Below are 72,089 nucleotides of genomic sequence, written 5' to 3'. Positions count from 1 at the left end.
AGTTACTTTTATTAAGAAGGAAATTAATTTAACAAAGTTAGTTTTTTAGTTAATATCTCAAAATTTGGCAGTAGGAGAGATTTAAGTTTGCAATTGTTAGCATTTTATGTTTTCTGTTTTCTTACTGTCATGATCATCATAGCAGTTTTATGGTATTTCACTGTACCTTCAATGTGAGACTAGAAGGAAGGTTAGTTTTATGAACTAACAATATATCTCCACAACTTTTAAGTAGTAAATTAGTGAAGTATCATTGTGTTCAAAAATCCCAAAACTTAGTTACAAAACATCCAGGAAGAATGCATATGAAACATTTGGAATAAACTAAAAAATTGAAATATTATATAGCTATTATGAATACAGATAGCTATTTTGAAGTTACCATTTGCCTAACTAAATTGTTTTACTAGGCTGAAACAAATCTTGGTAGAAAGCTGCAATTTCTTCATAAGTTGTGGTAAATAGAAAGACAGAAGAACTAATTAGAACAGAATTACAGGAATAAAAAGCACCTTTCATATATTTTGCTATGGAGATAAAATAGAAGCTCTGAACAGTACTAAGATTTGAGAGTAGCTACCAATCAGTGAAAGTGCAATGGCATTTTTCATTTGAAAGGGACTTTACTAAAGTATGATCTTATCAAAATATGTGAGATATGTCAAAAAATCTGTGACAATGTAGAAGGTAAGCAAAAAAAAGATATCAAAAAGCAGTTGAATTTCTGAATAACAAAAGGAAATTTAAAAGTAAGCTGACACTAACTGAGTTTATGTTATGTAAATCAATCAAAAGTGAGTTTTAAATTATTAAGAAATGTAATAACTTGATCAGAATGTGTCACCTTATTGCTGCTCATCATTTTGACCTGGAACAGGTACATAAGTGTTAACTGTATCACGTAATCATGGTACATTGGGAATGTTAGTAAGTATTTTAAGTAGTTTCCAAATATCCAAAGCCACTAACTCCTAAAAACAAACAAACAACCAGCAGCAACAACAACAAAAACAGAAAGGAAGAACATACAGATATGCCTAAACCTCCCGTAAGGAATTGTTTAAACCTTGGAGGTCTGATTTGAGCTCTTTAGGTTATACATCCAGTGTACATAAAAGATAACATGTTCATAAATGTGCTTAATGGATTAAGTAAAACCTACTCTCCCTGCTAGGTTTTAGCTAAGTTTAGCACATGAAAATGCATCAGCTTTTGTTTACACATGGAAACACCAAAAATGCTTTCCCTAATACTTGGTTCTTAAAATGCTAATACTGTTATTTTATTAGCTTTGGAAGTTAAATGAAACATGTTTAGTTTAGTGTCTCATAATGGTTTACATTTCAAAGTGACATGTGCTATTGTATAATCAAATCAAGGGAAACTGTAGTTTATGACGTTCCCAATAAGACAACAAAAAAAGAAATCACGAGTCACAGATCTCTCACTGTGTTCTTGGAGGAACACAGGAGATGAGACACAAAAAGCAGTTAAATGTAAAATAAGAATTCTGGTCAGAACCAAAATTTCAAAATGCTTATTTAAGAGATGAAGAACAGAAACCGAAACTATGCAAGTAATTACATATGGTTTTACAGTTTTGCTATGCAGAATTTTAAGTAGGTTTAAATACACTTGAAAGAAGATCATTCTTGTTTTCAGACACTGTATCATGATGAAAGTACGAGAATCAGAAGCAAGAATTCCAGAAGGAGAAGTGGGGAAATGACAAAACAGCATGAGAACAATGTAAAAATGTAGAGAAAATTTCTCATGATATAACATTAGTAAGAAGTCAGTGCTTCAGAGGTAATACCATTTAAATTTCAAAAAGTTATTACATGGACCCTGTAATTAACGTCTTCACCATAGGTGTGTGTTTTACAGCTACAGGCTTTGACAAAAACTTACTATGTAAGTCATTCTGCAGCATGTGTGTGCCTTTTTTCCTGTGTGGATTTTCTGAGATACAGATAACAGCTGAATTTTAGGTTGCAGTCACACCTTGAAGATCTTACTTTATGGAACTTATAGGAACTTACATAGTTTTGAAATTTCCACTTCCCATCAAATTTGACAGCAATTAGTTTATGGGTCAGGATAGATGCAATGATCATATATTTCTATTTGTCTTAAGAAGGAGAGAAAAACTGTTTTGTGTGATGCAGAAATATGCAATTAGGATAATTGTCCAGATTGCAGTAAAAGAACTTTGCTATTTAAAGGTTTTATACATAAAAATAAATAAACAGTCCTAGAATGTTAGATAGGTGAGAAGAATCCTAATAAAACCTTAGAAAATATTTAAAACACTTTTTTTATCGTAAAAATACTCCATTGTATAAATTTTATCCATTTGAAATTGTTTTCTAATGTCGTATAATGATGAGAGAGAAGTATTACATACCAGAGGTAACTAGTCCAAATGTTACTTGGCCTGCTTCCTTCAGATCTAGTACAGTCATCCCTGCACTGCATTTTGCTATGAGATGTAATCACATCTATGACAGCAAAGCCTTGCTTTTCAAATTTGATTTCTACATCTACCTTTGAAATAAAGGAAACTGATCAAGGAACAACATTAAGTAGTATTCTTTTAACATACTAACCTCATAGGCATGTTGGTTATCAAATTTGTCCTATTACAACTCACTAACTGCTGCACAGATCTAGGTTATACAGTATGATCTGAAGAAATCAACTGAAGCCCTGTGTCATGTATGTGCTAACCCTTAATTTTCAATAATTTAAATACTATAAAGGCAATTCTTAAAATCAGTATCCTTATTTTTTTTTTAAGAAATATTTGACATGGTGTAAAAGATCTGAATTTATGATTTGACTGCTTGCACAGATGACTTTCAGATAAAGCATACTAAGAAGCATATTATTTCCATTCATGGCAATTTACATGTGAAATTTCCATTAGTGGTAATGACAGTGGCACATATAAATCTCCAATTCCCTCTAGCATTAATTGCAGTCATCTATGTAAGTACTTGAATTTTCAATGACATTATGTCCGTAACTGTACAAAGTCAGAAGGGAACACATCCTGAAGAGGCTAAACATTAAGCACTGTCATTTCTAACGGCAGGTAATAACTAAAATCTTCATCTCCACCATTGTTAAAATATAGCATTGCATAAGCTTTATTCGAGGAAAAACATTAATGAAATATGTTGGCCTAATTTATCAGACTGTTTAGAGAAAACTAGTTGACAGAATTTGAAATTAAGCTGATTATTATTTTAAGCACACTATGCTGATACTTTGAAAGTCACTAATTTACCATTTATTTGAATAAGCACATGTGAAATCCACTTTAGACCTTTCTAAACCTTCAAGAGAAAGCATTGAATTTCTTGTAAAATGGGACTTTATGAACTTTCAAGGAAGCTGTTGAGAATATAAGTGAACCAACAGGCTAATTAGAGAGCAACTTCTGGGATTTTTGAAGTTCAAATAGACTTCATATTAGATGTCAAGATATTAAGCAGAAACAACTTCAAGTACGTTTTAGTTCAACAAATGCATTATTTAAACTGAATTAAACCAGATATTTCTGTTAATGAAGTTATCAGAAGCTTGGAGTTCTCAAATTACCTGTTATGAAAAATCACTGAGGTATATTTAAAACAAAATAATTCCAAATTGTACTTGATCTCATTATGTAAATATGTGACATCTGATTTTTTGCTTGCCTCCAACATGTATCACAAAAAGTACTCTTTCATTATCTTAATCTTGAATCATGTAATGAAACAGCTACTCCCTGAGAATGATATGAACTGTAACAAAATATTACTGTTTTGGTATTCAGTGTCCAACAGAATCTGTCCAGTCATAAGACATCATCATACTCAAATATTTTGCAATGAACAATGGAGGCTGGGCACTCTTAAAATGCAAATTATTTTATTCACAAAATACAGAGAAAAAAAGAATTCCCATCCAGAATGCTGAGCAAATCTATACTACAATGAACTAGGTTTCTTCTGAGAAACCTAGCAAAAGGTCTTGTTAGCAAAAATTCTTAGAATCTGAAGAAATTTAAAAACTGTTCAATCCTCCTCCCTGGATACTGGGCATCTGTACAAAATATGTACATATTTTTTGTACATATGTACAAAATCAGCATTGATCAAACCAAGTGCGATTAAACGTGTTACATAACTGGTCTTCAAATCTGATAGATACTGAATTTTGACTTCTTTCACTAATTTTAATTTCTCTTTGAACATGAATTCTATGATATGAATCCAGATAGTCTAAACACAAGGAGGGACTGTAGCCGTGATGGAAGTTATTCAACTGAAACATTAAACAAGGCTCTTTTCAGTCTTTGTAACAAAATCCTCAAAGTACAAAATTGATTGTATTGGGATCATATACGACAGTGAAAAAGTCAGTCTTTTTGCTTTTGATTCCAATGAGGCCAGGTCTACACTTGTAACCAATTAATAATATCATCCTGCATTGTTAGCAATATGTTACTAAGATGAATTTCTTCTTGTGTAAATTTAAACATTTAAGAGACAGTTAATTATTCTGAGAGTTAGTCATTACAAACATGTTTGAAAAATATCTACAGTCTTACTACCTACTCCTCCCTATTGATTCTAAGAGGGTCTTGGGCAAGTATCTTTGAATTAGACAGCAATTTTTCCATGTCAAAGCTAGGTTAGGGAACTGCCACCTTTCCTATAGAGCTAGGAATCTAGCTCTATAGAATCTGTCAGCATTATTATTATCAGCACTATTTATTATTTATAAAATAATAATTCTATTTATCCTGAGGGACGTGAAGTTTTACTAGCAAATGTGATTCTCTGTTTAGTTGTCTTAAGAGTAACTAAAATTATTTTTTTGCCAGCAACTTTGGTCAGAGATAACTCATCAAATCTCTGACAGACAGAGCCATGCTGGCAAGTTTTTACAGTAGACCTGTCTTTAGATTAGTCTTATCATTAAGTTAAATTGCATCAGCAGTCACGGCTCCCTCAAGGCTAATTCACAAAATTGGGATTACCTAAAGCAGTCATGTTAAAACTACATTTCCTGCACCTTTCACATTTTACTCTACAAAAATATACAGAAGGGATTGAGGAAAAACAAAGATTTCATTATAAGTGAAAATCTTCAGCAGTTCTTTTTGTACATACACCTATTTACAGGTGTATGTGGGAAAAGTGCACCGAGAACTTGGATGGCCTTCAAATATTGTGCAACATTTCATCATGCTCCATCATAATATTACAAAGCAATGGGATGTAGAGTTCATCTGCCACTGTTCAGGTTCAAATGCATGAATTAGTTGTGGAGTAGAGTCAATTTTACTATTGTACTTGAAAACACCACCAACAGTTAGCTATCTGGATTTTCTAGCTTTGCATGAAATGTAGATGGATGACAGTTTACCTGACACACTAAATCTGCAGCATGATCCTAACAACTGCATTGAAGAGAAGGTATCTTTTACATTTTAAAGGGTAGAAACATATTTTCTGTTTTCAGAAAATACATTAATGAAAAATTTAGTGTGATACAAGTTACAGAGGGTGACTGATTTTTTTTTTTCAGGGGAAAAAAGCAGATAACAAGTATTTAACAGGTATTTCCTCCTAATACTTAAAACCAAACTGTAAGATTGAAAGTGTTCTTTTTCTTCTTCACAGGAGGAGACAGTAAAATACACAACATTTTTTGACAAGTGTGAATAATTCAATATTTGGGGAAATGAAAAGGAAATATGGAATTCTGATTTAGAGCAAATGCAGTGTTTTTTGTTTGTTTGTTTTCCCACTCTCTTTAGGATTTTTTTTAATATTATTATGCAATTGAACAAATAACATCCATGCCTACAAATGTGATTGAATATTTTTTCAATTGCAAAAAGTTATACATTTCTTATTTACAGAAATGTTCTACTAGTATGTGTCTCAATCTGGCTGGCTGTTTAGATGCCAATGAAGAAAATTAAGGATTCCAGAAACTACCCTGACAAATATACAAGATGAAATCTATGAGACGATGCAAGTTCACAACCAAATGGTTAAATTTATAATTTTTTTTTCTAGTTATGTGTTTTTCTAGTTAAATGGCTTTCTGTTAAATGTGTGATCCAGAATTATGTATAAAATTAACAAATCAACTGCTCTGAGAGAAGCATGGAAGCATAAATATTTCTTTGCGAGCATAATGTTCTCAACAGGGCTTTTGCATGATATGCTTTAATTTTGGTTACCATCTGCAAAATAGATTTCAATATTAGAGTTGTGAAATATGAAATGTCTGTTGCTTTACTTTCTATAGACTATGAAGAGGTCAAATGTTAATTAAGGCCTCATCTTATAAACCATATGAAGATACAGTTTCAGAATTCAGGCAGTAGAAGTACAAGTTCCCAGAAAGCGGTATGGGAAGATCTTTACCTGGATCTTCTGAGTTTTATTGGATTTCTTGTGTATACTGTTCTCAGGCTTAAAAAAGAAGTGGTGATAGTAGGGCTTCCAAGAAGGTTACACTATTTCTATCAAGTGTCCCTAATGGATGATTTTTTTTTATAAACGACAAGTTTGGAAGGTACAATTTGCAGCATAGTGTTGAGGTACTGTAAAGGTCATTTTGAATTCAAGATGCTTCACAAGCAGCTACATTTATAAGTCATGATCTGCATCTAGTAATATTCTCCACAAAAGAGCTCATTCAGTATTCTTACCATCATAGCTTTAAAGCCTTCTATCCTCTGAGGATATTGATGAGACACAGCATATTCAAACTTCAGAACTATTGGAGATGAATTACACACTCCCATAAATGTATTAACTACAGCTACATATATTGCCAATCTATCACATTGAATTAAATAAATGGAGAATTTACTGCAGCTTACACAAAAATAAAAGCACAGTCTATTAAATCAACCTTATTCTGAATCAGGTACATAACCTATCTAATCAGATACTTAATATATTGAATTAAAATCACTGTACCTGCTGCATGGAATTCATCACACATTGAACAAAATACACCATCCAAAAAGCATATTGATATTAAACTTAATCGTGTTGAACAGCTATATAATTTACTGAAGTAAATAAATTGGGTCGATACACTAGTCACAGAACCTAGCATATCAGATCACAAACAAACAAAAAGCTAAGATGTTTTGAAAGAATTTGACATGCATTATGTTTTAGGTCTTGGTAAAGTGTGGTGTTTAAATGGACTAAGTTTTCCAGAATGTTGGGATTTTTTTTTTTAAGAGTTATTGAATAAATTACCTAGTACTTTATGTATCACACTCAAACAGGATCTACTATCATTCCTAGATATCCAATGCCTCCAATTATAAAATGAATGATAAATCAAAGATTTCTCTGAACTTCATATCAAAAAATATTCCCTGAGAAAGTCTACAGCAAGTATGACATCTAAGTGCTAGATGAGAAAAAAAATCTTATTTTAGAGATTTTTAAGAAATAGTTACATATTTAAGCTCTTACTTCAAATTTAATGTGATACAGACCTGAAATCTTTCCTAATATTACTTTCCAAAGGCCAGGCACCAGTTATTAAAAAAAAAATAAAAAAATCTAAAGATAAGCAGTATGAAATCAAACCTTCCTTCATTAAATTTAATTGTATTTCTGCCAATTACACTGTTTTCTGTATATTAAATTCATAATCTATTTCATAATCAATTTTTATTCATAATCAACTATTACAAGGTATAATTTTATAATAATCACTTTTGGAACAAAGATAAATCTGAATTAATTTAAACATTTTATGATACATTTAATATTCTTCAACTATAAATATATATATAAATAAATATACACATATATTAGTAATGGCTTACCTCACAAAAAGACATTTTGTTTCCATATAATGTCAATACTCTTGCTGCAAAAATAAGAATGCACATCTGTTGAGGTCTAAAATGTATTTGTGCCCATTTTAGAGACAAAAATAAGTTATTCATAAAGCAAATATATGTTTTTGAATACTTTGCCCTTGCAAGAACACTCTAAGTAATGTATGTAAAACTAAATGAAGATTTATGATTATTAAACAAAAATGTTTTAATAATTTTGTTGGTTAGTTTGACTTCATTTTTAAGATTCTCTAATACTTGAAGTAAGCATCTTGTTGATGCTCTGTTTCATACAGAAATTCCATTCCTTTATGACTACACTTAAAATTGAGAGAGTGAGAATTTCACCTGTACACTAATTCGGTAATTAAAACATTTAGCCAAGAGCTGTGGAGATTCATTTCCTTTGAGCTGCAAAGTTTTTCTTTTTATCACACAACAAATACTTCTGCTTCATCTAAATGGAATGATTTCAGCCAACATACAGAGAAGATCAAATCTTTTTTCTTTTTTTGTTTGTTTGTTTGTTTTTGTTTTTTACTATAGCACCAGGAGAGAATACTATATGATAGTACTATAGCACTATAAGCATTATCCATAAGCATTACTTTCTACAGGGAATAAAAAATATGCTAAAATCCTGTCCAAGTTTTTCAGCCTACAGGTAATGCCCCTGAACAGGAAATGATACTGTTACTCATTCAACGTTTTCAACACTTACCTGAAAAATAAGGTGGTTGTCTTTGAAAGCATTAACAAATCCTGGGGTGTCAATATATGGACAGATAACAACTTTGCAGAAAGCTTTTATTCTTAATTCCCCTTGCCTGAGGAACAATAGATCAGCTGGAGTCTTTCGCCCACTAAAGCATCATTTATAATGCAAACCAGCAATCAATAACAAAAGCAGATGTTTTATGAAAACTTTTCTTGCTTTCTCAGCTTTAGTCCTTTTAACCCATGCTGAGAAGTTAAAATAAGAAAGAAGAACATTATTGATGTAAAGGGCAAAGCTAAGGATGAAAAAGTTATGTCAGAAACAGAAAAGGTGAACTACTTTTCACAAAGAAACTTATATTGAGTTTCTCAATTCAGTAGATTGAACTCAACAATCCTGTAATTCAGTAAATTGGGCTGCTTTCATGCAAGGTTCAGAGTCGCTGTGTTTTGAAGAAAATACATTTGCATCCTTACAGGCAGTCAAAAAGACTTTAGAAAGTTATCTAGTAAAAATGTCATTAGTAAAAACACTGGTGTGCCCATAATCTTTAATTTCTGATGAAATGCTTTGCAGAAACCAGATGAAGCAGCAGTCTGTGGTGCCTATAACTTATTTTGTAACCAGTTCCCACATAATACATTTATAGAAGCTTTTTGTTGCCCCACACTATCCTACTGCTTTCAAGAAAATCAGTAACGTTGTCAGTGACAAGAAAGGAGATGTTTAAATTTCCAGTAGGAGTCCTGTTTTCAGAATTATATTTCTGAGCAATGAGTTTGCTATAGATTGCTGCTGCATGGTATGCAGTGTTTTAACATACAAAGACTTTGCTCTGTTCTTTCCTAGAAATTTACTTTGTATTTTTACATATATAAGGATTAAAAATAAGCTTGATACCAAAATATGATGCACAAGGCAGAACTCTGCGTGTAACCCTGCTGATTTTATTGGTGTTCCTTGTAGCTTGGGGGCCGCTTTCATGTATATCTCACAGAAGGCGCAGAACCATTAATTGCAACTGAAATTGGGTGAAACACTTAATTGCTTTGCCTTATTAGTAGATTGGATTAAAAGGAGTCTTACATATATATATATATATATTTATTATTATTATTATTATTTTTTATTTTTTTTTTTTTTACAAATTCATTAAACAAAAGCTAGTAACCTGGATCGAAGCGAATATTCAGACATTGACTAGGGGCAGGACCCTGGAAACACTTTTACAACAGGATCATCTTTTGTAAGTGAAATGTGGAAGCAAAGAAGAGACAAAAGGGATAAAAGTTTCTGAAACAGTCATGTTCTGAAAATGTTAGTCCACAACATGTTAAATGTCTAAGAGCTTAATTTATCAGAGAAACTATTCTGATAAATCTATTCTCTTTTCATGCCATATTACCAAGAAAAGGAGAAAAAAAAATCCATTAAAAGAGAAGGAATGACCAGATATTCTTGATAAATGGTCTCTAAATTTGGCATATGCTGATGCATCGTGAAAAGGGAGGTAAACATTACAATCATAACGGAAAGTTTGTGAACAGGTTACAAGGAAATATGCAGAATAAAATCTGCACAAATTGTAAACATTAACCAAATATACCTCATTATAAATCAAATGAAAATTCTTTGTTTACTGAAAAATATGTCAAACTAAATATGTCAAAATATGTCTGAGTCCCAGGAAGGCAGCCAGTTTCTGCAGAGGTAGGAGTCCCATTTGTAAGATAAAACCCAGTAAGATATGAAGTCATTTTGCATGAATCAAAAAATTCCTGCATCTTGCCTGTACCTATGACATCATCACAGTCCTCTACTTAAAATGTCTGCCTGCATATTACTGGTGGAACAAGATGATGCTACTAGAGAAAGCAATATTGAGAGTTAACCGAAGCAGCATGACATCCATGTGCTGCACAGCTTTGATTCTTGAAAGACTTAAATGATTTCAGGATTTCATAAAGTAAATACACTAGTATATAACATAAATTTGTTTATGATGAGTTAATATCTTTAATAACTTTGATAGAGGATGATTTGTGGAGAAGATTAGCTTCGCTGCACCCGCTTGAGCAGCCTCGATAAGAGGCAAGGAAAGATGGGCTTATAGTGAGGCTGCATTTGACCCATCCATAGGGGAAGCAGCTCTGCAAGGCTCAAGATGCAATCAGCATTAAATGAGAAGAAACTGAGAACAGCCAGCCCGTACATCACACTATGTTGGCAAAGAGCAATTGCTACCTGGGCTGTTCACAAGAGGGCATGGCCTCCAACCTCACAGCATTTCACACAGTGAGTGAGGGACACAGAGGGTGTCCTTTAATACCAAGCACTGTTGCCTTTGCACAGGCACTCTTTCTAGCCTTATTCTGTCTGATTTCAGGTCCTGGACAGGGCTGTGTTTAAGCACTTGGAACAGATGAATTTCAACCCAACAGAACGCATCTGTTGAACACAACACAAGAAGCTGCTTTCCCAATCACAAATTGTAACATACTTTGTCATCTGCTTTTCTCATGCTTGCAAACATTATTAGATACAGCCTATCTACTTAGCTTACGAAACAGGAGTAGAAAATGCAGAGGAAAAAAGTTTTTTTTAAAAAAAACGACTTCTTGACTTTCCCTGTAGGAATAATCTGCGTCATTTTTAATTTCATCCAGGCTGAACAGATAACATTAAATGGTCAAGTGCTCTGTTAGAGTAGTCTAGGAAAAATTTAGAAATGCATTTACTTTTGTAGACTACATTCAGGACATATTCAAGATTGGCCATTAGGTCTTCAATACCTTTTTCTAGAGTGATATTTGACGGCTGCATTTTGTACTTTTAGGTTGGTGAGATGGGTCACAGAAAATAGTCTTAAATCATACATAAATAAGATATTATATTATTCAAATAGTACACATACATTTTAATAAGCAGCTAATCAAAATTGGTTGTAAGGCATTTTGCAGACCCTTTGGGAAAGATGAAGCATGGTTCATTAAAACGATGGGAAAAAAAATCTGTATTTAAATCTGTTTGATGCCAAGGATTTAATCATAGAGAAGAGCCTTTTCTTACGTTTGTATGACAGTGTTACAAAAATATATATATATAAAATTTAATTTGGTCTCCAGATACACATTTATCTATTAAGACATGCATTAATATATCTTTCTATATTTAACCAACCCATGATCTGCATTTACTGTTTGAAACGGCTGTATCATTGGCTTTATAAAATTAATAAAAGAAGGAAAAGGAAAGAAAACAATAATTTTAAGCTAAATATAAAGTTTTGGGAATAAGGACTTCTATATACACAAATAATATGCAGGCATACAGAAATACTTTTATTAAATTAAGATGAATTTTTCACTTTTTACTCCTGAACCTCTGGGAAGAGCAGGGAAAGAGATGCCTGAATTCAGGCTCAATTTGGTATTTGTTGAAAAAAATGAGGGTAAAACAGGCTCTTATCAAAAAAGGGAATAAAGCATGACTGAAATGTATTTTGTATAGGATATCAGGTCTCTCTACATTGAGATGGTTTGAAGCAATTAGGCTCAAGCTCTGAAATCAAATACTATGTTTTTTTTTTGTTTGTTTTGTTTTGTTTTTTTGATAACTCATCACCTTGTCTTTATCTCTTTTCTCTGTCTTTTCCTGGTATAATTACCAATAGTTATAAACTTATCACCAGTCTTCAAAAATGGAAGACAACACAAATCTCTACAAACTCATACAAAGTTGTTTGAATAAAGTCTTAGAAAAAATAATACAGACTATGAGGAGAACCCTTATCTTGTGGCTAAGAAGTGGTATTTGAAAGCAGGTGAGTCATTACCTGTGAGGAATGAAATGGCAGCAGCTGTTGGAGGAACTTTCACATGAAAAAAATCTTCATCTGGATCTCTTCCAGGTCAGGATGCAAAACCTGGTTATGTTTCTGTTTACTTCCCGCAGAGTGCTGAGATTAAGGCTCTTTCCTTAGAGATTTAGCATGAACGCTTATCAGCGCTCTTTGCTGAAGTTCTCCAGGGTTTTTTGTGGGATTTGCTCATTCAGACTTAGAGTATAACATGTAAATTTATTCTTGTTTCCTCAAATACCCTGTTTATATTCACAGTGCTGAACAAGGTTTTATATGTCTTTCTCAGTTCCTGATCAATTACATTTTACTGTGATAAGCTGGAAACATCTAAGCCTCCTTAGTACTACTTAAATATATATATATATATATATATATATATATACACACACACACACTCATATGCATTATATTAAAAGGCAAGGTGAAGTGCCTGGGCTCATCATTAACACCTGCAAAAGCACAAGAAGTGCCATTTGAAAACAGAAAATGTATTAAAGTAAACATGCAACTAATCAAAGGAACTTAGTAAAGAATATAAGAAATTTGCTGCAGGAATTCCAGAGAACAAAAGACAGAGCTTAAACCAGTAAAAAAGACTGTCAAATTCTTCTCTCCCTTAGCAGCATCTCTCCCTTAAATGCTGCTAAGATGGCAGCATCATGTAGGATCCTGTGCAAAGCATCAAGCAGGTTAGGGATGATTTGAGGGAGCCTGCTGTAATTCTTACTCCAACATTGGCTTGCAATGTGATGTTGGACTTTATGACTCATTTACAAATGAGATGTGTATTTTTCTGTTGTTTTATTTTTCACTATACTTTGAAAAGTATAGTGAAAAATAAAATATCATTATTATTATGATTTCCTTTACTAAGCATCTTCAAAAGACAAAGAAATAAGAGGAGTATTTCCTTTCCTAATTTTCTGATTTCTTTCCTGAGAACTCAAATATGGATCATGTAGCTAAAAGTAATACTCTAAGAATGGAGCTGAAAAAAAAACAAAGGTTCATAATTAGCACAATATGTTAGCACAATACTTTCTGGTGAGGTAACACTAGCATAAAAGAAAAAAAAATCTTTTTCTAAGTAATTTTATTTCACTATAGAAATTTATAAAACCATTTGCTCCCTCGTTAAAGCCATTCCCTATATACTAAGTCTTTTGGCAATACTGGTGTCCAGAAAGTGGAAACTATGCCAGGCCCTGGCTTCAGATGCAGATGTTAGCAGCATTTTGATTTCTTCCAGGGGCAAAACCCAGACGGACAACTTTTTTTTTTTTATGACCTTCCTTCTCTGAGAAGAACATCAGGCAAAAAGAATGGGAAATTATGCATTAATGGTAACCAATTAGTCTGAAAATATAAGTTCATATTGAAGCTGAGGAAAAAAAAATACATTTTTTTTCCTTCTATAAAAAAGATGAAAATTTATGTTAAACTGAAATGATTTGAGAATTATTGTTTTTATTCTAAATCGCTTTATTAAAATTAAATATATTTGAAAGACATTTATATAAAAAGTGTTTTTTGTTGGTTTTTGGTGTTTGTTTTTTAGAAACATTAGTATTTGTCTTAAGAGAAATAAAAGCAAGACACTGTCCTTTTTTTCATTTTCAGGAGTTTTTTTTTTTTTTTAATTTATTTTCTGCAAGTTGTATATGAACAGAGAGTTGGACTTGATGATCCTTAAGGGTCCCTTCCAACTCAGGATATTCTATGATTCTATGAACATATATGAATCTATTAAATAGATTTTTATTAAATAAAATCTATATGAACATATATGAATCTATTAAAGGAATGATAACTTAAAAGAGGCTACTAACTGAACATTAGGTGACTAGTTCAAGTAGTACTTACATGCACCCAAAGAGGGAAAATTTCCTTATCTGATCAGAAATGAAGTTGTCGCAAAAGCTTTATAAGGGCAACACTGGTAATATTCTGTGTAAGAGTCTCTACAAAGACTAACAATAAATAAAGAAGAGTAAAGAAGAAACTGCACTAAATTCCAGAAGAGGTAGAATTTGGACAGGGACAGTGGAGTGAAACCTTTGAAGCAGATCTACATCTTATGTGTTCTTGTATGCAAACAACACTCAATGTTTTCTATTCCCAATGTGCTCTATAAAGTCAATGAACTGCAGATTTTTTGATGTGCCCCAGGATAATGTGATTAAAATTAACATTACGTAAGGGACTTAAACCTGTCAGGAAATCAGAAGGGACTGGAAGGAATTTCTGAGAAAAAGAAAATGATCAAGATTTTTATTTTAGTCTGTTTCATTCTAACTGATTAGCTTTCCATGTTGTTTGGCTGTACTGCCATCAGAGATACAGTGAACTGCTGCTCCTTTATGTTGAGTTAACCTTTGGTATCATGTGATGACAGAGGAATGTTCTTTTGCAATCAAAGAGTTTGCAAAGACTTGGGTTATCAGGAAAAGCCACACTTTTCTGCATATTGCTCAGAAGTGGACATTTTAATCAGATGACAGTTTTCTATCCCAAATATTTGGATAGAAACAACAGTTTCTTCATCTGGTAGCTTGGATGATATACTCGTTTGTATATGCTGCATAAAAGTTATGTTTGCATGTTTATACAAACACCACACCATTGTTACGGTTTGTCTTTCCTACTGAGTGTTCTCTCTCTTTTTTTTTTTCTTCTGATTGACAAGCTTATTTATACCTGACGTAAATATGTAGTATTCATTTTGCATACAGTAAGTTGCATTTGCAGTGTAAATTAACAAGAGAGTTATCATGACAATAAATATAGACTGTTCAGGTGACTGACAAGATTCACTTCCTGGCTGATTCTGCTCCTACCGTGGCTTTTGCTAATCTGCTCAGTAAAGCACTCTGTCATCAAATGAGCAGTTGCCTGTTTGTTTGATTCACTCCTTGGTTCATCTGTGAGAAAATTAAACAGAAACAGTCAAAAGGAAAAACATTTTAGGGTTACCTTAGAGAGTTTTCTTTGGTTAAACTGTTGGCAAGGAAAAAGCTTTTCTTCTCAAGTACTCTCATTCCCAGGAGGACCATTAACACACAAGTCCATTCACACAGGAGAATTCTGCACTGGTTTCTGTCCTTTGACTCCCTGCCAATAACAATCCAGTCCCACTGAAAGGAGTTTAATCTGGTCTGGTCCCAACTAATTTCCATTCCCATTCAGCTCATTCATTTCACAGCCAAGCCTCACATCTACACTTTGTCTGTGTCTTGACTATGAACACTCAGCAGTTAGTAAGGATCTATCCCAATTTTGTAAGTAGGAAGCAGAAGTCAGAGAGGGAATTGTGGAGGGCTCTAAGCCCTGCAATCACTCTTGCAAACAATTAATTTTATAAGTATGAAGAATGGCCATGACTGTGATGAAATACATTACTTGTCCACCTTTCATAAATACTGTGTATTTGTGCACACCCAGATTGTTTCACTTATCACTTACATGTATTATTGTTTCCGTGTTGCTTCAGTGGCAATGACAAGTGGTTTTAGAGCTAGTATATTCTTAAACTTAAAAGTAGAAGGACTGTACAGGAATCGTTCCCACAGGGAATCAGGGCACAAGGTCACTAAATTTTGGCTCATTTATTACTTATTTTCTTTGTAGCCCAGAACAACATGTGGTATTTGTTGATAAATACTGTAGAAAAGTGAACAATTGCAACAAAGAATAACTGTCACTAGTCACAAAAGAAGAATAACATAAGTATTGTTCAAACTCTCCTAAAAAAATCCTCAACAAATTATAAGAAAACTAGTGAAAACAAGATGACACATTTACGTTTGTTCCACTGATGTGTAGAAGCTTATACAGGGTCATTACCTCAGCGTATGAAGAAAAGGCTTCACTTGCAGAAGATGGTCTTGAATGGAAACCGTTTAATTTCAGGGATGTAGCACAGTATCCAGTATTATTAGGATTGATCTTCTCTACAAATATCAATAATGTTGATTTAAGAAATGTGTTGAACTATGATGAAACCTAAAATGGAAGCAGACAATCGATATGAAAAGGATAAAACAAAACATATAAATAAATAGATATAACACACTGAAGAAAGCAGAAACATGGGCAGCTGTATGCTTTAAATGGATTTTATACAATATTGTTAAACATTTTTACTATATTTTCATGTAAACGATATGTTAGAAATTTGGTGTTTCTTGTGGTAGAGATATCTATTCATTTGTACTAGCAAATGGAAGTCAAAATCAAAATAAATGGCAGTTTCTGGATCGGCCTGTCAGTTTCAAAAATACTCCCTTATTTCATTGAAATTTTATATAACTGCTAGGAAAGTGAATTACTTTGTTATTGAAGGCTGCATTTCATTACTCCATTAAAGCTTTTATGTATTTGCAACAGTATATGTCTCTGATTCTATTGTTATTTCTCCTAACCACCCCAAATGAAAATAACCCTTTTGATTGCTATTGGTGAGGCATCTGTGCTTCATTCAGAGTTAAAAAAAAAAAAAAAAATTAATACACCGATTGTCTTCTCTATTTCTAACAATAGAATAAAACAGTAATTGATATATATGTAAAGTACAAATGTTTTCTGCCAGGTATAGGTCCCAACTTTACCTATATAATTGCCAAGTACAGATTGCTGGAAGATGTTAAGAACAATTTTTCTATCAAAATTTTCAGAGTGACAGCATTCAGTAATGCGTTAAGGAAACTTCACAGTATTATTTTTAAGTAGTATGAATTATTTTCTGTCAAATCAAAGTTTTAATTACCTTTGATATATAATGATTTCAGAGACCTCTTCCTGTTTTCATCACAGCAGAAGCAGGTGAAACAGCCTACTAAAGACAGGTAAGCATTACACAGAATCACAGAATCACAGAATTTCTAGGTTGGAAGAGACCTCAAGATCATCGAGTCCAACCTCTAACCTAACACTAACAGTCCCCACTAAACCATATCCCTAAGCTCTACATCTAAACGTCTTTCATTCATTACATGTTTAAGAAGACTTTTAGAGGGAATTTCGCTTGCTGTTGAAGGGTTGAAACAAGCTTACACTACAAGACAAATTTACATTAATGATTTGTTCATTTCTTGAAGCAGCAGTATGAGAGGAGAAGACACTTCAAGGTAAAGTTCCCCCTAAACTCTGACTTCTAGGCAGAGTCTGGCTTCCAGACCCCTGTGGTTTAGCTCCCAGCTATGGAACGCTAGAAGAAAATGAAGACTCGGACTGACAGTAAGAACAAAGATATTGCTGCTTGTTGAGTATTGTTTAACAATCATAAGAGAAGCTTAGGAATTACAGAGCAAAAGTTTTTTGTTTGTTTTTTTCTTCATATATTTTCTAATTATATTAAAGAATCAAGTAAACTTAAGAAAGACATTTCAAATCATATATGGAAATAATGCAGTGATGTCAGATCAGATCTGTTTATGCAGAAATGGTATGAAAATCCCAAACACTTCCTCTGTAGAAAGATAGTAATAAAATAAATGCACAAGTGATTCGAAGAAATGTATGTTTAGAGACATTAATAAATGAAACCTCAGAAAGCTGTATCTTGAGAAAAGGTATCATTCAGTTTTGTAAGAAAATAATTCATTGTCTTCTGGAAGAAATACAGAGCTCTTAATTAACAGTGTTTACTCAAAAGAAGTATTAAGAAAGGAAACAAGAACTGAAATGGAATCATTATGTCTATGGAATAAGATTAGAAGCTGAAGTATTAGAAATCTGTAAGGCAAATTTGCAATGTGTGATGATCAGAGTGTATTTGGGAGAGAAAGGGAGAAAAGTGCTGGAAAGGGAAATTTATGGAATGATAGAACAATGAACTTCAATGGAACAAAATCAGCCCAGTCAGTGGTCTGTTAAATTTAACTCTGATTGAATCCTTTTCATTTATATTCATGGTCTCTCAGACTTTATTTATTGGTACCATAACATATTTCAGGATATCACCCTAAAAATGAGGTGAAGAAATAGAGTAAATCTAATAAGAGCAAATATGAAAGATTGTGGATGCCAAGTGTCTGGCGCAACTAAAAGGTTGTTAAATAGCGACTTAATGGACAGCAGAAGAGTAATTCTCACACAATCACAGGCTTTTATATGGTAATCACCTTGACTTGATCCATCCTGGATACTACAAAGACTACATCCATTATAGCCAGCGCCTGTACACAGACTGTACATGGACTAGGACATAGATTATTCCTGCGCACTGGAAAACAAATGACTACACTGAAACTATAAAAATATTCCCTACAATAAAACTATCTCCTTCCAACTAGTATCTTCACAAACAGTTCTTGTCTCTGTTTCATGAGCCTAAATAATACAGGTTCCATAACCAGTCAGTTTACACATACTCATTTGGGTTTGGCAGCTAGGGAGTTCCATGCCACGTTAATTTCAATACCTGGGAGGGATTCTGGACTTGTTAACACAAATGTAGCCTGAGAGGCTGATTCCAGAATAGCAGCAGCACGTATAGCAGCAGGGTTTAGGCTCTGGTGGGTCTCCCCTTCCTCCAGCAAGCCATGACTCAGATATAATTTTATACTACCAGATAACAGTGAAAAGAACAAGTTTCCTGTGAAGCAGTAAGTATCTTATTTCCTATTCTCCTCTGTATTGACTGACTCCCCGCACATCCAGCGCTGTTTACTTGTTTTTTATACCTTTTATAAATATTTCTCTTATAAATATTACGGCCTGACTGAACAGGGAGTTGTGGCTTGAGCTTAGCAGGAAAAAGAGGGTTTACAGTCTTTAGAAAAGAGGGCAGGCCACTCAGGAGGACTATAACGATGTTGTGAGGCAGTGCAGGGACAAAATTAGAAAGGCCAAAGCTCATCTGGAGCTCAGTCTGGCTACTGCCATCAAAGACAACAAAAAATGTATTTACAAATACATTAATGAGAAATGGAGGACTAAGGAGAATCTCCAGCCTTTACTGGATGTGGGGGGGAACTTAGTGGAACTTGGCTTGGACTGGCACACGCTTTGTTGGGTTAAAAACTGGCTGGATAACCAGGCCCAAAGAGTAGTGGTGAATGGAGTCAAGTCCAGCTGGAGGCCAGTCACTAGTGGCATTCCCCAGGGCTCGGTACTGGGGCCGGTCCTCTTTAATATCTTTATCGATGATCTGGATGAGGGGATCGAGTGCCACCTCAGTAAGTTTGCAGATGACACCAAGTTAGGTGCGTGTGTCAATCTGCTCGAGGGTAGGAAGGCTTTGCAGGAGGATCTGGAAAGGCTGGATTGATGGGCTGAGGTCAACTGTATGAAGTTCAACAAGGCCAAGTGCCGGGTCCTGCACCTGGGGCGCAATAACCCCAAGCAGAGCTACAGGCTGAGAGGAGTGGTTGGAGAGCTGCTTGGCAGAGAAGAACCTGGGAGTAACTGGTGGATAGTCAGATGAATATGAGCCAGCAGTGTGCTCAGGTGGCCAAGAAGGCCAACAGCATCCTGCCTTGTATAAGCAGCAGTGTGGCCAGCAGGTCTAGGGAAGTGATTGTCCCCCTGTACTTGGCTCCGGTGAGGCCGCACCTTGAGTACTGTGTTCAGTTTTGGGCCCCTCGCTACAAGACATGGAGATGCTCAAGAGAGTCCAGAGAAGAGTGACTAAGTTGGTGAGGGGTCTGGAGAACAAGTCCTACGAGGAGCGGCTGAGGGAGCTGGGATTGTTCAGCCTGGAGTAAAGGAGGCTTGGGGGAGACCTTATTGCTCTCTATAGGTACATTAAAGGAGTCTGTAGAGAGGTGGGGGTTGGTCTATTCTCCCACATGCCTGGTGACAGGATGAGGGGGAACAGGCTAAAGTTGTGCCAGGGTTGTTTTAGCTTGGATATTAGGAAGAACTTCTTTACTGAGAGGGTCATGAGGCATTGGAACGGGCTGCCCAGGGAAGTAGTGGAGTCACCATCCGTGGAGGTCTTTACAAGACGTTTAGATGTAGAGCTTAGTGAGATGTTGTAGTGGAGGACTTGTTAGTGTTAGGTGAGAGGTTGGACTCAATGATCTTGGATGTCTCTTCCAACCTAGACAATTCCGTGATTCTGTGATATGAATTTGAAAACTTTCCTAACGTAATCTTTAAATCAGTAAATAAATCAAACTTAATAAAACTGTTCCTTCGTATAAATTACACGGTTCTAGTATTTCATTGAAACCCAAACCTGCCTGCACACAGGACTAAGGAGATTCTGTGATTCTTTCGCTTAGTTACTATTATTTATGCTAGTGGCATCATGTGTGAGACAAATGCCAGGAACTGAAAAACCCTATGTTGTATAGCTTGACTTAAGGCACTACCAAAAGCACTGTTCTATCATTACTTGAATTTTACAGCACCACCTGCTGAAATCTTTGAATTTTAGGTATTACTTATTAAATGCCCTCCCAACCAAGTTCCCAGCACTGAAACAGGACATTCCCAGACCTGAAGCAAAGCCTCTGCTAGTTTGCTTACTTACAATACCTAGCACATAATAATAAAGAACTCGATTACTTCTATCTTCAGAGAATTTTGCTACTCTAGTACACTTACACAGCTACATCTGTGATCATGAAAATCACGTTTCTTCTGGTGACACTGAAAAAAATTACCTTATTTTAGGTAGAATAAGCATAGAAGCATAACACTTCAAAATATTTCCAATATTTGAAAAGTCCTCTGTTTTGCATTAATGTATTTGTAAAAACATTTTTTGTTGTCTTTGATGGCAGTAGCCAGATTGAGCTCCAGATGAGCTCTGGCCTTTCTAATTTTGTCCCTGCACTGCCTCGCAACATCCTTATAGTCCTCCCGAGTGGTCCACCCTCTTTTCTAAAGACTGTAAACCCTCTTTTTCCTGCTAAGCTCAAGCCACAACTCTCTTTTCAGCCAGGCCAGTCCTCTTCCCCGCCAACTCATCTTTGGGCACGTGGGGCCAGACCGCTCCTGCACCATTAAGATTTCCTTCTTGAAGAGCGTCCAGCCTTCCTGGACTCCTCTGCCCTTCAGAACCGCCTCCCAAGGGACTCTATCAACCAGTGTCCTGAACAGTTCAAAGTCAGCCCTCCGGAAGTCCAATACAGCGGTTTTACTGGTCCCCTTCCTGGCTTCTCTGAGAATGGAAAGCTCTACCATTTCATGATCACTCTGCCCAAGACAGTTTCCAACCAACACATCTCCCACCAGTCCTTCTCTGTGAAGAGAAGGTCTAGTGGGGCACCTCCCCTGATATGCTCACTAACCAGCTGTGTCAGGAAGCTATCTTCCACACTCTCCAGAAACCTCCTAGACTGCTTTCTCTGGGCTGTGTTGTGCTCCGAGGATATATCTGGGAAGTTGAAATCCCCCACAAGAACTAGCGCTGACGATTTTGCAACTTTTGTCAGCTGCCTGTAGAACTCCTCATCAGTCTCCTCATCCTGGTTCGGCAGTCTATAACAGACCCCCACCAGGATGCGTCCCTTATTGGCCTTCCCGCTGATCCTAACCCATAGGGACTCAACCTTATCATTCCCAGCCTCAAGTTCCACGACATCAAAACACTCTCTGATATAGAGAGCCACACCACCACCCCTTCCATGCTGCCTGTCCCTTCTGAAGAGCCTACAGACAGACATTGCAGCACTCCAGTCATAAGAGTGGTCCCACCACGTTTCCGTGATGGCAACCAAGTCATAGCCTGCCTGCCACACGATGGCTTCCAGCTCCTCCTGTTTGTTACCCATGCTGCATGCATTAGTGTAGATAGACTTCAGTTGGGCCACTGCCTTCTCTCCCAGCCATGCCATTGTTCCCCCTGGCACAGCTCTAACAAGTCTTGTTTCAGCCCCATCCCCCTTCTCACCTAGTTTAAAGCCCTCTCAAAGAGCCCTGCCAGCTCCTGGCCATTTTCCCCTTAGAGATAGGGACCCACCTGCGGCCATCAAGCTGGGTGCCAAGTAAAGCGCCCCATGGTCAAAAAAAACACAAAATTTCTGTGTTGGCACCAGCCTCTGAGCCATGTGTTTATCAGGTGGGCTTTCCATGTCCTCTCTGCCACCATAGGGATGGATGAAAACACCACCTGTACTCCTGCTCCATCCACTAACCGTCCCAGTCCCCCAAAGCCCCGTTTGATGGTCTTCAGGCATCTCTCTTCAATGCCATCACTGCCAGCCCAGACTATTAAAAGAGGATAATAATCAGAGTGGCAAACCAGGTTAGGAAGCTTCCTGGCAATGTCCCTGACCCTGGCCCCAGGGAGGCAGCAGACTTCCCTACGGGTAGGGTCAGGCCGACAAATGGGTTCCTCTGTTCCCCTGAGAAGGGAGTCGCCCACAACAATCACCCTTCTTTCTGTCTTGGTGGAGGCAGTCCTGAGGCGTGGAGTCGCTTCCTCGCCCTAGGCATCCTCCTGGGTAGACTTTCTAACTCTTCCTCAGCTACCAGTCTCTCAAGCTCCAGGGCCTCAAACCTGTTCCATAAAAGGCACCTGGGAAGGTGGGGCCAGTGGGGGAGGGCATCACCTGCGATGTCGAGCAGGGACCTGTTTACATTCCTCAATTCCTAGGTCCCTTGCCTCTGCCTGACAGCAACAGGGCAGGGGGTCCACCCTCATTTGGGGTGTCTCACCCCAGTGCCTGCCCTTCAGGCCATGCAGGGAGTCGCTCCACAAGTCTATGTCCTGCTCACACTCCCTGAAATCCCTCAACCTCTCCACCTCCTCCTTAAGTTCTGCCACGAGGCGGACCAGGTCGTCCACCTGCTCGCACCTCACACACAGTCTCTTTGCCCCCCGCAGGTGGTAGCAACAGGGTTGGGCACTCCCTGCACCCGGAGACCTGAACTGCCGCAGTTTTGAGCGGGCAGTCGGTCTGGGTGCGTACAGACTTCCTGAAGAGCGCTGTGCCTGGTGTACACCATTGCAGCTGAGCTAGCAATAGACCACCGTTAGAGGAGGTGTTCCTATGGGCAGGGGAGAGCGCGCGCTCTGCCTTTCCTGTGCGAACTGCCGCGCTGCTCCCTTCTGACGCGCCACATGCTGTTTGCCCGTTCTGGCCGCTCGCACGCCCTAGGGGCAGTTTATGAACGGCCGGGGAGGGGGCGCTGCTGGCTTCGCCTACACCTCGTTCTCACCTCGTTCACCTCCCTCACAAGGGCTGCTTGGTCCTGGCGGCTCCCTCGAGGTGGGCTCGGTGCCGGAAAAATTAGCCCTGCCTGTCCGATATCCCGCTCTGCTGCAGAACGCGTCTGCCTCGGAGCCGATCGCCTCAGCAAGGGGCAAGAATATTGTTTGAAAATTGATCATTAACAGGAAAGGTAATATATTAGGGCCATTAAATATTAGTCTCTTAGAAAAATAATTACAATAATTAGCAAACAATTCCTTTAAAAAATATTGAGAGTCAGTAGAGTATCCTCTACAACTTCTATTTTCACACCACTTAAGACAGTCTGATTTGCATCTCAGCTCTAATTAATGTATACCTTCCCAAACACTCGAGCAGTTAATCTTTTAATAAGTCAAACGAAAAGCATTGTGCCTAGCACGAAAGTTTCTAAAAATCTTATTTCTGCGTTGTACAATTAGGTACTGAATTTTAAAAATCTCTTAGATACATGGTTATTACAGCTTTCGTAACCTGGTGTCAAAACATGTCCAAGATCATGCTGGAAAGTAAGTGAGAAGCTTCTACTTCCAGTTTAACAGCCTGCGTGCCAATCTTAAAGCTCAATTTCCATTAAAATTACCATAAGTTACTTAAGTAACAGCATTAATAAATAATAAAAACCAGGAAGGATTGTTTTGCTTGTTGTGTATTCTGTAGTATATTTCCTGTTCCTCTAGTCCAGGCACTTTGGGCTACATTACTGAATCTAGGGATACATTTTTATAACTACATCTACAGTAAAATAAAATTTATGTACATTTTAATTCGCCTATAAAAAAGTACAGAAGTAATGTATAACATTACTTCATCTGGTTTACTACTAAGATCAGGAATTTAAGAATCTCTTAACACTGTGGCCTTCCCTGTGTATACTGCGAATAGAGGAAGATAAAACTTTTTTCTTTGATAAGCATGAATAGATAGCTTGTTTTGTCCTGTCTATAATACAATTGTGTGAAGTAGGTGAGAGAATGTGGATGGCAAAGTTTCAGTGTCCTTTAAAACTGCATCAAATTGGAAAAGAGCCAAGAAGAGTTTTCTAATGAATAAAAGAAACTGAAAATTACAACTAGATGTTTCTTGAATATATGTGGATTTCATATACAATATATGAAATGTACATACATGTATATGCTTAACATATTTTTCAATAGAGGTAAAAAATCCTCTGTCTCGTTCCTGTATTTATACTTAATCACACCAATTGCAAAGATGTGAGACACTTCATGCATGTAGTATCAACAGGTTTGTGCATCTGCATGCCTAATATTTATATGTAAGCACTGTTACAGGAGGGAGAATGTTATTTTATGACATTTATCCATTTTTATCAATTTTAATCTAGGTAGAAAAGATCAAATAGATTTATTTTCATTAATTAGTACATTAGAAACATTTCTATCACACTGTATTTTTAAAAGTTGACCCTGATATCAGTGGATGTTCAGTCCTGACATGTGACATGCTATCACAGTAACATTTTGTTAACCTTCATGTATTTCAGTTTTTACTGAGAATTTAGTAAAACTAGTAATGACATTCCCGCCATCTCAGTCACATATTCTGCCTGAAATTCTGAAAGATCACTGCAGTTATGATTTGAATGGCTATAATTGACCCAGCATCTAATTTTATTCACAATGAAACCCAAAGGCTATAAATTAGCTTTACAAAAATGCTCATACTTATGGAAACGTGCCTCGGACAACTTGTATGACAATCATTGTTTGTCTTACTAGAAACCTTGGAGTCTCTCCTATAGCATAATATTTTATGGTTCATACACTTAACATATGATATACAAAAATGAGGAATGGAGAAAGAAAAAAAAAGCTAAACGATTCCCCTGTTTCCGATGAAGATCAGAATCTCGGTCTATCAAACTGAATTATCACCTTCCAGATACGTAACTAGCCTGAAAATAACAGACTTCACTTATGTTTCAAGCATGTCCCTTTCTCAGTACCTTCATCTTCTAGAAGAGTATTCTCTATTCTACAGACTCGATATACTTTTAAGTATGTAACAGAGAAGCTTATGTACCATTTCCAAGTGAGAGACCACAAACATGATATGAGCATAAGAAGTCATACACATGGATTCTTTTTACATTTGTGAAAATTTCTCCCCATGAAAGAAAGAACAGCCATATTTCTGATTAGGCTGAGCTTCTGTTTGTTGTCTTGGAGAAGGGACGGTCTTTATTTTTACTGATGGTTTATGTTCGTTTATTTTTAACTGGCAGTTGTCTGAAGCTGTTCAGTGTTCTGAGTGTGAAATTAAGGCTCAGAACAGATGGATCAGTGGATAGAATATCAGGAAGTCAATCAAAATATCCCAGTACAAGTATTTTATCCCGTGTCTCTGAGAATCTATGACAAAGCTTCCTCTTGATTTGTTATATTATTTTTTTTATAGTCTTACATCATACAAGCATGTTTCCTTTCATACTGCTGGCATTCATATGCATGCAGCATCAATATTTAATATTCTGGAATATTCCGTGTAACTATATTATTTTGTTCCTTTTTTTTAGTAAAACTATTTAAAGACAAAATTACCTTTCAAGCTATGGAATTGTATAGTTGTCATGAATTGTTGCCTGACATACAACTGATCTTTTTCTTCCAACCAGTAAGACTGCTATAGTAGTCCTTCACTTTTTCTATTATATTATTTAAAAATAAAATCTTAAATGATACTATTCTTTCTTTGACATTTTTGGATGGAATGGGCAAAGAGAGACATCCTAATTAAATGCACTCGTTGGTAGCAACTCAACATTTTCACTTCCAGAAATTCTACTAAAAGAGTTCAGATGAAACATGATTCTTAATAAACAGAGACACAAGAGCACTGTAGAGCTGATGGTTCAATATTATTCTTTGAGTTGACACCATTGGGGTGTACTTGAAATGTATTTGATAAAGTAATAGCAATCAAACTGCTACAGTAAACTAATAGATGTAATGAAACTCTATTGGCACCTAGAGACTTTTCAAACTAGAAAGAGACAATAGATTAATTTAGAAATCACTCTTTCATTTCATTAATTCATTACATTCATCTTCTAGCTCTTACATGAAGTCATGATACAACATATGTGAAAACTACAGGTGAGAGAGCAGGTGAGACCATTAGGAAAGCATTCATCAGTAAATAGAAGAGCTGTTGATTTTTATGAAAGCATCATTACTGATTTTTCACTTCTCTCTCTTATTCCCTCCCTTTTTGTACTTGCACCCTTGTACATTTCTAAATGCTTTATATTGGGGAAAAGTGGGAGGGGGGGAGGGGGAGGAAGGAAGGAGGGAAGGAGGGAAGAAAAAGATCATGTGATTATTTTTTGCTGAAAAAAATGTGAGAGAGAAGATCTATCAATGTGTTACCAGACCATAATGATTTTTAATGTACAGTACAGTGATGGGATTCTCCTGCCAGCACGACTGATAGCCTGGAAGTCTGCAAAGAGGTATAAACAATTACTACAGATTCAACTGAGCAACTTCAGCTGAGTAGACTCCAACCAAATGCAGAGAAAAAGAGAAACTGTCTAGAAGAGGAAAAACTAGTCCTCAAGGAAACATTTAGATATAAGAAGCAATGACAAAGTTAAGATTACTACATTGTAGCGTGTGATTAATTTTTGATTATAAAAAAAAAAAAAAGAACAGAATGACTTTCTAACTGTTACAGAACTGCATCTTTACTGGACCCAGTAGCACCAACTACGGTTCTTTAAATTGAATTTTTATCTCATTTGATCTCAAACGAGCTATAATCCCCCAAGGAATTAGAATGCTTCAGCAAATGTGTGCTCAGGAAATAGCTCCAAAGTGCCACCTGCCAGCAGGAGTAGCAAGTGTCATAGCCAACACTAAAAGCTTAAGCTGGCTAGGTCTTACTGCACTACATGACGGAGCATGATACAGAAAGCAATACAAAATGAACATACAACTGTCAGAAAAATTAGATGCTGCTCCTAGAGACACTGGAAAACATGTGATTGCATGTGATTGATCTGCAGGCCACAGATTCATTGGTAACTGACCTCCTTTGGTCAAGTGCTAATCTAAATGCTTTTTACCTGACTCCAGAAAAGCATCTCCTTGTATTCCTGGCTATCAAGAGGCTGGCCACTCCATAGTAGGTCTGGCCTTGAGCTCAGAAACCGGAGGGGGAATTTGCCTCATTAAATTGTAAGATACAGCTTTGTTAGCAGTGCAGATCACTCTTGGTGTGGGGGGAGTCCAGTCCAACAGTTTGGTCAGCCACAGAGTTTGAACCCCAACTTTATGTGTGCATATGTTTTGCTAACAGGCTGGGAGATCGTGGTTCATGTAGCTCTAGTTCCAAAAGTTCTGCATCTACTATTTGATGCATCGATTCTTTTGCTTAATAGCTAGCCCTTAAGCCATAATAACTTACAGATATATGCATTTATTCTGCAATAGTCTGAAAGGTCTTTTTAAATATTCATTCTATTCTGCTAAATAAGCAGCCCTCCTTTCCAGGAGGCCTGTGATTAACACTCCTTTCATCTGTCACCACTATACACAGCCTTTGGGAAAGCCTGATCCTCTTGCCACTCTGAAAATGTAACTTGAACCAGAACTTATTTTCAATAGTTCTGCAACTGCCAAGCTTCAAGACTTTAGGCAAATCACTTGACCTTACTGGATCTCACTTTCCTTTCCATTAAAATGGGGATAGTGTCTAGTTTCATAAAGTATGTCACTTTTACAGATTAAAATAAAGCGTTATATGGGAATTTGGTAAATTATTTTACACACAGTGGAATTTTCATCCTCTGAGATGATACCAGTGATAAAGCCATCAACCTGAAACTGCTCCTGACAGCCAAAATCTTATATCAGCATCATGGCTGATTGCCATCTATAGGACCATAAATAAGGGAAGAGACACATTTGTTCTGTCCACTTGACAGAATGATCATCAGCACAGCACTTCCAGGGCTGTGGTGGTGCCTTTTTTTTTTTTTTTTTTTTAATGAACGTAGTATTTAGCTCAGTGCTATTTTATATAGGTAACACAAGAAAATACAAGAGGTGTATGAGAATTTTCTATTAAAAGCAAGTTGGCAGCAAAATGCAATATTCAGAAATGGCTCTGATAATGTCTGCCAATGATGGTTTAAGATGGTAACCTGTCTATTTGTTTAACTATTCTGAATGCTGTGAGATAACTATTTCAAACTGGCCTCAAATGTAATTGTATGGTAAATTAATAAGTAAAAAGCTTCCTACTGAAGTTTAATAAGTCTGAAGGAAATACACTAAAATTTTCATGTAAAGTAGCCAAATTGTATAAGCAATTGTATTAGTGCACATTAGATGTCATATTTATTACATCAAATCCATGAACATTGTTAATACATTAACATTTAAAAAGGTAGCCCATGGCAAGTCAATTTCACAGCAATTAAAGCTGAAAAACTGGTAATTGACATTTGATAAGTGTGTTAATTGATATCAAGCTTGCAATAGCTAACATGTTAAATGTCAATTAAATCCATGTGTTTTTACAATTAGAATTTATTAATAAAGAATCTAATTACAGAGTGTTGGTTATGTCAATTTGTGTTAATTATGCAACAACTAAATTTATAGCTGAAAAATTCCTTCAGACCTCAGCGGCACTTAAAAAAAATCCATATTTTTTAATATTTTGCATTCAACATGTCTGTTTTTTGCTCTACTAGCTGTAGCAGATGGGGAAAGAATTTTAGATGGATAGTATAGTATATGTTCAGTAAACCCAAGAAATTAAACCCATATTGGTTTTGTGCTATTGCTTTCGTTGATCATAGGTATTTCCTTATAAGCTGGCCTGCATGCTGGAAAATGCCTGTGTGAGGCAACCAAGACAAAATATTGGCTGATTGGTCTCGTTTCAGGAGGCTGATGTTTAGTCACAGAGACTGACTCACAGATTACTGTATTTTTCAACTCGAGCTGTTCATACATTTCCCCATGCCTGTCTTAGACACGAAAGTGACTGGCTCGAGGCTTCTCCTAAATAAAAAGAAAGCAAACTGGAAGCAAAGATAAGATTGTACTCTTGTTCTTGCACAAAAGAAAGACTTTTTGAGGCCTATTCTCTCTGAAAAGAGCATCCAGTGAGTAGAATATGACCCTGATACACATCACAGCTTACCACAAGTGTCAGCCTCTCGTCATTGGATCAGTGTAACCAAGCTGCAGTCTGCTCTTCAAGTTCCCAGCTAAGCAGCGATCAGATTCCTTACAGGCCACGTGGGAAGATCTGGTCAACCACATTTCTGGTTCCCATCCTTGGTGGCACGTGGCTTTTTAGGCCAGCATATGTTGATAGAGGTCAGGAGGAGGAGGTATTGCTGCAAGGCTGTGAAGGGAGGTATGAAACTAGAACTGCTGTAAATGACTGGAGGCATCAGACAGAATCACGAGCCACACTGGGAAAGAAAGCTAGCAGACATTAATTTAGGTAGAGAAAGTAAGCACCATACACATGAAACTGGGGAGGAAGAGGAAAAGAAAGTTCCTTAATATCCTCAAGGCACATAGAACAAATTAAGAGAGTTAAAAGAAGGCCAGACAAATTGAGAGAAGTGAAAGTGAGGAGAAAAATGAAAAATAAACCAGATTTATTTGAATTTATGAAAAGGTGAGAGAGTTCAAACAAATGTTAAGTCTTAAATGACATGTATGTTGGGCTGTGTAAAGAATTTAAATTATGTAAAAATAATTCCCCATTAATTTTTTTTTTTTTTACCATTTTTGTATCTGTAACTTCTTGCTGATGTGGAGTCTTTGGCTGGAGCTTTGGAACTTGGACAGATACTCTTTTGTCCATTGTAAGATCACCAATAGCAAGGATCCTTCTCTATAACAAGGTTAAAATTGATTCTCTTGGTCTTGTTTGTTCAGAACACTTGTTTCAATTGTCACTTCTGCTATCACAAATTCTACAGCTTACTTTGCTTTTAATTTGACACTAATAGGGAAAAATTGATTTTATTTCCACTTATTTCCCAGCTTGTCACATGTTCATCTCCATTTGGGACAACATACAATGCTGTCTCCCTTCACTGTGAGAATGAAAATTAGGCTTGCACCAAAGCAAGATTTTGTCAGGAAGGAATGTTTGGGCCTGACAATATCTGTAATTAAATTCTTAGAGAGGAATGTATATGACCTGAAAGTATTTAAAAATTAAACTGTTTTGAAATCTAAAGCAGAACACCTTCTGGTGCCTTTAAATTAAAATTGATCTAGCATAGCAGACTTGCAGGTTTATTTAAAAGATTTGTGTCCCTTTCTCAACCAAATTTGAAATCCAGAGAAAAAAGTAGACATACTTCCACACACTGTAGCACCATTTGTGAGAGAGGGAATAAGACACGATTTGAAAAAACAACTGAGAGGAAGCAGTACAAAGCCAGTCTGTAAGCATACTTATTTAAGAGAAGTAACAGTTTACAGTATTTATTTAAATACCCATCTAATAACCCCACATTTCTTTAATATACAGTTATTCCATGGCTGTATATAGTATGCGCAGTCAGGACAAACATTTAGCAACAACCTTTACCTAATGTCACTATGACGGAATCTCCACCCTGTCAGTTTGGGAAAATAATTTCTCGGATTACTCTGTTTAGTTCTGCTATTCTAGCTGTACGTAACAGTAGTTTTAGAAGCTTACATGAAAGCCCAGTGGCAAATACGGATATTTTACTCATATCACACAACATTTCTCTGTGTGACCACAGCCTTTGCCTCTCTCTTGGCTGTGAGCAAGGTCTTGATGAACTGGGGTCCCTCATCAAGGTTTTATGTACAATATCTATCAATTTCTAGAAGAGATTACTATCTTAGAAACCATTGTTTAAGGGTAGACAGACTTCATTGATTTATAGTCATACAAAAGGAACCATCATAATCTTTGTCCTCCTTTGGTTCTTACAACTAAGCCCTTGGGCATGAAAGGTAGGAACAGAGGAATTTTGAGATGTAAATCATGCCCAACGGCATAGGCTAAACTGCAGTAGCAGTATGATATGCTTGAAGGTTAGAACTTGCTTTAAATACATTAACTTTTTTGTTATTATTTATTAATCAATCACTTTTCACAGAAAGCAACAGAAAACTTGAAATTTTAGCTGTTCATTAGATAGAGAAAGGAAAAAAAAAAAAAGGTCCTTTTAAAACTCTCTCTGGAAAAGATCCCTAGTTGCCTGAAGGTTATAATATTTGTCTGAGAAAAGGTTTCTTTTATTTAATCCACATTCTACTGACCCAACCTATGCTCATACTGACAATTATGCAGCTGCTGTCTTCCTCTCATGCTCTTTAGTGGGATCTGTTACTCTTCCAATGAAAACTGTCACTGAAACAGGAAAAGGGGCCCTATGACCTCTGGATTTCTATGAGTTATGCGAAACCTAATTTGCTGCTCTGCCTGGATTGGAAGCAAGCTGTTGCTCTTGATTTTGCAACCTGATCTCTTTGGATGTGGCTGTTTCATCAGCTTCCCCTTCTTAACCATAGCCTTCTTGAAAAGTCTATTGATGATTAGTGAAAACCAGTATAAAAGAAAACAACGTTTTCCAAAATACGTTTTACTGGAACATCTCTGATCAGTTCTAGACAGATCATTTCTGAAAATGCAATCTGCAGCTTTGATTCCTGTGCAGCTTAGAAGAACTTCAATAGATAGTTTTCTGGGCCACTCTTGCATCGGGAAGGCTGAAGAAAACCTTCAAAGCTCCTTTGTAGCATCCATTTCAAGCATCCTCATAAATTCTCTTTAAGAAATAAATATGCTCAAGATACAATATTTCTCCATCTTATATACTCCAAGACAAAGCATATAAAAAAATAAAAGTAACTTTTAGCAGTGGAATTACAATGAAAATTGAATATTCAAGTAGTGAAAATATATTCAAATAATTTCAATTTACTGATAATTTCATAACTTTTTAGAATAATGTATTTTTAAAGATTATGTTTAATTCTGCTGATTATAATGGAAGTGTTACCTACATAAATAATGGTTTTTCAATCAGTACTCAACAAACTCTGTGAATAAAAAAATATATATTTTAGTATAGTGTTAAAGTTTATGTTCAAGTTTACATATTTCTTAACCTAGACACCTCTCTGTCCTCAATTTGTCACCTAAATCTTGCTGATCCTTCCCAGAAAACAGCTAAAGCAAACAGATTTTCTGTGCGGAGATACAACTTTGGTCCTCACCCAGTTTCAGTTATTGAAGCTTCCATTTCAGTAGGAACAGAACCTAGAGGGTCAGCGCTAAACCTGACATCTTAGTCTTCTCTGCCCACCTCACCTGGCTTTTTGTGTCCTCTCTTTTCCAAAGATTGAAGATCAAACATCTTTTTCACTTCCAAGACCTTTCATCAACATTTCTTAGTTCTGCTGGGGATTAAGAATCAGAACAACACACATTTCTAAAATATTTCGTATTGCATAAAACAGAAGGAGGATAAAAGGAATCATAAGATTCAGTAATGTATCATTCACTTTAAATGGAAATGGTCTCCTTCAAAATTTTATTTTTTTATCCCTAGACTTACTCTTTTTTAATGACAGAAAAGTAATGATAGTTTTAAAAACAGTTTTTTAAGAATATCTTCCCTGAGTTTAATAAAGTTGTTCAAAATACTTGCATCATTATTAGACTCAGCATTTAAAGAATTTAAATGAATCTTCAAAGTGCTCAGCTTATGAGATTTGCAAAATTAACTTTGTAATTACAGTATGCAACAAAATATAGTGCTGATAGGCATTTTCCAACTGAATGGAGTTCATTTCTAGCATTAAACATTATGTATCCTGTCTCAGATAATTTTGGCTTACCCGAATATGGGTTCTATAATAGAGACAGATTTCCCAGCTATTACTTCTAGAGAAAAATGTCAGAAACTACTCCACAGATTGCATATTGTCAACGTGCTCATTTTAATATCTACCTGGCTTTGAGAGTGAATTTTGAAGGACAGATCCTGTTTACACAAGCTGAAGCCTCTTTCTGTTTAAAAGCCCTGTTTGAAGGCTGCCAGGGTCATCTTCTCATCCCTCCAGTTTTGTCTGAAATAAAGAACCTTTGAAAATCTAACTTGCTGCACTGTAATTAGGAAACCTGGTTTTGCAATACATCAGGAACAATGTGTAATGGCTTTCTGATTTTAAAACAAAGCAATTCGGCACACAGTAATTTTATTTAGTCTGGGGTAACTGGCATTCTTTTACAGATGTGGCATTCTGACTGCTTGTAAAATGAGAAAGTCATTTAAATCTTGATAAGCAGGTGACTTAAGCAACGGTATATTCATTTGCCTTTCATATTACTCTTTACACACACAAACCTCATGCTAAATGCTGACAAGCCAAAAGAAAAAAAATAAATCACTGAACACGGATTAACAGTGGACGACCTTATCTACAGATATGGAGAATGCTCTTTACGTGTGGTATTTAGATCAAACTTGCAATAAGTCAAAACTAAGCACACTGGCTTCCTTCATCACTCACGTGGGCTGACCCTGCCCTTTGCAACATCTGTCATATATTCCACATATGTGAATCCATAAGTGGATACCTCTGAAACATGGCTTATAGACATTTCTTTAGCTGTTTCATTGTGTGACCAAACACACTTGCATAATCTGCTTGCATGCTGTGACACGTAACAAGATGCCTGCTGAACAGTGTGTCTCTACAGTCTATTTCTGCAATGAGTAGATGCCCTTCCTGCAACTGCATGCATAACCAGTTATGGGGTAATTAGTTATTCTATTTTTTTTTTCATTTAGCTTTAAAAAATATGATTCTTTCATATGATCATATATCACCATAGTGATCACTTTTAGTTCAGTTCCTGAATCTAAACAACATGAGAAATCAAGTTTATAGTAACAAAGGTTATAGTAACAAAGAGGTATATTTATAAAGTACTAGATTTTTTGATAATAGTCTCTGTGTAGATTTTGCTGAATTGCCCTGTATCCTCAGGTACACTTATTAAGTCTCATCACCTCCCATTTAAATATTTCTTTAACCCGTAGAATTATGCTGAAGGTGGGCAGATTTGCATAAGGAGTTAAAAGCATAATTTTAACACAACAGTTTTAAAGAAGCATACCTATGGATAATAATATCCAGAATTAATATTCTTACCCTTAATAGCCATATTTTTTAGTAGTGATATTGAAAAAATTAACACAAGGCACCATAATTAGATTACATTTCAGAGTGATACACATTCACATGTTGGAGGAGAGGAAATATCTTTTTGCACACCAAATTAATTATATGAAGGAATTAAGGGGACAGAACATAACTGGAACCCTACAAATCTGTACAAAACTTTAGCATTGTATTAGTCCTTACCCCCAGTTAAATAGTTCAGTGTAATAAAGAAGGGTAGCATAACTGGAGTGCGATTTTCCGTGTTTCATTCTCATAATTTTAAAAGATGTTAGAGGTTTGGGAAGAGAGAAGAATTTAATACATACCACACGACCTGGAAACCTTTTAGTGCACACTGCAATTGCCCAGTTTGTCCCATTCATATCTATTAATTGGTTTAACATGCATTATTAACAGTTCCTTATATGAGTACTTGTTTGCTGAGCTTCAGACACTGAGGACCTCTGGATCTATATGTTCACACCAGTGTTTTAACTCTGCTTAGATTTTAGCTAGCAGGCACAATAACTGAAATTCACATAACTAATTTGCCAACACCTTGGAAATCTTTTATCCTTTGTACTTTGCAATGAAAAGATGCATTGTATTGCTATTCCACTTCAAGTATTTCATGAAATATGCTTCTTCTGGATCCTGAAAAGATGTATTCCTGATACCATATGAAATAATTAACAACTTTTTGTTCAGCTGAAATTTATTATAATTACTATTTTCATTATATTAGCTCCTCTTACTATATTGCCTAAATTAACTATTGAGAGAGAAAAACAAACAAACAAAGAAACAAAAAAACATTGCAATGGAATTGTTTAATTAAAGTTGTTTGTTTTTATTTCATAGCATTAGTATTTTGAGAAAGGTTAGAAATAGAGAAATTCAGTAACTCACTATGCCATACCTAGTAGGTATGATCTCCACTGCAGCTTGTTTTTCTTTTCTGTCTGCAAATTAGCCCCCTCCCACATGGGAAATTGATTCTAATTTAACAGCACTAAAAGCCTCTTGATGTTCCTATCTGGACATCCTCCAGTCTTTGAAGGAATTATGTCCTGTGTATGGCTGATTTCCAGCTTCCTCCTTCTTTCTAAAACTATGATATCTTAAAAATACATTTCTATTTCTTCTAAGCTTTAGGAAACCCAGCAGATAATTAGCTATCACTTCCTTTGATGCTATTTTTTTGTTCTTTATCTTAGTCCACATTCAAATTCAAAAATAGAAACAATCTTGAAAAAATATACTTATTTTTTGTGTGACATATAGGAAAATGGAAAGACAAAGCTCTCCATATTTTATCTACTTACAAAGTAAAATATAATTTGTGCAATACCTCAGTAATCCTCATGATAGTTTGTATTCTTGCATTATGTAAGATAGATAAATGTGATCTGCAAATAATGCAACATTTTTCAGTAGATTGAACCGATTATAAAATAAAAATTATTAAAAATTCCTCAAATTTCAACTAAAGCCTTTCATGGTCTGTTCAATGTCATCAGACTTTTCCATTTTAAACTTACATGTCCAGACAAACACTATTTATTCAATCAAGTACCTATAAGCCTGAGAGCACATAAATCTGTGACTAAATTAACCTTGGAAAGATCTCCACTAGTTTGATGGGTTTTAATCAATTGAATGGTTGATGCACTGTCTATTTTTTCTCTGACCTAGAAATGTAAATATTATAATATTTTAAGAACTATTGTGTGATAGATCTTAAAGTACAAAAGAAAAGAAGGAAAGAAGGTCTGAGGTCTTTTTTTTTTTTTTTTTTTTTTTTTTTAAAACTTCACCCAAAGGTGTTTCTTAAGTACATATAATTTCATGGCCTAAGAGGATCTGGATCAGATCAGGAATCTGATATGCAGTTACCAATTAACACATACGCCACCTTCAAAATGCTTGTTTCAGCCATTACTGAATATAAGAGTTTCATGAATGAAAACTCAAAATAAAGGTAGATACTCCAGATACTTATTGTAAAAAAAGGACTATTCCTATGGAGGAGATACCAGAACAGATTTCACTGACCTAGGTAAAATCTGAATAGTTAAAATAGCTGGACAAAGTCTGTCACAGTATAAAAGCTACTGGTAATACTATGAGCTAATCAAAGAGGAAAATATCCATTGTTACCCAGATGAAAGTTAGTTCTCATCTGTCTAGATTTGATGCTTCCCAAGGTTAAACATACTTTATTGTCAGTTCTCAGACTCTTTAATTTACTTGAGAAAAACAGCAGGGACATGAAAACTGTGGATAAGTAGAATTAAAATTTTCAGTCTCTACCACATCCACCCTACAGCCAGGTAGAATTGTACAGGTGTTTATCTCTGCCACCCAGGAATTTGACTCTACAACTGCCGGGTGTTCTCAGACTCTTCCCCGATTTTCCCCAAACAATTTGGCTTACAGTGAATTCCAAGTGTTTTCTTTTCTTTTTCTTTTTCTTCTTCTTCTCCTCCTTCTCCTCTACCCCCAAATTACTATTTCACTGATTTACTATCAAAGGGTACATTACTATATATAGGTAATGTACCCTTTGAATTATTTCTGCAATACTAGAATCATAGTAAAATAGAAATAAGAACCTCAAAAAGCAGGTAGGCTAATCAACATCACAAAATGATAAAAAATAACTGATTAGTCTCTGATGTATGTCAGTGACAAGAACTATTTATTGTTGGTAACAAAGGAACTAAAATCTTGTCAATAAATATTTATATATATTTTTGTGGCAAATAAGATCTGACTAACTACAGTTTAGCGTTTTTTGTAGGTTGGAGCAATAAAATTATTCTGGCTTTTTTGTTTGTTTTATTCCCTCAGACAGAATTTTTCCACCTTTCAATGTTTGCCTTTTTCCCCCCCCTAAAATTACTCACAAGACCAGTTATATTTTCATGGTCAAAATTCTTTCAGAGCCAAAAATATGCAATAGCTAAACATAGTACAGTTCCACTTTCAAACGAGGAACTCATTTAGGACCTTTCTTAGTTATCTGAATTTTAAGATTAATTTAATAGCTTTCTAGGCACTAGTTTGACAATGCAGTATTTCAAGGTTTTGTTTTTTTTTTTTCTGTATGCATACAGCATCTTGTATGTATAGCATAGCCAATGATGATGCAAGGAAGACTGTTTAACATTAAAAAATAAAGAGAAAAAAATGCATTGTATCTTTGTATAATTAATACAGGATTGAGCAGATGATTTACAGTGATAGAAAAAGATTAAGCTTCATGTCAAACAAATATGCAAGACATCAAATAATCAAGAGTACTCTTTCTCCCCTCCTTTTATGCTCAAACTTTTTTCTTAATGTGATTAAAGGTCAGTCTCCTGTCAAGTAGCTTGCTCTGTTTGGCAGAATCCTGGTTCATCCCTGATACAAGCAATAACGTCCAGGTCATGGGTTGCTCCCAGTCATAAATCATAAAGGCTGGAACAGACCTTCAAGATCATCTGGTCCAACCGTCCCCCTACTGCCAATATCACCTGCTAAACCATGTCCCTAAGCACCATGTCCAGCCTTTCCTTTGATAACCCCAGGGACAGTGACTCCAACAACTGAAGCAACTCCAACGGGGGAGCAACCCATTCCAATGCCTGACTGCTCTTTCCAAGAAGAAATGTCTCATAATTTCCAACCTGAACCTCCACTGGTGCATCTTGAGGCCATTCCCTCTAGTCCTATCACTAGTTACCTGCGAGAAGAGGCTGACCCCAAGCTCCCCACAACTTCCTTTCAGATAGTTGTAGAGTGCAATACGGTCTCCCCTGGGCCTCCTCTTCTCCAAATGTACACTCATGTCCTGTCCTACCAATGCAATGACCAGACCAGTTCAAATCACTTGGAAAAATTCCACCCAACTTACAAAAGATACCACATTGAATGAATTATGTAGAGCACAAGTAACACACAAGTAAAGGAATCATGCTTCCAAGGTGGATTGACATATTCAAAAAGTTTTGAATGCCTCCATAAGGAACCACACTTACAAAGCCTTACAGTCATAAAGTGTCCTCAACTTAGGACTCTGGTACCACAGAAAACTCTTTGCACCTCTTTCAATTCTGATGCCTTGCTACACATTTCTACATGGTGTGGGGAACATGTATTGCACTTAGTGACCTATGGAACCTCAAAGCAAGTTTTTTATACTTTCTCCAAATTCTCTTTGTTCTTCTAATATGATATATATAACAGCTTTCTGCACTGTGTTACAAGCTCTGTGCATTCTCTCTCTGTTGTTTTTTTTTTTTTTTTTTAACGTTTCTTTTGACACCACCGAGTAGTCCATTGCCTTTGTTAGAGACCTTCTGTATAAAGATAGTTTTTGAACATTTTCTGTGTGAGCTTGCACAAATCTCTGATGAAAGATGCACCAGAGCTGGATCTGCTCGGACAGTGAAAGAGCAGATGGCAACTGCACTCACCATCTTCCTATGCCAGAGTGGCATCTGCTTGTTGTGGGTGAGAGTTTGCTACTAGAAAATGCATAGAGGGGACAAACTTATCCTGTAGTGACACTAAATGATGCTCAAAGAAGTGTTGCAGTTCTGAAGCTATAAGCTTCCCAGTATTCAGAAAATGGTAGTAAAGAAATGTGTTATGATTATGGATGTATTCATATTGAGACCTATAAGATTATAGAAGACATGCGATAAATAAATAAAATTAAAAAAAAAATCTAGGCCAATTTGCTGGTCAGTCAAAAGGCTTGCTGTGTTCAGTGCACTGAATGGTGGAAATACATTGTTAGAGTCTCTTAATCTTCTCTCCATAAAAATATATGGACATGGAATGTATTTTTAAGGGAAAGCTTAGCTGCAAGCAGTAGCAAGCATATTATGACACTAGTGGCAAAGATCAGGACACAGCATTTCTTCAAACAGCTTAGAGTCTAGTCTGTAAAGCAGCCAAAGAGGGTGCCTTTAATAGAATATCAATTGAAAGTTTCCTATCGGAGAGGGAAGAGACTGTGCAGTAGTTCAAAGGACATCACATGAGATAATATTTAGACTGTTCGACATAAATGCAAAATCTGCAAGAGATGCCTATCTTTAAGTGGACAAGGCAAAGTCATTCAGGGAAAAGCACTATTTCTTTCCTATATTGCCCGGTAAGTACAGCATGAACTCGATTTATTCTGAACTTCAGAAATTTGACTTGAAAACAAAAACATGACAGTCTGCACTTAGTAATTTATATGCCTTTCTTTATAAAAGTATGGTTTTCAGCACCTCATGGTAGTTTTGTGTATTTCATATCGTTCATGTAAAAATAATCAAAAATTTAAAACGAAAACATTTGTTTCTGAAAAACGAGCCAGAAATAGCAAAGAAGAAGCAAAGAAGAATCTGAATCAATCAAAACAAAGAAAAATATAATATATGTAATATAAAGTCTTAACTTTAAACTTTAGTAAAGTAGAGAAATCCAGATATGTAATGAAACGTATGTGTTTGCAAGCCTCTAAATACACTACAGGTCATCTGTATACATGTAAATGGTCCTGTAGTCTGTACATACCTGTGTCAACATGCTCTTGTATTTAACACATACAGCTAGGGGAATTTACTCCTCATTTCATTAGCTCTTTCAAGTCTTTCATATTACTGAAAAGCATTAGAGCTGCCACTGTTGTTTGAACATATTTCTATATGATTGAGACTGCTGGTAGAACAAATATGCTCTCAGTGATGCAAATCTATGTTTTCCAGATGGATAATTGGAAGGACTCACTCCTTGTGTTTTAAAACAGTGTCTGACATGCCATATTTATTTATTTTTTAAATGGGGAGTAGAGGATATTACTTTGCATTTATTTTTATTTATTTGAAATAGCAGGAACCTACAGTTCTGACCACCAAAGAAATAAACTTCAGAGTTCAGAAACCAGCTCCAGGGTAACCTGATAACATCTACAGGAAAAAATCAGACACAGTTTCATATTGGGGCTGTGCCAAATCACGCATATTGCAAGTACACTAATTCATCATTACAGAAAAGCCCTAACTACTGGTGGAAAGAAGTGATATGACAAACCCAGAGACCATTAGCTCCAAAGAATTCTCTGGAGCAATGACAACTTTACCAGATGCTTTTCTATCCTCATATTTTACAACTTGGCAAAAGAAAAGCAGCTTGCTCTCATCAATTTCCATGGGGAAAGAAAAAAAAAAAAAAAAAAAAGGAAAGAAAATAGTCCTACTGGATGGAAACAATCTCATTTGCAATGTTAAGTTCCTTCCACTAAAAACAACAATTTCAGCAAAATTACCATATCAATGATTTTGACCCAAGAACTAAATTTCCACCAATAATAAACTTTTAAAATTTCAGGCCAAATACTTCTGTCCAGGCTCATTCAACTCAAGAGGTTAATGGGTTCTTCCTATTCCTCACCTGAATGCATGCTAAACAGCTTAGTTTATATTTATATGCTTATTTTAATTGTACTCTTAAAACAAAGTAGTAGGTATCTCTAAACACTGGTGACAGATAAAAAATCTTATCTGCTAATGTTGAGGAATGCCTGCTGTGGCCTGTCATAAATATGAGGACTTCAGAGAAGAAAGGTAAAACTTTTTACAAGATGATTTCTTTATCTCTCTCTCTATATATATAGATATTGTTTCTCTACTTGTGTAGTAGCCCAACTATTTATCAAGGAAGGGGAATCAGGTCTCACAAGGCATGCTTTATTTGACTACTGTTACTGCTGTTTAGGACTTCAAAGGCATTTAACCTCCAACCCTACCTATGCCACTTAGGTTTCATGAGACATCTGCATAACAGCTGACCTGTTAAGTCACAGCTGCCTCTGGAAAGTCACAGCCATAAACTATTTGAAAAAGTAGCTTCTATATTGACTATTTATTTGAAATAGAATGACGTTACTGTTCTAACGACAATGAGGAATCTCAAAATCTTTGTATGTGAAAAGATTTAGATCTTTTGAGAGAGCAACAGTGTTCTTTTCCGCTGCATAGCTTCAAAGTAAATCTTTGCAGTTTAATAGTTCAAGGGTGCTATTTAAGCAATTTCCCTCATGTGAACAAAAAGTAGTACTCTAACTCAATTCCTGTTTTTTTCTGCAATAATATGATGTTTCATTTTAACTTAATAAAAGAAATGGTTCTCATGGGGTACAGAATTTATATACGCTGCCTGATAGCACTTAAATACAGAACATAGGATAGTATGTTGCAGATTATTAGCAGGTCTAACATAAATATAAAGAATAGTACTGTAACTACCATAGTGATATTAGTGATATTTATTTAACCAGATCTTTACCAGCTCTTTTTTGTCTTTTTCCCAATTTCAACATCCTGTCTTGATCATTGCTTGGGCCACTGACAATAGCAATATTTTACATGAAAATGAAGTGCTGTCAACTACTTTTTCTAAGTCAGTTGCTTTTCCCTCACACTGATTTCAATTAACTGGGAATTAAAAAACCTCATATGTTATCAGGAACCTCAGAATTTCCTGTTTGTTTCAAGCTAAGACTTGTGAATTCCATCTCTTAGGAGCTTTGGTTTTGTTTATTCTTTAGTCATCACTGAACATCTCATTTTTTTTCTTAGCAGTATGCACAGAGCAAAAGAAGGGGAAAACAGTAGCTGAAATCTCCAAGGAAAAAAAAGCAGTTAGAGTTGTGTCATTCTGGATACCAGAACACCCAGAAATGTTAAAAGGAGTTGTTAGATTTGCACATCTCTAATTAACTGATTGTAATGATCTGTGTGGTAGGAAGAAAGTTAAATCATAAAACCATTGTTATTTTTAAGGATTTTTACTGAGGTAGGGAAAGAGGAGTGAAAAACATTTTTAGTGGATTTCATCAAATGTTTGAAATTTACAGAATGTCTTGCACATACACCTATCTTTTCCATAAAGTACACTGTCTTGGCAATGCAACTGTAAGGTTTCCCTAGCCCAGATCACTTGTTAAGATAACTACCTTCCCCGCCTCTGCTTAGCAATTAGAAGTCAGACAACAGGAGGAAACACCTTTGTTCAGCTTGAAGATCTCTTCTAGCAAGGTTTCAGCTCTTAAGGTGCACTTCCAGAGACAATCTACTGGAGTTGCTTTGCCTGTGCTAAGGCATTTTCTTGTGGTTTCTTGTTGTACCCTTTCTGATTCTCTGTAAGTGATTCAACAGTAACAACAAAATAAACAAGCCTGGTAAATACACACCCTACAAACATACTTCTTTTCAGGCTGGAGATACTGGTAGACCTGCTGTGAATGTTGAGAAGAACTCATAACTTCAGTTTTGTGGGGAAAATGGAAATTAATGAAAAAGATTTTTATTTATTTCTTTCTTCCTCATTTTAGGAAAAGACTTAAAAATCTAATAATTAAATAATTGCCAGAAAACTCATAAAGCAGCAGATTGAAGGTCTGGCTAAGGCACTTAGCTGCTTACTAAAAAAAAGCACGTACTTGATACACAGCTGAAGTATATGGTAGACACCCTTTAACACATTTCAACAGAGCATGCATTCTTCAGACACAGCATTTCTTGGAGCTGCTAGCTTTCCATGCTAAACTTAGTGCTTCCAGTAATTTCAAGACTTTACCAAACCCATAACTCTAGTCCTCAAAAAAAGGAAGACAAAACTTTGCCCTGAATGGAACTGGCAGAGGTGACAAGTGCTTCAGTACCTTGCTCCACATTCCCTTGTGCTAGACAGGCATCACCCCAATATTATACACACAGCAGTGTGGGGAGCCCTGCTGAGGCCAACCACCCAAGCACCAGACTCAGCTCAGCCCTACAAATGCAGTTCTGCCCTTTTTAATATACATCTTCTTCCCTGTGTAATAATAGGTACCATCATTCAGTTTTATTTTAATCTAAAAAGCCTTTCTAGTGATTCAGGAGACTAACCCACACTATTACACCACCTCACCAGAGGCTGGTTTCCCTCCTATTGAAGTCAATAGCAAAATTCTTATAATGAAAAGAGAAACTGACTGCAGATGAACATTAACCATATCCTTTCACCATTTTTCTCTGCCTAATGGAGTATATTAAAGCTTCTCTACATAACTTCTGAATAATACTGTATGCAATTTCATTATTGAAGTTTCACTTAATTTAATTCTGCTTTGAGGTTTCTGGTTAAAAATAAAATATGATTAATGCTTACAAAAGAGAATGAGAAAACTGGGTGTGAGGGAAGTTAAGAATTCTGATAATGGCCACAGTTTCTGGGTAAATTGCTTCAGTAATTTTCATAGTAAAATACACTAATGTTACCCTTGCTTATTGCAGCTCCCTACCCTATAAAGTCAGTATTCTTCCCAGTGATTCTTTTTTAAATTGATTACTGTGGCATTTGGTTGCTTAATCTAACATACTGACAAAACCATATTTTTCCCTGAAGGTCATTAATGATTGTATACAACTGAAAGAATGCGAACACCTCATTGTAGGCATATATCTTTCCCAGAACATGAATGAATTTCGGTTTTGAAGCACAGAGAATTATTGGATCTCTCTCTATCTGTTAGATCTGAGCTTTCAAGAGAAGAAAGAAGAGGCAAGACTACTGTGAAGCACTCCAAATCCAGTCTTAAGATATTTTAAGGATGCCAAACATTTAATGACACTATTAGAATATGTTTCCAACAGTGATTTGAAAAATCTACTTATGCTGTTTTGGATATTTTGATATGAGATCTAGTCTGTGTTTCCAAAAGCTGAGTTTTATAAACTCCTGATCTTCTTCTTGGACCATAAAGGCTCCAAGAAGAGAAGCCTTTCAATCAGTGTAAACCTATTAGGATAATAAAAGATTCATTATGGAAAGAAATTTGATCAAATAGGGGTAAAAGTCAGAGGCTGAAGCTTTCTTATGCCATTCATGCCCTACCTTTTCAACATTTGGATTTAGCTGGATTTTTTTTCCTCATAAGATGCACATGCTTTTAGAGCCTATCTACCTATTGCAGTAAAGTATTATATCTTGTATATAATAATATAGTATATGTGATAAAATATGACAAGCACAGTAGATGTAGCATGATAAAGTAGAAAAATTAACTGTTAATCAAACAGAAGTGTCTTGGCTACATACCAAGCTATCATCTTTATTAATTATTATTAATAATTATTGTTATTATACAAGATCCATAATACCTTTCCCAGTAGTGTTACCTACATAGTACTTGAGTATAATGAAGCAATTTGGAATTTACAAAGAGTGGGGTCACCCTACAATTAAGGATGCAGATGATCACATTTTCCAATGGGTTTTGTTAAATCACACTTGGCCAAGACATTAAAGGCAATTATGGCATTAAGCTCTTATGGGTTTAAAAGAGGATCATTTTAGATAAATAAATGTACATTATAACAGATGCTTTTTAAAAACTAAAACTCATGCCACAGATGATCTTAAACAAAATTTCTGAATTCCAAATATCAAGAGAAATTTGAATCTGCCTGCTAAGTTCCTAAACTTCACGGATAAATTTAAACTAATCCTTATTAACTAGAGAGAACCAAACAAATGTGGCCCCTTTCCTAAGAATTATGTGAGCCAGCCCCTGATCCAGAAAATAATCACCTTTGAGCATAATAAGTATTTATATTGAAGTCAACAGAAATTCTCATAAAAGTAAAATATTAACTTAAGCGTGTGTTTAGGTCTTGTGAATAATTTGATCTTTATTTTTTTTATTTGAAACTGATCTTGAATATAAAAAGCCATAATGATAAATTATTAAAAAGAAGTCAGCAAATAACTTACTTTACTTGCTGCAGCTGCAGGTTAAGAAATCCGATCTGAATCTGTTACTACTCTTAGACAATAGGGAAATTCAGAGTAATATCTTAGTTGTGACTAGTGGGGCCAGGTGTCCTATTATTGTGCTTTGCTAAATCTCCACAGCTATAAAGTGAATCTACTTTTTATGGTCATGAATAAAATGTAAATATTATTATTAATGATAGAAGTATATAAGATTCTCAAATAATAAAGTAGAGATACTAAAAAAAAAAGTGTGCACAAAAAAGGCAAAACTCTCATATACACTGGATTAATCTCCTTCCCACTCAATACAGGCTTTTATTTTTCAACTGAAATAGGTATGCTCCCAAGTAAGAAATTTTTCTCTCTGAAATGAAAAGGAAATGGTGAAAAAAGGAAGACCTGATGAAAACACCTACTCCTAATCATAAAGATTTTAGGTTAGCATACAGGATGGTTAGCAAACGGAAAATCATTTCATTTAAAAATACTGTTTCTGGAGTAGCAAACTGAACTTTTTTTTTTTTATGAAGAGCACAAACATCATTTTAAATGTTATCACTGAGTCTCACCAGTGCAAGACAGGCCTTTCAGTTAGTTATCACCCTAAAAATTGAAGGATGTGATAGAGACAATTATGAAATCTTATAAATTCCTATAAGAATTGAGCTATTCAGTAAATAAGTTACAATCACAGTGACAATACTGCAGCTAGCTACAAGCAGAGTCTCTGGAAAAGAGTTTAAACACTCCTGAGAAGAGAGGAATGTGGAACTAGTTATATACTCCCTCCCTCAGCTTGAAAGATATGCTGCAACATATTGCAAAATGCCAAAGTACATGTTGCTTACCCAGGCACTGATGAGAGCAGGAAGGATGGATTAGAGCCATTACCAGTCCTTCACTTTTTAAAAAGTCATGTCTTCCAATAGAGAACTAAGGTAGTTATAGACATCACTGTTAAACGTAACTTCTGTACTATTTGTTTCTCTCTAAAAAAAAATACTAATAATAAAATCCAAATCAGCAAGAAAAGTTACATTCAGTAATTCAGTAATTTAACTTTTCTCTAAATATTGCAAATAGTCTGTAATCATAATTCTCACTTAAGTGAGATGCTAATGAAAAATACTTGGATCAAAATGTTTAAGAATAAAATGAAGAATAATGGTATAAATTTTACAGGCGTTGAGAGAGAGTAGGCATTGCTTTCCATTTACAAAGCTCAATACACTAAAAAAAAAAAAAAAAAGAAAGGAAAATAAAAGCATACTGCCTGTCTGTCCATCAAAGTTTATTTAAACTCTTGATATTTAGGTAAATTTTCAGGTTGTCGTTTAACACAGAATGTGTTTCTTGTGTTTATCATCAGCCAAGGACAAGATTCTGAAGCAGTCTGAAGAATTCAATAAGAACTACAAAGTGTAAAGCGGGATTTAGTTTATGTGGTATATGTGATCAAGTCCTGAATGCTCTGTAGAACTATTTTCTTCCCCTCCAGTCTTCAGTCGATGTAATGGGTACTGGACGCAAATCTTAGACCTTCAAATAAGACTTGGATTTAGAAACTATATGTGAAAAAAAACAGAATGGGAGCTATTAGTGTAGTTAGATTTCAGCAGTCATCTCTAGCAACTAAAAGAATAATTTTCATTAGTCTTCTTACCCTATTGCACGAAACAACAGGTGAAAGACTTCTTCCCACTAACTGAGGCAGAATATAGCCCTATTAGTAACTGATGTGCTATAGCAAAATGTGAATCAACCTCTGTCTTTCTCACATTAGCTTCCCTTTCTCTATTGGTAAGTACAAACACCTCATGTACTCGCAGAAACATCTGTTCATCCTCTAATGAGGAAGGAGGCAACACTAATTTTATAGGCACAATTCCATTAAAAATTTGATCTGTTTTCCAACCCACACCCTTGTAGTACATTACCAATCCTTCTCTTACAGTTTGCACTTACAATACTAAAAATACCACCCACTAGCTTCTGGATTAGCCTGCTTACAAAGTTCCTTGACTGTACTTCTTAAAAAAAAAAATAAATAAAAAGACATTTGGAGTTGAGAAAGTTGAGAAAGCAAGGATTCTCATTGGAGATAAACTTTCTTCTTGCTTTTGGGTTGCTACCAGGAAATCTGCAAGCCTCTTGATACCAGACCTACCTTCCCCTTTTCCTCCTTTTTTAATATTATTGTCTCTTTTTTAATTATAGTGGCACCAAGAGACCCCAAATGCAATCAATGACTCATTCTGCCAGTCTCTGTGAAGACATATGGTATGAGACAGTCTTTGCCCTGAAGAGCTTACAGTTTAAATAGGCAAGACAATAATGAGACACATTAGCATTGTTATCATCATCTCCCAGGTGGGACATTGAGTCACAAAGATGAAAAGCAACATGTTCAAAATCACATGTCTACACCATACGGTGAAGGATGCTTTGGTCCTCTGAGTTAACAAATGTTTAAGCTGATAAATTGACACTGTGGAAAGGAATGCTGACTTTGGGTTCAGAATGTCTACAGACTGAAACTGCACCACCATGGCCAAGACAACAAACCCTGAAAGGAAGCATTGCATTAAGTGCTGTTATGGTACAACCAAGTCAGACCACCACACTTTAATTTCTGTTCAGATTGGGAGAGAGTGGACTCATTGCAAAGGTGCCCATGAAAAGTCCATAATGCAGAAATGCAGATTCTTCAACACATGATCAAAAAAGTTTCTTTAAAGCCCATCTTCCTTTCTTTACTCAGGCCTTTTATCCCCCAAAATGAGAAGTTGGTCATGCTTACAGATTTACTTTCTTGGCAATTCTGTTGAGCTGGACTCCAAAGCATGGGTAGAAAATCCTCATGTTTTCACAGCAGTAAAGATCTGAAAATGAAGCCAAGGGGTACATGGTACATCAGTTTTCTAGTGTAAATTTGGGAAAACTGTTTAAAATGAATTGTATTGGAAATACACAAAAAATAATACAGTAAGCTAAAGAGCAAGATATGACAGGATATAGTTTTAGTTCCTCTGAAGAAAAAAAAGTTTCTGAAATGAATTTATTTCAAAAATGTTACACCAGAAATTAGAGATTTAATTTCTCTTTTTGAATTGAAGTTACACAAAGTAGATATTTAAATGAATATTCAGTGTTATTCATAAGTTTAGACAATGAACTCAGTATCCTGAACCACTGAATACTGAGTTATGTTATTTATATTAGCCTCTTTGGGAAAATCTGTCATATTTTTATTTCATCTGTTAATAACATACAATTTTATTTCTTTTATCAAGAGATTTATCAAGAGTTCTGAGCTTAGCACAAATTTAAATATTTTTTTCAAATCTAGTGAGACAATATAATTTGCCACAGTCTACTTATACATGTCTTCTTTTTCCTGATAACCTATCAGCCTGTAAGCTATCTAGCAAACTTTTGTTATCATTTGTAATATTTTTCATTATAATTCTGAAGAACAAGAATATTTTCATAAAATCTTTAGGAGTTATGAAATAGGTTCCACCCCTCCCCATCCCCTCAAAATTGCACTTACTGTGCCACTTTTATTATGCTTAATGTTTTTCATTTTCAGTTACATATTCTGTATTTTTTTCTTATTAAAAAAAATGAAGAAACTGTAGAGCGTATAGGCTACTGCTTGTATTATCAAACAAGTAGAGTGAAGATCCTATAGTATTACTTGCAATTTATCTTCAATTTCTCTCTCCATTCAACATTTTCATGAGAAAATTTTACCTTCCAAGATGGTAAAGATAATACTTTCTTTTTTTAAATCTATTTATTTCTCAAGCACATGTGCAAAGTTTTCACATATTCAAAGATCTCTTACGTAAAGCAAAATTATGTACAGCTAGTCTTCAAAAGGAAAATAGAATAAGCAAAAGTTTCTTTGAAGGCTTAGTTTTCCTGCCAAAGCAAAACAAAGGATTTAAAAAGAGATCTCCTGGACAAGGTCCATGCCATACCATACAAGTTAATTGTAAAGTCATCTATATTCATCGTAACAACAATTATTTTTCAACACTGCCCTTCTGTGTTACGACTTTTGGTAGCACCTCTTGATGGTATAAAATGAAAGTTAATTTGAAGTATTTCATATTAAATTTGTTACCTGTTATACCTCATCTATAAAATCATTAATTTCCATAATTAAAAAGAGTACCACTGTCTAACATAAAGACTTCCTTGCATATCACTTAGTTACTTGAAGCAGTAGCTAAGTGTTAGCTCATTAATGAATAAAAGTTTGTGTGGGATTGAAGATGATACCCTCTTTTCCAGATATGAAGTTTAAAGGAAAAATATTTGATTTCTAATCCAAGCACACTGAAATGAACATAAAAAATAGTCAATTTTGTTTGCTAAGCTTTATTGTATCTACTGATCTAGTAAATCTGCAGATTGCGCAGAATGGCTACAACTTCCAGAGTTCACTTATCACATATATGTATACTCAGTGATCTACTGAAAGGTTATGTAGGAACATACAAGAGAATATGGGTGCTCTGAATCAATTAAAAATGGCCTGAGAAGTGTTGTTCATACTAATCAGTTGTGATAAAGACTTCTCTCACATAAGAAATTTTCCCATGCCCTTTTATTAAGACTTTTACATTCATTGGGTATTTGCATTATCTCCAGAATCATTTGCATATCTATCTAATATTTAAGGAGGTATACGATGGCCTCTAGTGGTGCATACCAGCATAAAAATGCTCTACTGCTGTTTTATTTCCTCAGTTTTAAAGACAATATATAAGAAAAGCAAACACACATTTGAATTGTATCTTCTGAATTAGAAAAACAGCAGAATATAGCACACAGCAAAGAATGTGAATACTTCATCAGTTTTTATTTACAAACAGGCAAACCAAGAAATGTGAAATAAACTTTGAGCCAACATTATTATATTTTTGATCAGGCTTTTGATCACTCTACACAGTTTAGCTTTAGCCTGTTAATACTGTCAATCACTAGTTCATTGGGGAAACTGCAGATACTGAAGGAGATAAACTCTATCTACAATTTTCCATGGAGAAGGGCCTTACAGACTAGATATTCTTTAGCCTGAATTAATCCTTCATGTCAAAAAGACTATCGCCATTGTATTAGTGTAATATTGTAAGAGAAAGACAGTTCATTGTAAATGAATTTCTAACAATAAAGACACTAAAATAAAGTTTTACCATATTTACTAATTTTGAATCATCATCAAATGGCTCAAGTTGGAAGGGGCCTGAAAAATCATTTAGTTCCAAATCCCTTGCCATAGACAGGCATGCCACCCTCTAGAGCAGGTTGCTCAGGGCCTTATCTAACCTCGTCTTGAACACCTCCACGGAGGTTTTTTCAATTTCCCATTATTATATAACTCATAGAACTGTAAGAGACGTCACACAGTTAATAGGGGATACTGTAATTTTAGAAAGTACAAATAGATAAGCAATTAAACAATGCCTTCTTTAGCAGGTTGAATATTGAACAGCTCTTCGTATATTTCCTCTTAAATCTATTTAATTTGATATTTTTATTTCTTTGTGGACAAAGATTTTGTTTTGTTTTCAAAATTTGCTTAGAAAAATGTCTACACTAATAGGTTGTAATATTTAGCAGTAATTTCAGCCTGAAGAGTTTTGTGTGTTTCTGGAATCAGTTTTATGAGAACTGACAGATATAAGTTTCATTTTAAGCAACTATATATATATAAAGCTTATATATATATTTCATATATGTATCTATATATATTTCAATCAAAGCAATTCACACTCTTCTGTGAAGTTTCTATATTATATTTTTAAGTGTGTTGACTAACAAGCTTGTAAAAATTTCTATTCAACAGGAGATGAATTTAAAGGAACTTGAAAGAAAGAGCTAGTGAACTCAGTCAGGATCCTCCATAGCTTTGCTTCAAATAAGTTTTCAGAAGTCCCAAGATACATAATTGTCTTAACTCATTCCCAAGGGGGGGAAAAAAAGAAAGAAAAAAAGAGCTAAAAGGGTACAATAAGGCTATTCAAAGGAGTTTCTGAATATATCTTTCTGCCAACCTTATGCAACCGCACCTTCCCCATCAGAGGCTATCTGCAGATTTAGTCCACATATTCTGTGGACACAAAGTTAGAAGGAGAAGGATGTTACAAGGACTAATTTTATTCCTTGTTCTGAAAGTCATTGCATACGTACATGTATTACAACCCTTATAGAAGACTAACTTTGTCAAACCTTTTCCCATGATTTCCACATTTTTGTGAGGAAGGTTGTTCAGGTGAAATCAGTGTTATTTTCACAGAACAGTGTTTCAAAACCTGAGAAATGCAAATGTTGAGACATACCTTGTGAAGTACATAGACAGTAAGAAAACTTTTTCACATTAGAATGGAGTAGAAAACTATAAGCAAGGAAATGCTTATTGTCCTAATCACAGGACAGTTAACTAATCAGACCTTTCCTTAGCTTCTTTTAAGTGCAAACGTAGGAGCTGCAAGGTTTTCCTAAACATTTCTGATTTTTTAAGTGTACAATCGTTTCCATCTATACCTTATTCCTTGCAATTCACATTTCCCATGGCCTTATGAGTTTTCACTATCTATATGCATCTTACTGCTTCTAGAGTTATATACAGCTACTTCTGCTACACAGTCTTCCTCTAAGCACTTCTAAGCACTGCATCCCATCACAGGGTTAGTGAACCATGTTTTCCCCGAGCCAAAGTGAGTCTACTATGTGAAAATGAAGAAACCATCCTTTCACAAGGGGATTTTCTCTCCCACACTCTTTCCTCCTTTGCCTTCCCCCCTGCCTCACAGCTCTACTTTCCATCTCTCCCTTCTTGGGATCTGGATGCCCAACACTATGTGAAATATTAACTAGATAATGATTTTTATTTCCCTTGCAGGAGATCAGAGGAGCTGCTAAGAAAACCACTGCTATGAAACAGAATGCAGAGAGCGCCGTCATCTGAGGAGCAGTCACCATCCGCTTCCTGTGCAGCAGTGATGTTAATGTACAATGCTATATCTTAATAGCCATCTCAATTGGCTATTAAAATGCTGCACTGCACATTAAAATCACTACCCCACTGCTGCAGGAGTACTTACCAAAGATGCAGTCCCTGAAAATTACCTCTCAGCTCAATGGAATGCTGCCATGCCAAATGAGCTGTCTCAGCTCCTCTAATTTTCTGCTAAAGAAATAAAACTCTTCCTTTTAAATTTTAAATTTACATGATTATGCTGAATGGCATATTCAGCCACAACAACACAGAAGTAGCACAAGTGTACTGCATGCAGTGCCTCAGAAGTCAATAGCAGAAGTACCCCGGACTTCCTCAAGAAATTTATACCAACTTCCAGAGGAGTTACTATTCTCAGTTTCTTTAAATAATGCCTTTTAAGAGCACCTATTTGCAGGTATTGGCAGGAGATATCAGGAAAAAAGTAATAAGAGTTTGTTTCTGGAATCTTACAGGTATAAGCAAGTGAATTCTGAAAAAGGGGGATAACAGATGATGAAAACTACAGGATGAACACAGGGGTGTGAATAGACTGCAGTCAAAAAGAGGGAGTGGAGAGGCTAGTAGGCTATGCAATAGAGAGAGGACGAGGCTTAGCACAGAATTGAGCCTTTTGATCCTGAGAGATGGTTTATAGGCAATTTTGTCTCATCTTCTGAGTACACAGATTCAGTTGGGAACAAGGAAAGACACAGAGGTAAATGTAAAAGACAGAGTGATGTGGTAAGCTCATGTTGTCTCCTCCCTGAGTCATAGCAGATGATCAAAAGTTAAGTCAAACTGATACGTGGAATACAGCAAAAATACATTTCAATTGCATAAGCTTCAAAATATAGGCAGTCTCTCTGCTTCAAATATCCAGCCAGATGAATTGATCTGATTTGAAAGGTAGAAATGTGTTTGATTGGCTTGAACACCTTGCCTCCTCTTTAGCACCACACAGATACTATAATGCTACACAGCCCACCCCTAGCAGCCACTCCTGATCTGTCTGATCTGTTTCAAAGGTAGAACTAGTTAGGGATATTTGTATGTAACCTAGTTTCTTCAAATTATTCTGAAAAGTTAAGCCATATACATAATGTTTATAGCACACCAGGCATCACTGGTTTTGCCTAATATCTTACCTGGATTTCTGATATATCTGTCTAGGGTCCAGAGGCAATTGCAGCTTTTGCCCTAAGTCAGACATAATTTATTAGACTGCCCAAGAGCCAAGGACTCTTGAAGCTGCAGAGCAATAGCCCCAGGGAGTCTGCTAGCAGGGCTGTCCTGGAGCTCAAGACCTTGAGAAAAACTTACAGCTAGCCCAATGGAGCTGACAGTGCTGGCAGCTTCATTACTGGTATCATCTGGGATGCTGACAAGGACATCAGTTTTAACTAAAAATCCAAAGGGACAGAAAGTTCTTATTTGTCAGAGAATTCAGATGTGTGATTTCTCGGATTTAGCATGAATCTGGTTCTCTCTGCCCCTCAAAAGCCCAAATGTGCAAACTATAAACTTTTTTTTTGACAGCTCTACTGTAAATTTGATCCTTCATGTCTTTTCCTTCCTTAACATATACATATATTCAGTCTTCCTATAAGAACATAACACTATTTAGGGTATTAAAAAAAATAAAAATATATTCCAATATAACCTGCTGCTAGAATTTGCAAATATCTGCCATTACAATAACAGAAAATATGGAAAATGTTTTATAATTACCTCTTCAAGAAGAGAAAACAAAAGTGCTGTTCTGCAGCAGAGGTCACTCCCCTGCCCTCCCTCCCCCCAAACTCTTTTTACTCTGCTACCTTCCATCAGTCTCCAGAAACACAGTAACGCATCAGACTACAGGGTGACATTCCAGACTACACAAGCAAGGGAGCAAGTTAACAATAAGCAGCTCACAGTGCTCAAATGGAAAAAAAAAAGTTTTGGTCAGAAAAAAAAGGTGTTTTCGGATTTTGAAATTGACCTTTCACCAAGAGATACTTCTTGCCCTTGTACCTTGGTTATCCTTTTTAATATTCATTCAGAAAACATAAATAATTTTGAAAGGAGGAGAAAGGAAAAAAAAAAAAAAAGACAATAGTGTTCCAAACAGTCTAGCAGACTCTGGGCTGGATTTCACGTTTCCAGGCATCAAAATCTGCATGACTTCAGGAAAAGGTGACAGTTGCCATGTATAATAGTGTCTAGCTGTCAAAGAAAAGACCAGGAGAGCATCTGACTTTAAAAAAAAAAAAAGGGAAATAAATCTTAGCTAGAAACAAACTGAGGCTCTGCAGAAAGTAACATCATGCTGCATCATGTTCCCTTCAAGCCCAGCTTTTTTTTTTCCCTTTTTTTTTTTTTCTCCTCCAATTGTGCTTTAAGTAATCTGAGCCACTGCTTTATGCAACACCAGTAGTAAATACCAGGAAGATACTGCACTGGTGACCTTGGATTTTCCAGCCCATTACTCCCAACTGGTCTCCACAAGGCTGCTACATTGCCACCTGCTACATAACACCTCCTCCAATGTCACGAGGAAGTCAAACTCTGTTCATACTTCACCAGGTCCTACCCTGTTGTATCATGGAGATTTTTCTGTAGCTCTGTGAATGGAAAGTGAACCAGGGCTGTCACTGTGGTAAGGATCCTTCCCCACTCCTATGTGCCTGCTTTTGTTACTTATCTGGTAGGACTTGCAGGAGAAAAGAAAGGAAGATGAACAGAAACATTTCCATTTTCAGCCTATTTAAAGGAGTATTTCAAATCAACAGATGGTGCAAGCTTTACAAAGAAATTAAAATCCTGGTAAATACTACAATTGAAAATAATTTTTAGGAAAGAAACCTAGATATGTGCAAGGCAAAGATGCACATGCAGTCTGAATGATTATGTCCAGAAAAAAAGGGTCAAAACAATACCCTCAGCTCTTGTAGCAAATTTTACATGCAAACCATATTTGAAGTAATTAGCATAGTTGTTTGCCTTTTTATTTCTACAAAAGCAGCTGACAGTCTACCCAGAGACCCTAAAGAAAACTGCCTCAGGGGAAGACAAAAGCTGTCAACATCAAGCTGCAAAGATCTCTTTGAGGAGGAAAACAAATTCGCAGCAAGAGAAGTTGATACGCCCGCTGATGAGCTCTTCAAATATGAAACACAGACACTTGGAGAGAGCCTGCTGCAAACACATCTATGCAAGAAACAGAACAGTTGGCAAAAAATTTGGCATGACAAAAAATGAAAACTGAAAGCAAGCATAAGGATAGGATGGAACTAAGAAACGCTGGCACGCCATGAAGAGAAGCTGAAGGGAAAGCAAATATGGCTAGCAAACTAAATACAGTGACGTGCTGGCTGGCAACACCAGCTAAGCCCTGACCACTACCATCAAGCAGTGAAGCTATTTGAATCAAGTCTTAAGGGAAAAATTTGTCATGCAGAAATATATAGTAGATGTGTTGATATCATTGTATTTCATTGAACTAATGCAACAGCAAAAAAAAGGTTAATAACCTACACCAGAGAGTTAGTAGAAAATTTTCTGTTTCAAAAGCTTTTTCAATTCTTACAATGGATTTCCAACAAAAAACACATTTTCTATAAACAACAGTATTCTTATTGCCTAAACACCTCCATTTTCTATTAGATGGTGGAAAATAAAACAACTAATTAAAAAGAATCATATAATGGCTTGGGTTGGAAGGGACCTTAAAGATCATCTAGTTCCAACCCCCCTGCCATGGTGTTTTTGTTGTTGTTTTAATAAGCCGCTCCCCTTCCCACTTTTAAGTACTGAAAGTGCACCATGAGGTCTCCCCAGGGCCTTCTCTTCTCCAGGCTGAACATTCACAGCTCTCTCAGCCTCTCTTCATATGAGAATTGCTCCAGCCACATGTCTTGTATGTGCCTTAACAATGCTTCCAGAGGGAGTTTGGGCCAGTTCAGGTATTTTTCTCCTTTTTTTTTTTTTGTTTGTTTTTTTTGATTGTTTGTTTTTTTGGTTTTTTTTGGTTTTTTTTTTTTTAGCTGAAGCTGACATTTCTTGAGAAGAGCATTAGGCGAGATATTTGAATACTTCATCAAAATTTAAAAGCAAAAATATGAATTTTGCATGCCCTAAAGATAACAATTTGAACTTGTCTCACTATCTAACGGCATATTCAATAGAGTCCTTGAGTACTCCTGTGAACAATTATTTAGGGAGACTTGGTCAAATTATGTATGCCTCTTTATTCCTGTGTCTTAGTAGAGTCAGATCTCGGCATCATTCAGAACAGTGCCCCTGTGAAGTCAATCATCTAAGAAAGGAAAAAGTTTCAATATCTGTTTAGGAACCTACAGTCACTTGGTCCACTGAAAATTGAGGATTCAGCAAAGTTCTCAAGGTAGAATACTGCTGTTTGAATGTTGAATGTACATATCCAGCATGTCATTCAAAAGTAACACTCCCTCCCACCTACCCCCAATGAACACACTTAAACCACCAGAGAAGCCACAAGAAAAAAACTCAACACATACAAGAAGCTAATGAAAGCAACAGGAAGTAAAAATTCTTAATCTATGTGATTTGATCCTTTTTAGCTGTTTTGTAAAGTAATTTAGGAAGAGCTAAGATGATAATGTCACTGCAGACAATAAAGCAATCATAAAACAGGGCAGGTAAAGCTATGACAATAATGAAATGATTTGAATAAAGCCTATTATCTTCATTAATTTTCACTCACTTTCCACCACAATAGGAAAATATTAACTTGCTATCTTTTACCTTATTCAAAGAGAAATGCATCCGTTGAGCTATTAAACTAAGTTGTTAATGTCTTTCTATCAGAATTTATAAAATATAATTATAAAATAATAATTATTAGATGTATACACAAAGATTCTGGTTACAGTCTTCAGATGCAAAATGACTACTTGTCTAGGGGTGTAACCTGTCTGCTATTTCAGAAACTCCAAAGAAATCTCATAAGAACCTTAAAAAAGTGTTTTGTTTTGTTTTTTTAAATGAAATTCATTGGTAAAAAAAAAAAAAAGCACAACTTTTTTTACTGGTCTATTACTATCACTTCATAGATAAATTCAAGACCATTTTGTAGTAAAGCATACTGTAATAGATATAATTGTCAGTATAAGTTTATTCTGTTAAGCAAACTGTATAATGTCTCTGCTATATATAAAAGCAGCACAACCAGAAATGACTTGTGGATTTGCTAAGAATTTGGTAAGAGTTTTTGCCAAACTAGATCCAGTTTCTAAAATGAAATAATCAGTTGGCATATTGCTTCTGTCAAAGCAACATGTGTTGTCTTAGAACATAGCATGAAGCTGATGCTACTCACTTCAGGTTTTAAAACCACTTTTACTGGGAAGTGTTAGAAACTAATAGGCACAAATCAAAGATTAAAACTGTGCCCCTTCATACAAAAGGTAGACTAAACATTTTGCCAACTTTTATTTTTTCCCCTCCACACAAGGAAAATAATTGCCTTCCATGAGATTTCTTGGGTCTGGTAAACCTCTTGTTACGTTTATGCCTAAGAAAACTTACAGGTTTATGCAAAGCTACAAAAAAGCCTTTAGTTGTGTGCTTTTTTTCATGAGCCTTAAAGTCACTTATTTTAGAGTGAAAACTGAAAAAATATAATTGCACCTAAAAAAATGTTCTCAAGCTTTCACACAAAAAAGAAAAACCTTTAGAACACCAATTGCTTTCACCCTTACTTCATTACTAGCTACAACTCTGATACACTACGTTTGCAATGACTTTCAAAAGAAAGTATATTATTGTTACTGATTCACAAGAATAACAGAATGGTTGAAGTTGGAAGAGATCTCTGGAGGTCATCTCACCCAATCCCCCTGGCTCAAGCATAGCCACCTAGTGCAGGTTGCCTGGGCCCATATTCCAGCACCTCCAAGGTGGGAGATTCTACAGCCTCTGCACCAGTGCTCAGTCACCACACAGTGCAAAAGCAGCCTCCTGATATTCAGATACCTTGTGTTTCATTTTGTGCCAATGCCTACTGTCCTGAAAGTAAGAAGCATGTAAAATAAATAAATATCCCAATTTTACATAATAAATTACTCAGTGACTTAAAGGCTTCCTATATGTTGTAGGCCCTATACTACTACCATAAAAGCTACAAAATAAACAGTACTTACAAGACCTATTTTAGAACAGCTTACTATTTCTAAGAACACAAGATAAAAAATACCCTAACAAAAAGAAAGATCCCTCTTTTTCTAAAACACACACAGTAAAATATACATTGTATTAATAGTATTTACTGAATACTTAATTGCATTATTTACTGAAGAATTTGTCCACTCACTTTAAAAACACCAAAAGTGGAAACCAAAACTAGTATACCAAGGCATCAACAGTAACCAATCATATGCCTCGAGTATTTTCTTTATCTGCTAACAGGATCATAGAAATTCCAATTACTTAAACTAGAATGCCTACGTTAAACAAGAATTGCAGCTATTGAAAGATGAAGTCTCCTCCAAGATCTGACTACAGCAGATGATTAAAGAACTTTATCAAACTCTATATTTGAAATAGTAGGAAAATTCATAAGAGAAATAAAACCTTACATCTAGGAGAATTCTACATGTATTTCAGATTCTACTAAAACATGAAAGACCAGAATCAAGATCTATTTCAACTTCAATAACTATAAAAAGACTTAAATCTGCCACTCTGAAGCCACACAAAATAACTGAAAGAATCACAAGAGACAGAAGAATTATGACTTTGAGGTAAAATGCACATTAAATGGACCCCGTCTGACTAAAGTAGATTTAACCGAAAAGAATAAACCCAAACAAGAAAGTTGTATATATCCCAACACATTTTAAGTTCATAGTAACAATGTTTTTGTTGTTCACTAATTCCAAAGTATCTGAATTTCATCATCTTTGAAATCAAAGAACAGAAGAATGACAGGACATCCTGGAACTGTCGCTAACATACTGAAACGTCTGATATTGACAGAGAAATACTAGAGATCAAGGCTGATATCAGAGAACCATTAAGGTTGGAAAAGACCTATTATTATTATTATTTTAGAATATTGGGGAAAAGAGCAGGTAATGGAAATAACTATTCTGGTGTATCAGATTTTGATTTAAACTGAAGGCTAAGTTACATGCATTGCAATTCAAAACTATACATACTGATGATTATATCCCTCAAAACCAAAAGTACTTCTGAACAATTACCTTGGTGTTTTTTTTTGGTTGTTTTTTTTTTTTTTTTTTTTTTTTTTTGTATTAAGGAAGACAAAGCACAGTAAATACTCTGAAGCTACTCTTGATTCCAAGACAACTGAGTGAATGAGTCCTTAATAGAACTTCTGGATCCATACATCTTGTACAGCCACACAACCCAGATGAATAGATGTAGTTTCTGTCATAGATTTTGATGCTTTAAAGGTAAGGGGCTCAGCTCCCATACCATGAACATTAGTCTCTACTGAGCTGCAGTGGGTATTGAAAAGCTGGTAATAGGACCTTGTACAAGAGTTCTCATTTGTTTGGTGAATAGCAATCTCTGGGCCAAAAAAAAACAGATGTATGGAAATACAGGAGAAAATACAGAAAGCAATTATGGGTTTAGACCATAGTTCAAAATATAAAACAAGCTTAGTCACAAAGAACTGATTAAGAACAAACCACCTACAGTTACATGATTTCTTGAAGCAATCCTCTGTTGTGTCTCAGCAAGTATAACAGGCTGAAGGTTTTTGCTCTTGGTAGCTGGTCTCCAGAACTCTCTTAAAATAAAAATATAATACAAAATTTTAAAACAAATAAACAGAAAACACTAAAAGCATGCAACTGGAAAACCATCCAACAGACATCTAAAATACCATTTTTAAATAGTGATAGGTGACATACAGCCCAATGTAACATGCATATCCTCACTGTTAAGAGAACAGTGAATGAAACAGACCTTTATCAAATTCCTTAGTAGAGTTTTACAGAAAAAGGCATTGAAATACTTTTATCTCGTGTATCTGAGTTTCATTTTAAGGTGAGTAATGTCAAAAATACAAGGAGAGCTTTTTACCCAATACGAACTAATGAAACTAATTCATGAGAGTCCAGGACTGTAAGAGCTGGCATTAAAAGATATAGAAAAACACCGGAACATAAAAGGAATGCTACGTTAATTTAAAAATAATGAATGGGGGGGGGGGGAGGGGGGGAATGACAATTTGGACAACTCTATACAATGCTTCCAGAATCATGACTGTAGATGATACAAATAGCCAGAAAGGGAATTTGGGAATTGTGGTGCAATTCTGTTTCCATTAACTGAGATACATCTCCTCTTCAGGTCACTGGAAGCTATGCCTGAGAGACAGAGGGCAAATTAACTCCTTATTTACATTACAGACTACTCCCATCATTGATAGTTCTTTAAGAAATGCAGAGTCAGAGAGAGTCTCAGAGAACAAGCCGGCAACTGAAATTGCCACAAAATACACATTCACCAGTCCCTGAAAGCTTCTTCAGCAGCTGAAAGAATTAATGGGAAATTACATGGTGGAAGCTGTTGTTGCAGAATTGCAGTAAACATGAATGATATGTAATATCATAATACAATACACATAAAGCTCCCTTTAAAAAGCAGTAAGAAAGAAAACGAGAGAAAGCTTGGCGGAGTGGCTGTCACACCAGAGGCCTATAGAGCCATTCAGAGGGCCCTGGACAGGTTCAAGAGTTGGGTGGAGAGGAACCTCGTGAGGTTCAATAAGGGCAAGTGCAGGGTCGTGCACCAGGGGAGGAACAACCCCAGTCACCAGTACAGGTTGGGGGCTGACTTGCTGGAGAGCAGCTCTGTGGAGAGGAACCTGGCGGTCGTGGTGGACAGCAGGGTAACTGTGAGCCAGCAGTGTGCCGCTTGTGGCCAAGAAGGCCGATGGGATCCTAGCCTACAACAGGAGTGTGGACAGAGGATAGAGAGAGGTGATACTCCCCCATCCTCAGCCCTGGTAAGGCCACACCTGGAATATTGTGTGCAGTTCTGGGCTGCCCAGTACAAGAGGGACATAGAACTTCTAGAGAACGTCCAGTGTAGAGCCATGAAGATGATTAAGGGACTGGAGCATCTGTCTTGTGAGCAAAGACTAAGCGAGCTGGGCCTGTTTGGCCTAGAGAAGAAGCGATTGAGAGGGGATCTTATTAACCTCTATAAATACCTGAGGGGACAACGTAAAAAGGATAGGGCCATACTCTTCTCATTGGTGGCCAGTGATAGGACAAGGGTTAATAATAAAAAAATAAAAAAAATTAATTAGTGTGTGTGTGTATATATAAAAATTATTAATTAAAAATAATTAATAATAATGAATTAAATCACATGAGGTTTCATAGCCATATGAGGAAGAACCTTACAGTTTGGGTGACAGAGCACTGGAACAGGCTGCCCAGAGAGGTTGTGGAGTCTCCTTTAGAGATGTTCAAAACCCAGCTGGATGCTATTCTGGGTAATATGCTCTAGGTGACCCTGCTTGGCCAGGAGTGTTGGACCAGATGATCACCTCTGGAGGCCCCTTCCAACATCAATCATTCTGTGATTCTGTGCCATTCACTACTGGAAACAAATTCAGAAATTATTTTATCAAAACTTCCATTAAACTCAGGTGAATAACTTTAAAAGGTAATTTTTCTTGGTTAAGGAAAGCTCAAATAAGAAATGAAGAGTGGCTTAACAACCTCAACATACTCACTTTATATTATGTACTTCACTGAAAAAAAAAAAAAGTTCCTTTCATCATTTGCACATTCTGAATTGCTAACAGTATGAAAACCTATCCAAAAACCACAAATTCTCTTAATGTTGCTCTTTTGCATTAATATAGTTGTAGTACACAAACTAGCTGAGCTGGCTTGCTTTCCACACTGATGTTCCAAAGGGAAAAATGCTGCTTGTTAAAAATAAAATCTCTTAATGTTTCCCTGAATGAGAAGATGTGGAGAGCATATTTAAAGCATTATCAATGTTCTTATTATCCCAATATAATGTTCACATAGGATAACAGCTGTTACTATGCAGTTACATAATAGTCAAACTAAAATAAATGTTACCTACTAAGAAAAACTAAGAAAAAAAGTCTTCCTCACACTAGATCTCATATATAAGTACGTTGACCAAAAATTGTTCTCATGAATTCTTATTAACTGTATAAATTCCACTGTTTACATTTTTTCTTGACATCTGGAAACTGATATTGGAAGGGTGTACTTACTAAGTGAGGCTCAAGTAGAAATAAGCAGGGCTGTTGGCTTCGTCATTCACTGAACCTTATAAGAGTGGCAGAACTGGTGGTGCAGAACAACAAACTTCAGAAGGAAGTGAGTGAGCATCACACATAACGTTCAGAACCTGGCTTTTGCCTTTTTAGGCACTTATCTAAAATTCAGAGACTGTATTTTTAAAACAAATACTGCATTTAATCTCATGATTGCCCATCAATAAGAAGTCCCCAACACCCTGTGAAAGATTGTTAAAAAAACAAATATGCACAAACAGCCAAAACTAAGATGGAACTAGAAAAGAATGTGAGTGTTTAGTATAACAAGTACACTTTGACAGAAAAGTAAGCAGTTTTCAGAAAGCATTTAGCTTGATTGACAGAAATCTCTTAGAAACAAATTAGCAATTCAAACAATTTACAGAACAATTATAAATACAATTTAAGTATATTGGATATCCATTAAAGACTGAATTATGTAAAACCCATCATACAGCATGATCCATCAGTGCTCAATGTACTAAGTTTATCTGGACCATTCATTTTCATCAGTTTAATCAAAGAAATAAAAACAGGTTTGATGTGTTTGTGTAAATAATGTTATGAATTAACAGCCAAGTAAGTGTTCATGCATCTACAACAGTCCAAGCTTGTGTGTCGAACTGTTTTAATTCTAATAGTGAGAGCAACATAGAGTTACTTACAAGACTCTAGAGTCCATACCTGCATCCCCTCCTGTCTTATTACAGAGAAATAACCCAAAGAGTTTCCTAACTTGCTCCCTACAGGCCATCCATTTTACTGTCTCAACTTCAATATCAAATGTTCTAATTTTTCTGGATAGTAAAATACCTACTTAATGGCAATGAAAACTTGATTGACTACCAGAACATTCAAACTCTTCCTTTTATTTTCTTGTTCAAATAATGAAGTTAACCCTGTGTTTTCTGTTGTAAAAAAATTACTAGTTCTAATACCATCACCTAATGCACAAATTCAAATTTGAACAAAAATTCAAACTATTGATCTTGTATTTCTGGAGCCCCGCACCCCAATGAAAATAAACACAAACACACAAAACAACGACAACAAAACTACTCTATAGTTCTACTGAAGCATCAGAGATGTTTGCTATATCTTTTTCTATCATACTTACATGGAAATACTGGGAAAACGAAAACTAGAAAACTTGCTATGAATAATACAGAAAGAGAAAATCTGAAACTCTAAGAAGATGTCTGCTTCATCTAATACTTTTCCTGACAGATTTAGGGGGAAAAAAAAAAAAAAAAGTAATGGATTCTTAGAGATTTCTGAAAGTAGTTCTTTAAATTTCTACTGTAATTTTCTTTAAAAAAAAAAAAAAAGAAAAGAAAAGAAAGAAAATTGAAGGAGGGAAGAAAGGGAGAAGAGGATAGAAGCAAAATTATAATTTTGAGCTCATTGAGCTTCTGGTAAAAGATGATAAACTATCTCTCAAAACATAGATGGAAGACATCTTCAGGGAAAAATCTAGGTTAAGTAAGGACCAAAACATTTGCGGGAATGACCATTGAGTCTTATAACCACAGAAAGAGCAAACATGAAGCACTCTCATTAGCTGCCCCATCAATTATGGTTGATGAATATCAGAAATGAAACATGTTGACTAAGAAATCTGTTATTTTCCTGGTTCAACAATCTTAGATGTTCAGAATGCCATTTTACAATTAATTAGTGGTATAATATTCAATTATCCAAATTGATACCCACAGTTTACCTGCTTTTCCAGATAAGAAATACCTCATGATAGCACATACTAGAGTGGAAATATTACATCCACTTTTTCTTCTTCAAATAGTTACCCATAATTCTTAAGTAGTATATATGCTGATTTTAATTTCTCCAAAGTCATGTAAATCAGATTGTAAGTATACTCAATGATCTTTCATGCTACACATTCACCTTATATTTATTAGGTTTCATTAGCAAACTTGTAACTGTTATTTATACAAGTACCTATATACTTTGCATATACTGCTAAAGGCACATAATATCCTGTTGAGAATAACTGAATGATGTAAAATTCAACCACACAATATTGCATTTTATGTCTTTGTACTTTTCTCTTCTTCAACAAGCTGAATTTCATATTGAAATCTATTTCCTTGATCCATACTTTCTGTAAACGACAACAACTACCATCACCCTTCACAAAAAGACAAAACAGAGGAAATCCTTCCCTCCTCGCCTAGTACTATTACTTTTTTGTTTCTGTTGGGGGGGGGGGGGGGAAAACAGTGCAAAAAAGTGATGACTGAAGATTTTTTTTTCTGCTTTAAAAGAGGAAAAAAAGGGCAATACAACTCAGCATTCTGAAGAAACAACTTTTTGATTCTTCCATGAGGAATGGATGTAGATTAAGCTGTAAGAGAAATACTATGGAGCAAAATCTCTTATTAAAGAAGGAATCTGCAAAAATTACCTACAGATTTTTCTACTACGTATTTTTAATTTTGTCAGTTTTTTTCCCCACGTGATGTGCTACTATTTTATATATATATATATATATATATTTTTTTTTTTTTGGTAAAGGAAATGTAGTAGTGTATTAGTTATTCCATAATAGTTTAAAAAAAAAAATCAATATATCAAAATACAGCCCTTCTTGTAGATGGGAGGGAGTCCAATCCTCTGGGACCTCTCCAGATAACCACGAACGCTAATAGATGGTGGAAAGCGGCTTGGCAATCACATCCACCAGCTCCCTCACCACCCTAGGGTAGAGCTTGTCTGGTCCCATGGACTTGTGACATTGCAGATGAAGGAAGCAGGTCTCTGTCTCTTCCTGGGTCACAGGGAGTGATTCTCTACCTAAATCACAGAGGACATCCAGTTCAGGGCGCAATGTACCCTGAGGATAACCAATCTGACTATTAAGACAGATGTAAAGAAGGTGTTAAGAACATCAGCCTTATTTTTATCCTCAGTGATCACATTTCCTGCTGCATCAATTACAGGATGGAAATTTTCCTTGGTTCTTCTCTTGCTGTCAATATATTCGTAAAAGGATTTCTTGTTCTCTTTAACTGCAGTGGCCAATCTGAGTTCAAGCTGGGCTCTTGCCTTTCTAACTTCCTCTCTGCATATCTTAGCAACTTCTTTGTAGTTGCCCCAAGTAGCCTGTCCCTTCTTCCAACAGACCTTCACTCTCTTTTTATTCTGGAGTCTCAGTGAAAGCTCCCAGTTCATCTGTGCCAGTCCTTCCCCTCCGGCTCGCCTTTTGGGACTCAGGAACAGCCTGCTCCTGTGCCATTAAGATTTCCTTCTTGAGGAGCATCCAGGCTTCCTGGACCCCTTTACCCTTCAGGAGTGGCTCCCAAGGATAGCCTGCAATAAGTATCCTGAATAGGTGAAAGTCCGTCCTCCAAAAGTTCAAGACAGCAGTTTTGCTGTCATCACTGAGGCCAGAAAACTCTATTTCATGGTCACTCTGCTCAAGACAGTCCCCAGCTTTCATATCTCCCACCAGTCCTTCTCATTAGTGAAGAGCAGGTCTAGTGGGGCACCTCCCCTGGTAGGCTTTTGAAACAGCTTTGTCAGGAAGCTATCTTCCACACACTTTAGAAACCTCCTGTACTGCTTCCTCCGTGCAGTATTATACTTCCAGCATGTATAAGGGAAGTTGAAGTCTCTCATGAGAATGAATACTGGTGACCGTATAACTTTTGCAAGCTTCTCATAGAATGCCTCATCATGATTAGGTGGTCTATAACAGACCCCCACCAAGATGCCACCCCTACAGGCCTTCCCTCTGATCCTTATCCATAGACACTCAACGTTATCATTCCCAACCACAAGCTCTTCAACATCAAAACATCCTTTAATATAAAGAGCTACACCATCACCCTTTCTTCCTTGTCTATCCTTTCTGAAGAGCTTGTGGCCATCCATCATGGTACTCCAGTCATGGGAGTGATCCCACCATGTTTCAGTTATTGCAACTAGGCCATTGTTAGCCTGCCACACAATTGCTTCTAGCTCCTCCTGTTTGTAGCCTATGCTGTGTGCATTGGTGTAGATGCACTTCAGATGAGACACCTACCTCAGCATTGTTCCCCTAGGCACTTCTCTGGTGAGCCCTGTTTTACCCCCTTCCCCTGTCATAGCTAGTTTAAAGCTCTCTCAAAAAGTCCTGTTAGCTCCTGTGCTAAGATTCATTTCCCCCCTTTAGGATAGGGGGGTTCCATCCATTGACAACAGGCCAGGGGTCATGTAAACTGCCCCATGGTCAAAGCACCCAAAGTTCATGTCTTGACACCAGCCTCTCAGACAGTTTTTCATTTCTTGTGTTTCCCTAGCCTGCTCCATGTCCTTCACCTCCCCAGAAGCAATAGAACAAAACACGACTTGCGCTCCTGCTCCTTCACCTAATCGCCCTAAACCCCTGAAACCTCTCTTCATAGTTTGCAGGCTTCCCTGGGTGATTTCATTGCTGCCCACCTGAACTATGAGTAATGAGGTCATGATCAGTAGGGTTAACCAGCTCTGGGTGTTTTCTACTTATGTCCCTGACTCGAGCCCCAGGTAGGCAGCACACTTCCCTATCGCTTGGGTCTGGTCTGCAAATGGGGCCCTCAATTTCTCTGAGAAGAGTCACCTATCGCAACCACCCTTCTTTCCTTCCTGGCAGAGGCAGCCTGAATGCTTGGAGTCAACTATCTCTTCCTTGGTAACCTCTTTGGCCTCTTGGTAACCTCTTTGTCTCCTTGAAGTGGGAGGGGTCACCCATGATGCCGAGCAGGGACCCTCTCCCATCCCTCAGGTCTCCCTCCTCTGCCCTACAGTGACAGGGCAGGGGGTCCACCACCTGGGGTGTCTCCCTGGCACCTTTCCATCTGGCATGCCAGGGAGCTACCCCACCAGCTGATCTCCTGCTCACAGTCCCTGATGGCTGGCCCTCAGTCTCTCAACCTCCTCTTTCAGCTCTGCCATCATGCTGACCAGATTTTCCACCTGCTCACACCTCACACAGGTGGAATACCTGCTGCCCTGCCCCAGCAGCAGCAGGCTCTGGCACTCCCTGCAGCCAGAGACCTGTATAGCCACCGTTCTGAACAGGCCCTCCATTTGAGCTGCCAGTCTTTTGGGTGCAAGCTCTCTGCCTGGTGGAGACCACGGCAAAAACTGCAGTCACAGAGACTGCCAATAGATAGGGTGGACTCGAAAGGGAGTAGGCACAGAATTCCTCTGCCCTGCCACATGAACTCCTACACCCACCACCACAGCCTGCTGCGGGCGGTTATAACGCGCCGGGCGCCCCTACCCGTGCCTGGTGGGCAGCGACTAATGGCCGCCCCCCGGAGGCTGTTTCTAGGCAGAGGCCATGGGCACAGCCGCCGTTGCCCTGGGACGCCCACCCCCTGTCAACCTCTCTCCGAGAGCAAGCAGGTGCGGTGCTGCCCCGGGCCGCCCCTGGAGAAGCAAGGGCCTGAGGTCCCAGCCTGTAACTCGTGGGAGGGTGCTGCAGCTGCACCGGCCGTGAGGGGGCCGACCTCGCCTATTTTTTCAGTAAAAAGGTTATTGGTCAGAGGAAAGCATTAGCTTGTGGTTGACAAAACGTTAAGAGGCTTTCCTCCAGTCAAGCCACATGATTGACTAAGAGATGTGCCTCTGCTCTGTAAAGCATTCAGACAGAGCAGTGCACTTGAGACCATGAGAAGAATAATATTGCCAGTCACGTGCGAGTGATTGGAGAAATTGTTCTATACCAAAACTTAGCAGGTTTTTGCCACCCTGCAGCTGTGTTCTAGACACAGTAAACAAAAGTCAAAACTTTATCAGTGCACCTTTCAGTGCAATGTGCACAGACTGCATACCACAATGCACACACAAAAAGCATAATGGTGCTATTCCAGAAGTGGTTACTCACTAGAAACTTCAAGATCTAGTCAGATCAGATTTTACCAGGACAACACATTCATTATATTCATGCCATTGAAAGTACTTTTTGTCTATAGAATGCTAAGTAGTCTCCGTGACTTATGTTTTATTAGTTTTCCTCACTTTTTTTTTCTTGCTTTTGCCTTATCTTTTAGGGTATCAATGAAAGAACAAATATTAGAACAGACGTATATCCTGTGTTTTTTATGAAAGAATCAAAATATGAGTTCCACCACACTTTCAATAAGTGAAAGTGAATATGAGTGAATAACTGAGGAGCTAACATTCATCTAGTGATTTTTTTTTTCAGTCTGAAAATATAGCTGTGTCACACATATGTATACTGTCTCCTTATCATAAACTAAAAACAAACAAACAAAAATTTAGGTAATGTTATACACCGAATGTAACAATAAATACACAGAATTCCAGTAAATATCCTGCAGCTTAGTCCTTTATCGTTCCATAAAATAGAAACTAGATACATCTAGTTTAATCTAATAAATTTCCCTAGAGCACAATATATTCCACGCATATGAAAAAATGCTTTGCAAATTCAAATACTTATTAAAAGCAACCCTGCCACAAGCCCTTTAAAAATCTCAAAAATCAGAATAGGATCACCACATTTTGATCACTCAATGTTTAGAGATGCTTAATAAGGTTTAAGATGAACTCAAATGTAACAATAATAATGTGAAATTACTAACAGTCTCACTAATAACCTAGCTTGAATAGGGTAACCTAGGGTAGCTTGAATACCAGATTAAAGAATAATTATTTTCAAAATAAGAGGTATATTTAAAACGGACTATTATCAATAATCAAAAATTGAGTATCAGTCCAATAGCACAAGTGATGGAATACAACTTGACCCCTTTGTATAACATGTAGTGCTAATTTGTATGTTGTGTTTTTTTTTTTTTCAATGTAACTTTAAACTTGTACATGATTACATATCTAAGCATTTCAATTCTCAAAATTTGCTTAAGTTAAAACAGGGGGAAAAATAGATTTTGCCATAGCTGTAGTTGTGCCAGATAATGACCACTTAATTTACACTGATTACTCTATTTTCTTAGCTGTAAAGTTAATTGTGTTGATCCCTGTATCTCATCCGCTGCTGCAGCTCGTGAGAAACCAATGAGAGGAAAGGAATTACACACATATAATATTGATGGGAACAGAGGATCAAGTACAGGGCAAAGATGAGATATTCATCAATAGTCTACGTCCAGATACTCATCACAAAGTCAATTCCCTGCCCTCAGAATAAATGACCAGAAAAAAGTATGTTGTCCTAAATAATGAAAGACATTCTTCCCCAATCCACAAATGCTTTAGGTAGCACTTTCTGTCACATAAGTTAGCTTAGTTTTCCCAGTGACAAAAACAATGTTCGGATAACAGGAAACTTAAAAATGGGGAGAAAAAAAAAAAAAAAAAAAAAAAGTTGTACTTCAAGATTAGGTTTTTATTTTTTAAAAGATATCCCACAACCCAAGTATACTACCAGAATGTTCTTCTCGCCTTGCATCCAATTCTTCATTCTTTTCATATCTATTTCTCTTGCAAAAACATTTCTTAGTTCAAGATGGTATAAACAGGACAGTATAGGTCAAAGGAAATGAAGTTTTTGAAGCTGAATAAAATCTTGAAATTAAATAATTGTATAGCTAAATGAGTAGATAAAAAGGGATCCCTATATTTTGTATTGTCTGTATTTCCTCCCCCAGCTAGGCATATCTCTGATTATATTAATTATCACCAGTGGAGTACCACCCAATCTGTTTGCTACCAAGAACAAGTTAACACCTTTATTTATTTATTTATTTTTACTTTTAAATAAATACTTTCTCACCTTTTTCATTTCTTACTGAAATGTCTGAATTTATTATTGGATAAATAATAACTTAGAAGTACAATCCTCTTAAATTATAGTTTAAGGAAAATATAATGAATTTAAAAGCTTACAGTTAAAGAATCAACCTCAAATTCTGTCAATATTAACATTCATGTGTGGCATAAGTACAATATAACCCCATAGAAATCAGAAATCTATTCTTCGGAGACTAACATTTCTGTCCACAAATGTCTTCAACAACTAAATGCAAGCCAGACATTTTGATATTTCCATTATTTATTCCCTTCAGATGTGCATCCAGATAATTTTTATCATATATAAGACTACCTCAAGTAAGGGGGGGAGAAGAAAATCAGTTAATGTTCATATTATGATTTCTAAAGTAATTATTTTCAAGTATAATACATTATAATGTTAAATGTAATACAAATATAATGTTGTGATTCTTCTCTAATTATGCTTTTTGGAGTTTTGCCTATGACTACAATATTACCCACTCATATAACCTTGTAAAGAGATTAATCTCAGAATTACAGAATTGTCTAGGTTGGAAGAGACCTCCAAGATCATTGAGTCCAACCTCTCACCTAACACTAACAAGTCCTCCACTACAACATATCACTAAGCTCTACACCTAAATGTCTCTTAATGACCTCCATGGATGGTGACTCAACCACTTCCCTGGGCAGCCCATTCCAATGCCTCACAACCCTCTCAGTAAAGAAGTTCTTCCTAATATCCAACCTAAAACAACCCTGGCACAACTTTAGCCCGTTCCCAGGCAGGTGGGAGAATAGACCAATCCCCACCTTGCTACAGCCTCCTTTAAGGTACCTATAGAGAGCAATAAGGTCACCCCCATGCCTCCTTTTCTCCAGGCTGAACAATCCCAGCTCCCTCAGCCGCTCCTCATAAGGCTTGTTCTCCAGACCCCTCACCAGCTTCATCACCCTTCTCTGGACTCGCTCAAGCACCTCCATGTCTTTCTTGTAGTGAGGGGCCCAAAACTGAACACAGAACTCAAGGTGTGGCCTCACCAGAGCCAAGGACAGGGGGACAATCACTTCCCTAGACCTGCTGGACACACTGCTTCTTATACAAGGCAGGATGCTGTTGGCCTTCTTGGCCACCTGAGCACACTGCTGGCTCATATTCAGCTGACTATCCACCAATACTCCCAGGTCCTTCTCTGCTTGGCAGCTCTCCAACCACTCCTCTCCCAGCCTGTAGCTCTGCTTGGGGTTATTGCGCCCTAGGTGCAGGACCCGGCACTCGGCCTTGTTGAACTTCATACAGTTGGCCTTAGCCCATTGGTCCAGCCTTTCCAGATCATCCTGCAGAGCCTTCCTACCCTCAAGCAGATCAACACACGCACCTAACTTGGAGTCATCTG

The 72,089-nt window shown here is 36.3% G+C and overlaps 1 long non-coding RNA gene across 1 annotated transcript; it reads right to left on the bottom strand.

Moving 5' to 3' along the window:
* Nucleotides 1-46,728: 46,728 nt before the first annotated feature.
* On the bottom strand, nucleotides 46,729-62,907 carry LOC140002338 (uncharacterized). Its single transcript, XR_011808710.1, has 4 exons — nucleotides 62,051-62,907; nucleotides 60,330-60,423; nucleotides 48,432-48,513; nucleotides 46,729-47,196 (listed from the first exon to the last, which is right to left on the bottom strand). It is a non-coding gene; the product is annotated as an uncharacterized lncRNA (long non-coding RNA).
* Between the last annotated feature and the right edge of the window lie 9,182 nt (nucleotides 62,908-72,089).

The sequence above is a fragment of the Anas platyrhynchos genome, chromosome 4 (assembly GCF_047663525.1).
Source record: "Anas platyrhynchos isolate ZD024472 breed Pekin duck chromosome 4, IASCAAS_PekinDuck_T2T, whole genome shotgun sequence".
NCBI lineage: Eukaryota > Metazoa > Chordata > Aves > Anseriformes > Anatidae > Anas > Anas platyrhynchos.
This window is presented reverse-complemented; position numbering and strand designations above follow the sequence as displayed.